Below are 72,089 nucleotides of genomic sequence, written 5' to 3' on the forward strand. Positions count from 1 at the left end.
GTTACCTACAGCTTCCGCCGGCCTTGCCATGTTTCAGCAGTGTTTGCAGCTTCCAGCTCACACACTGGTGTGTGATGTCCCCATGCATTGGAACTCTACACTGCAGATGTTGGGAAGGATATGTGAGCAGAAGAGGGCAGTTGTTGAATACCAGCATCAACAAGGCTGTTGGTATTCAGTTCAGACTGCACACATAAGACCTCAGGAGTAGACATGGATGTCAGACATATGTACCATCCTCCAAAACTTTGAGGACTCCACCAAGATGGTGAGCGGCGATGACACCATAATTAGCGTCACCATCCTGTTTCTCTGTTTTCTGAAACACTCTGCTCACAATCAAAGAGGATGCATTGCAGGTGGAGCACGATGAGATGGAGCAAGGAACCATACAGGGTGATTACACACAGTCCAGCCTCATCTCATCCCAACGTGGATTGGGTGACAATGAGGAAGAGGAGGAGGAGGAGGAAGGACAGGAGCTAGCTTCATGAGCTATAGACAGTACTACCTGCACAACTGTCATACCGTTTGTTCAACATGGATGGCCTGAGGACAGAGAGGAGGAGGAGGAGGGCATGGTCAGTCGTCCTCTTGGTGAGGACACGGAAGTCTTGCCTTTTAGCAGTCTGGCACTCGTGGCTGAGTCCATGTTAAGCTGCCTTTCCCATGACCCTCGCGTTCTCAAAATTTTGGGTGACTGTCATTACTGGTTGGTGACACTTTTAGACTCTCGCTACAAGGAGAACTTTCTATGTCTTATTCCTGAGGCGGACAGGTCTACAAAAATGGAGCTGTACCAGAAGGCTCTTGTTGCTGAACTATTAAAAACATTTCCATCTGAAAACGCTGGCGGCAGAGGTCACAGTATGTTGGACAACCAAGAACTACAAGCAAGAGAGACACAACTCCAATCCAGCAGAGGCAGGGGAACACTGTCAAAGTTCTGGGACAGTTTTCTCAGACCCTCCCATCGCACAGGCCCTGAGGCGCGGGGTACTCTCACAAGGAGTGCAAAGTTTGGGAAGATGCTGAGGGAGTACCTTGACGACTGTACCAACGTCCTCCGTGATTTCTCTGTGCCTTATAATTAATGGGTATACCATTTGGACTCGTGGAATGAACTGGCTCTCTATGCTTTGGAGATCCTGGCCTGCCCTGCCGCTAGCTTTTTATCAGAGCGGATTTTTAGTGCCGCTGGTGGAATTATAACTGAAAATGCTGACAGGCTGACTCTTATAAAAATGAACAAGGGCTGGATTGGGCCAGACTTCTCAACACCACCAAATGATAGCAGCGTAACATAAACTCAAATCCAGTGTCTTTTTTTGGGAGGTATATTCCCATGCACTTCTTCACACCCACACATGGGTATATGCTTCCTGATTTTGGCTATTTGCTCTTGTCCTCCTCCTTCTCCTCATCCTCATCCTCCACCACGATATCACCAGGGTGACCGTGGTCCATGATGCAACACCCACATAATTTTTTTAAAGGGTGTTTATGATGCCCATAAAAAAAAAAATTTATACAGTATGTTCATGTATACCCCCCAGGGGTAAATGTTTGTTAGCCCATACACTTTGTGCATGGGCATTACAAGTATAGGAGACCCGCTCCTTTCTAATGGGAACATTTTTTTATGAGGCCCTCCTCCACATCTCTTCCAAGGGGCATTGGAGTAGGTCCAAATTTTTGACAGCCCTTGCATTCACTGCATAGGCAAACAGTATGGGAGACCCACTTCCTAATAATGGAAACATTTTTTTGTGAGGCCCTCCTCCACATCTCTTCAAAGGGGTATTGGGGTGCGTCCAAATTTTCAAAGGGGTATTGGGGTGCGTCCAAATTTTGGGTATTTTGAAAATATTTGTCACGGTTGAAAGCAATACAAAGTATCAAAAACACTACTTGTGAACATAGCCTATGGTGTGGAGGAGTATTTTTGGTTTTGGTAATTTATTTTGCCTTATATACAAGTCATTACCCTGGAAAGGATGTTCCTTAACATATTTCCCAGGAAAATCCATTTTGTTTTTGTTTTTGTATGTTTTATTGTGAGTCTGTAAAAGTGGCGTAATACCTCTGACAACATTGCTGACAGCAGTGACCTGGGAGTCAGAAATGCTTCCAGGGGTCTTCCCCATGCTGTTCCCATGTCATTTGAGCACTGTTCCCATTGATTTGGGCAATTTTTAGGCCCTCTGCAGACCGCCGGGGGGAGCCACCTGAAAAGTGCTCAAGTTTCCCATAGACTTACATTGGGCTTGTTGCTCGGGTCGAGCACCCGAGTATTCCAATGTGCTCGACCCGAGCAACGAGCACCCGAGCATTTTAGTGCTCACCCATCACTAGTTATTTTGAATATACTCCTCAACATTAAAACTGCAACACCAAGGAGAAAAAGTCAAGAAATTATGAAAACTACAGGATCGATAGATATGTTAATGATAATAAACAAATTGTGAAAAAATGAAATCAAAATCTCTAAACATGGCTGCCCACTCACCCCAGTCCCTCAAGCTCGCTGCCTTGGGGTAACCCTGGACTCGGAACTCTCCTTCAAACCACATATCCAAGCCCTTTCCACTTCCTGCCGACTCCAACTCAAAAATATCTCCCTGATTCGCACATTCCTAAACCATGAATCTGCAAAAACACTAGTGCACGCCCTCATCATCTCCCGCCTTGACTACTGCAACCTCCTGCTCTGTGGCCTCCCCTCTAACACTCTCGCACCCCTCCAATCTATCCTAAACTCTGCTGCTTGACTAATCAACCTGTCCCCCCGCTATTCCCCGGCCTCTCCTCTCTGTCAATCTCTTCCCTGGCTCCCTATTGCTCAGAGACTCCAGTTCAAAACCCTAACCATGACATACAAAGCCATTCACAACCTGTCTCCTCCTTATATCTCCAACCTAGTCTCCCGTTACATACCTGCACGCAACCTCCGATCCTCACAAGATCTCCTGCTCTACTCCCCTCTTATCTCCTCCTCTCACAACCGTATACAAGATTTCTCCCGTGCTTCTGCCCTACTCTAGAACGCTCTACCCCAACGTATCAGACTCTAGCCTACCGTGGAAACCTTCAAAAGGAACCTGAAGACCCACCTCTTCCGACAAGCCTACAACCTGCAGTAACCACCGCTCCACCATACCGCTGCATGACCAGCTCTACCCTCACCTACTGTATCCTCACCCATCCCTCGTAGATTGTGAGCCCCCGCGGGCAGGGTCCTCGCTCCTCCTGTACCAGTCGCTGTCACATTGTGTTCAAGATTATTGTAATTGTTCTTGTATTATACCCCTTTTTCACATGTAAAGTGCCATGGAATAAATGGCGCTATAATAATAAATAATAATAAAACATCTCTACTATTCAGTATTGAGGATGAGCACCACATGCAGAAATACATATACTCATATGTCTTGTATGTGATCAATGAAGTTATTAATGGTTAAGAATGTTCTGTCACGATAAATGCAGTTGGACATGCAAAATATCAAGACCAGCTGCTGGCAACATCCCTTTCAACTGCGGACCAATGATGTCCCTGATGTGTTCAATGGGATACATGTTCTGAGAGGCTACAGGCAATGGTAGCACATCTAAGGCATGCAAGATGCTCAAAGTAGCACAAGAAACATGTGGCCTGGCATTGCCCTGTTGATATACAGGCTCCCAGAACAGTCTGGAGAAATTGCCGTACCAGTGTTTTCAAGATTGATCCATTCTATAATGGAAGTGAAATTGGACATAACATACCAAACCTAAAGTGTGAAAGGTAAATAAGACATTAACATAGAAAACACATTTTGTAAATTTTCTTGAAAAAGTTAATAACATTTGACATGGACATTTGAAAAATGACGCTGACATAAAATAGACATATGGAAATGTTATTAATAGTGTTGAGCCACCCCCGTAGTGTTCGAGTTCGGTTCGGTTCGTCGAACACCCGTGTGTTCGCCGAACAGTTCGTCGAACACCTTCGAACACCGTTAAAACCAATGGCAGGCAAACAAAAACACATAGAAACACATAGAAAACACCTTCAAAGGTGTCCAAAAGCTGACAAACTGCTCAGAAGACACAACTAACACATGGAAAAGTGACAAGTACATATAGTCATGCGAAAAGAAAAGAGGTGGAGGAGTAAAAGTAGGGGGAGACACAGATATAGGCATGTCATGCCCTTCTAAAATCCAAAAAGTGAGAAGCCGAGACGGCCAGTCCGCTCCTGCCCGTGCCACCTCCGTGTCGCCGGGTTTGTGCCAGAGCCGCGGTGAACCCTGACGGCCAGCCCCCCTCTCCCAATACTGGTGCCTGTCCGCTGGTGGGTTGAGAGAGCCCCCCTGTGGTGGAGGCAGCTCTAAGCTTTTTAATTTAAATTGTCCCTCTAATTTGAATGAATACACTTTAAATCCATTTACAAGGATCTATTGGAGGGCAAGTCTCATGCCAGCAGCCGCGTAATTCCAGCTCCAGTAGCGTCCACTAAAGCTGCTGCAGTTAAAAAGCTTTTATAAGGATCGAGCTCGGCTGTCCACCGCAAGGCATCCTAGTGCCAGTCCCAGCCCCTATGCCTTGGGGTGCCTCCTGATGCTCTTCACTAAGTATCCCGTGGTCCCGAAGCATTTCCTTTGAAAAAATTAAGTGTCCAAACTACAGGTGGTGTAGCTTGCTTAACAGCCGGGATAATCCGCTGACTAGCAGACACTGCTACTAGGCACAAAGTATTTCCTGGGCTAGATGCAGTTAAAAATTTGTAAGTAGATACTCTCGTTGGATGCTGAGAAAGCATTCCATAGAGTCTCCTGGCACGCCATATATGATTCTCTTAAAAAGCTTGGGGTAGGGGTCTAGGGGACCCTTTTATAGCCAAAATCACGGCCCTGTATCACAATACGTCACCTAGGCTGAAGATAAATGGAACTGTAGCACCGAGGGCTCGGTTGCTACAGACGTATTGCACCTCACCCAGAGGTGTGATATCTCACTCTCAGATAAGGATGGAGTGTGGATCAGGACCCGACACCTGCATGCATTACACCACATTGCCGTGGGGCAGGGCGACCAAAATGCCCCTGAGATGGGCACGACAGTCCCTGTCCCTGGCTGGAGTGGGGGGAGGGAACACTGAGGAAGGGGAACCCTGCAGTGCAGGAGCAGGGAGGAAGCAGTTCCTGGGTGCATTGAGAAGGGAGTATAAAAGGTGGGCACCATCTTAGTTCAGTGCAGAGAAGTCTGAGCAGAAGTGGCAGGGAGCAGGGGCTCTGCATGAGCTCTGCTCCGGAGGCGGGCCTAGTAACAGAGGCCCAGGCCTGCAAGAGGGAGAAGGAAGGAAGAGGAGCGGAGAAGGCTCCAGGAACGAGGAATGAAGGGATCCCAGGGGTGCGGACGGGCGAGTCGCCACCGCACGCCCGAATCCACCTGCGTGGAGGGGTCAGGCCAAAGGGGGAGACCGGTCCCCGAACTAGTGGAGGCAGGAAACGACCCTCAGCTAGAAACCGGAGGCTCTGACATTTTATGTGGCGCAGCCCCTTGCTCCACCCGCTAGGAAGGCACCACATAGGGTCAGGGAAACTGGCGCCAAGTTTACCAAGAGGAGGCCCGAGGCAGCCGGACAGAAGTGTTGGTAAGAAAGGCCAGACAAAGGACACACAAAGGGGGTCCTGTGAAGCGCTCCAAAGTTATCTGGGAGTTGTCTGAGCCCCTCACCTGGTGAGCACAGTACGACGTGGGCAGCCGTTACCTGCAGACGTGGTCTGGATAATAAGAACTGTGAGTAAAGGCCCTGAACTGCATCACTGACTCCGTGTCGTTACTGCTGCTGCCCTGCACCATCACCCCCATCCTCCGCATACACTGCCCTGAGGCTATACTCCTCCCGTGGGGAGTTATGCTACGCTCTGCTGCACCCACAACACCAGCCTTAGCGGTCTGCCCTGTAGCGGCGGTTCACTCTGACCGCAATCCACGGGTGGCGTAGTCGGACATTTAAACATCAAAACCACATAAATAGTTCCGCCACTAGTTTGACCGCCCTGAGCCACGGAACCGGATCGCCGCCACGAAGACTACAACCACCAGCATCCACCAAAAAGGGTCCGGCTCCGGGTGTCCCAAGGCCCAGGGGGTGCGTCAGAACATTTTCATCACCTTTCACAATCACCAATGGGACAAGGCAGGGATGTCCTCTGTCCCCTCTCTTATACATCCTAGTGACGGAGCACCTGCTCTCATCAATTCGCCATAACCCCAATATTAGGTGGATTGAGGTGGGAGGCACCGAGTACAAGTGCTCTCTATTTGCTGATGATGTCCTAGTATATATCACTCAATCACATATATCCATCCCTGCTGTTATGGCTGAAATAGATCACTTTGTTACATGGTAAAATTTTAAAATCAATGCAGCGAAGTCTGAGGCCCTCGATGTCTCCCTCCCTAAATCCATATAGGATTCCATCCAGTCCAACTTTCCCTTTGCCTGGCCCTCACAGGGTATCAAATACTTAGGAATTCCTATTCATAGAGACCTCTCCCATCTATGTTATCTTAATTTTGGGCCCTTTATTGAACAATTCCATACAGACCACGGTTGGCAAGTTAGAACTGTAAGATTCACTACGTAAACCACTGGTGTTTTGTGGAAAAGCACATGTACACCGCGTTCCAAATTATTATGCAAAAAGTGTTTAGGAGTGATAAGGGAAGAATTTGTTTGTTTGTCAGTTAAACTCATTGATGGTGATGTGTGTCAGGGCTCTTTATATCACTGTAAGCAATTGCAGACACCTGTGCTAATTAGTTTGGCAGGTGTGTCCAATAAAGGCAAGACTACTTAAGAAGGCTCTCTCACATTATTAAGCAGCCTACATTTTCTGCCAAAATGGGAAAGAAAAAGGATGTGTCGGCTGCTGAGAAGCAACAAATTGTGGAGTGTTTAGGTCAAGGCATGACTACAATCAACATTGTGCGATGATCAGGATGAAGTGTCTTGGCAATCAAGAAGTATGTAGCTGATTCACAGTACACACGTGTGCGTGCTGATAAGGGCAAATTGAGGACTCTTTCCTACAGGCAATTACGTCAGGTTGAAAGAGCAGCGGCAAAAAAGCCTTGTCATAGCAGCAGACAAGTTTTTGAAGCTGCTTGTGCCTCCAACGTCCCCCGAACAACAAGATGCAGGGTCCTTCAGAGGTTTGCAGCTGTGCATACGCCATCCTGTCGACCTCCTCTATCCACTTCACACAAGCAGAAACGGCTCCAGTGTGCCAAACATTACATGAAGACTGATTTCAAAACTGTTTTGTTCACGGATGAGTGCCGTGCAGCGCTCGATGGTCCAGATGAATGGAGTGGAGGATGGCTGGTTGATGGACACCCCACGCAAACACGGCTACAGCGCCAACAAGGAGGAGGTGGAGTAATGTTTTGGGCTGGAATCATGGGGAGAGAGATTGTCGGCCCCTTTAGGATCCCTGAAGGCGCTAAAGATGAACTCCATAATGTATGTGGATTTTCTCAAAAAGCACTTCCTGCCATGGTTCAAGAAGAAGAACCGTGTATTTCACAGCAAGATCATTTTTCTGCATGATAATGCACCATCTCATGCTGCACATAAAACATCTGCATCTCTGGCTGATATGGGCATAAAAGGGGACAAACTTATGGTGTGACCCCCATGCTCCCCTGACCTCTACCCCATTCAGAACCTTTGGAGCATCATTAAAAGGAGTGTCTATGATGGCGGGAGGCAGTTCACATCTAAGCAACAGCTCTGGGAGGGTATTCTGTCCTCATGCAAAACAATTGAAGCAGAAACCATCCAAAACCTGACAAATTCAATGGACGAGAGAGTTCAGAAGCTCCTTTCGAACAAGGGGTCCTATGTGAAAATGTAACATCACCTAGAATAAAGTTTTGAGTTGAAAACTGTTTGATTTCAGTTTCTAACAACCTGCTAATGCTTATAATTTCAAAAATGACCATTTTTTTGGTCTTTATTAAAATGAAAAGGTTGATCGAAAAGTTTGGGGGATCTAAGAGTGTGGCAACCCAGTAGTCATGATTACTTCGAATTCTGACAATATGAGGGTCATGCTGCAGGTAGTGCAGCAAGAAGGCACTTATGTGTCTTGCGCATCTCGGAGCCCCAAAATTATTTTCCGGGCTAGATGCAGCTAAAAATTATTTTTAATTTTAAATCTGGTGAAGCTTATTATAGATGGCCTAATAGGATCAGTGCTGCACACTGCTACAAAGCCCAAATTATTTTCCAGTCAAGATACAGATAAACATGATTAGTAATTTGAAAGCTTAAAACGGTTGGTAGGGTGATTTTAACCAATCATCAAGCTTTTACTCTCCCCAGGATGACACAGGGGTAGAAAAGTCGTTTCGGATCCATGATTTGTTCATCTTTATGAACGTGAGTCTGTCTACATTATCAGTGGAGAGCCGCGTGCGCTTATCTGTCAGCACACCACCAGCAGCGCTGAACACACGTTCAGACAGAACGCTGGCTGCGGGGCATGACAAGATCTCCAAGGCGTAAGTGGCTAGCTCCGGCCATTTATCCAGATTGGAAGCCCAAAAAGAGCAAGGGTCCAGTGACACATTCGTGGCTTCAATGTTTACTTGGAGATACTGCTGTACCATCGTCTCTAGGCGTTGACTATGTGTCAGACTTCTTGTCTCCTGTGGCCTTGCAAAGGATGGGCTAAAAAAGTGGTGAAATGATTCCGCAAAATTGATGTTACCAGCAGATACTGTGGTTCTGTTACGGTTTGAGTGCTGAACACTTGACGGTCCCACGGTTGGCAAGTTGGAACTGTGAGATTCACTACGTGCACCACTGGTATTTTGTGGAAAAGCACATGTAAGATTCTGCAACAGTCTCTGCTGATACTCCTGCATGCGTGCATCCCTTTCTACGGCAGGAATAATTTCTGCAAATTTACTTTTGTACCGGGGATCTAACAGTGTGGCAACCCAGTAGTCAGGATTATTTCTAATTCTCACAATTCGAGGGTCATGTTGCAGGTAGTGCAGCAAGAAGGCACTCATGTGTGTTGCGCATCCAGGAGCACCAAGTCCCTGTTGTGTTGGTGGCGAGGTAACAATCATGCTTCCTTCCTCTGTCCTCTCCCCCCAACCTCGCACAACAGAAATGTGATCAAGGTCTCCCTCATCTGATGAGTCTTCCATCAGTTCGTCCTCCACTTCTTCCTGGGCTCCTGCACCTTCCTCACTAGTTTGGCTGCTACCATGCGCCCTGGTTAAACCATCTCCCCCACCCTCACATGCCTGCCGCCTTGGTGCTGCCGACCGTCTGGACCTTGCAGATGTTAGCCCTTCCGCATACAACTCCTCCTCCTCTACTTCCTCCACCTCCTCTTGTGCCACCACCTGACTCCGAATTCTGTTTAACATGTGCTCCAGCATGTAAATCACCGGAATAGTCATGCTGATAATGGCATCGTCAGCACTAAACATCTTCGTCGCCATTTCAAAACTGTGCAGAAGGGTGCATAGGTCCCTGATCTGAGACCACTCCTCCAGCGTGATTTGCCCCACCTCTGAATCTCGTTGGCCCAGGCTATACGTCAGAACGTATTGCACCAGGGCTTGTCGGTGCTGCCACAGTCGCTGCAACATGTGCAGAGTTGAATTCCACCGGGTAGGCACATCGCATTTTAGCCGGTGAAGTGGCAGGCCCAACGATTTCTGTAGAGATGTAAGTCGCTGAGCTGCGGGATGCGAACGGCGGAAGTGAGCACACAGCGACCGTGCCCTCTGCAGAAGGCCATCTAGTCTGGGATAGTGGGCTAAAAATTGCTGGACAACCAGGTTCAACACGTGAGCCATACAAGGCACGTGTGTGACATTGCCCCGGCGAAGGGCCGCACCCAGGTTTGCAGCATTGTCGCACACGGCCTTCCCTGGTTTCAGGTCCAGTGGAGACAACCATTCATGAAATTGGTTCTCCAGAGCTGACCACAACTCCTCAGCTGTGTGACTCACATTTCCCAGACATTTCAATGTAAAAACCGCCTGATGACGTTGAGCCCTACTGCCAGCATAGTAAGGAGGTGTGCAGGATCCCTTCTGCGCAGTTAGAAAGCTTGTGGCATGACCAGACAGGCTTTGGGTGCAGGTGGAAGACCGAGAGGAGGTTGAGGAGGCAGAAGCAGTGGAGGAAAAATGACATAAAGAGGATTGACGCACAACTCGTGGGGACGGCAAGACTTGGACAGCAGCCCCTTGTCCTGCTGTCACCATAGTTACCCAGTGCCCAGTCAGCGACATGTAACGCCCCTGTCCATGCCTACTCGTCCAAGTGTCTGTGGTGAAATGCACCCTGTCACACACAGAGTTTCTCAAAGAAGCGGTGATGTTGTGTGCGACATGCTGGTGGAGCGCAGGCACACCTTTCTTTGAGAAGTAGTGCCGACTGGGCATCTGGTACTGGGGCACTGCGAGGAACATAAGGTCTCGAAAATCCTCTGTGTCCACCAGGCGGAAAGGCAGCATTTCTTTAGCCAAGAGCTTGCAGATGGTGAAATTCAACCTCTTAGCTTTCTCATGGCTAGGAGGAAATGGTCTTTTACTTGTCCACATCTGAGGGACCGAGGGCTGGCTATTGTGCTTAGACGGGGTTGATAAGGGTGTCCCCGGCAAACTGCCGGTCTGTGAGGAAGATGCAGGCGGACATGTTAGGTTGCCTTCATCCAAAGGTGGTGCTATCGATGTCGGACAGCGCTCAAGACCAGCTGGTGTTACCACCTCCAAAGAAAATGATGACCTGCCAATCACGCTGGCTGTTGCGGGTAAAGAGGTGGCAGGTCTGCGCCCCAAAACAGGTGTGACTGCTGTCCCCCCAGTCACAGAGGATGAAGAGGCCGTGGATGCACAAGATATGGCAGACGGTGGTTGGCCCGGCCGGCTAGACCGCATTGTAGCACACTGAGCTTCCCACTGCAACTTATGCTTCATGTCCATGTGCCGGTTCATGCATGAAGTACTCAAACTATGTATTTTTTGGCCTCTACTTAGCTTTTGCTGACAAATGTTACAGATAACACGAGTTGGGTCATCTTTATCGATCTGAAAAAATGCCCAGGCTATGCAAGGCTTAGCACCCATGCGACCTGAAGAGCCACCACGACTTGTGGTGAGAGGCAGAGTTGTGTTTGAGGATGCAGTTGTTGACGTGCTTCCAGTACTACGTCTCTGTCCAGGAAGGCGCAACCTGACCTCGTCGTCACTAGCATCTTCCTCCACCTCCTCTGCTGACCTCATCTCTTGGCTGACTGTGGGTTGACAGTAAGTGGGATCTCCGACCTCATCATCATCACCCTGTGCGTTATCACACCCGTCGTCCTCAGAGCCAACCTGTTCCTGCCCTGACAAAAAACTAAAGTTGTCGCTCCAATCAGGTATTTGAGTCTTATCATCGTCTTCCTCATTGTCTCCACCAACAGGAGTTACAGTTTGGGAATGAGGGTCTACATTATGGTCAGAACCTTCTGCGTCTGGTCCTGGATCCGACTCATAAAGATTCTGGGCATCAGTGCAGATCATTTCCTCGTCTGGATTCACAGAAGCGCTGGAGTCGACCTCTGATTCCCAGGCTATAGTATGAGTAAACAGCTCTGCAGACTCAACCATCTGTTCTACCTCATACTCAGACGGGCAGCTGGAGATTTGGGAGCTGTGAGGAAGCAAGTGCGATTTGGGTGACACCTTTGAGGACTGGAGTATTTGTGATGTTGAAGTTGATGTGGAGGAGAGCCCACTTAAAGGAGCACTTGATATCCGTTGAAGCACCTGCTGTTTTTGTGCCTCATCTGGAATTTGTAGCGATTGGCGTGGCCGTAAGAAAGGGATCTTATCACATTGTCCGCTAAAAGAAGTAGACATTTTAGTTTGGCTGGAAGATGGTCTTTCTTCTGCACCTACCCCACGGACACAACCTTTTTTCCCCTTCCCAACACGCCTATTCCCCTTTCCACCAGCAGCAGGCCTTTTTCCACTCATTTTGGTGGTTAACTAATTCACAACTCTGGAGTTGTTTGCACAAAAAAACAATGGATGGTAACCGAGCAGAGCTGAGTGGCCAAACTGTGGTATTAGGCCAAAACTATTGGCTGGGTTAGATGCAGAAAAAAAATATTTTTAATTTGCAACCTGATGGAGGTCAGTATAGATGGACTAATAGACCAAGTCCCACACACCGCTAGAAGCCCAAATATTTTTTCAGAGCTAGATGCAGAAAATTTTTTTATTCAATTTGCAACCTGATGGAGGTCAGTATAGATGGACTAATAGACCAAGTGCCACACACCGCTAGAAGCCCAAATATTTTTTCAGAGCTAGATGCAGAAAAAAATTATATTCAGTTTGCAACCTGATGGAGGTCAGTATAGATGGACTAATAGAATGATGCTATGCCCAAAAGATTTTACTTCACTAGGTGCAGTAAAAAAATTGGTATTCTATACACAGGTGGTATATCTTGCAACACAGATAGGCTACTCCACTGACTAACACACTCTGCAATAGGCCAAAAAGGATTAGCTTTGCTAGATTCAGCCAAATGCTGTGAAAAAAACTTGCACAGCACTGGCACAGACCTGCCTGGCAAAAACTGATAGGAACTGATGTAACCTAGTCCTGAAAAGGACTCCAATTACAATTAGTCTTTACTCCCACAATCTATCTATTTAAGAGCACAGACCTGCCTGATAAAAGTCGTAGGAAATGCTGTAACCTAGTCCTTAAAAGGACTGCAATCACAACTATTCCCTACTCCCAAGCTATCTGTATATTTGTGCGAAAATTGGCTTGAAATTAACAAGGTATAGCGCACACAGCAACAGCGGTGCCGTCTAACACGCAGCTGCAGCAGTGAGAAAATGGTGGCGACGGGGAAAATGGCTTGGTCTTATAGGGCAAGGACATGTGACATACACTGCCAATCACACATGCCCTTGCTTGTGTGAAAAAAAGCACTTCGCTCCGTGTGTGCGCTGCTGATAGGCTGACAGATTGCACCTCCCCACTGCAAATGCGGGAAAGAGAAAAAAAAATGGAGATCTTCATTGTTCCTGCAGAGATCCATCCCCTGCCCCTCCCCCCGCCCCGCTGTACACTCAAACTGCGTATTAACATTAATTTTCATCATTACTGAGAAAAAATCCAGTTATGATTTTGGTGCACGAACAGTTATCGAACATAACCTCGAACAGCCGAATTTTTCTCAAATTGTTCGTGTTCGCCGACCGGCTCGAACACCGCCCAAAACAGCTCGAATTTGAGATTGGCGAACAGTTCGAGTAGAACAACGCTCATCTCTAGTTATTAATTAGTTTTAAAAAAAATTATAATTTTTTTAAAATTTTTGTGACATTTCTGACATTGTAATAAATAAATGCAGATCATATTGATCTAAATTTACTACTAACATAAAGTACAATATATCATGATAACACAGTCTTGTTGTAGAGTGCATCTTCTTATAGTCACCACTGTACTTACAAGAGCTTCAATCAGCAAGCTATCTTGAGTAAACAGTATTTACTTCATACTGGATAAACATGAGATGCAATTCAGTGTCACACAGTCCGTGTGCTGCTGACATAACACATTCAGGAAGGAAAAAAAAACACAGGAAGTAAAAAACAACCAACAATTGAGAGCTTCCCTCCCCACATTACAGCAAGCATATAACTTTACACACTATCGCCATCTGCTGTCTGGTTAGTATAAAGTCCTCCTTTCACTTATAATACGTCCTAATCTGTTGCATATGCCAACACCCTTTCTCAACAGTAAGGACTTATTCAATCAAACCCAACTTTTTTATTAGTCTCTGGTGTTTATCAGCATTCAATGCCTTCGTGAAGATGTCTGCTGTCATTTCTTCAGTAGGACAATACTCTAACTTCAAGACTCCTTGTTCCTGATGATCTCTCAAGAAATGATATTTCACATCAATATGCTTGGTTCTTGGATTGACTCTTTGCATCTGAGCAAGAACAAGACATCCTTGTAACTCTGTTTTGGGATCAAGGATTCTATATCCTTTGCAATTTTCACTATATCCAATAAATATTCCTTCCATGGATCTGTTTTGGAGTTTGGAACGTTTTTCTGTTGGAATGAATATAAAAACTTTACATCCAAAATCTTTTAAAGGATTGACACTTGGTTTCATACCTTGCCACAGTTCATATGGAGTTTTCGTCAGTTTTCTGGAAAAAAGTTGGTTCTGTAGATATGTAGCTGTCATTGCTGCCTCACCCCAATATTTCTCTGGTAGTTTGGAATCCGTCAGCATACATCTTATCATTTCTGTTAGAGTTCTGTTTTTCCTTTCTGCTACTCCATTTTGTTCAGGTGTGTATGGAACAGTTTTCAGGTGTTCTATTCCATTTTGTCTTAAGTAGTCTTCTATTCTGTGACCTGTAAATTCACCTCCATTATCACTTCTGATGACAATTGGCTTCCTTTGAAATTTGTTACTTGATCTTGTTACATAGTCTACAAGTTTATCAAAAACTTCACGTTTGTTTTTAATTAAGTATGTGAGTGTGTATCTTGAGTAGTCGTCTACAAAAGTCAACATGTATCTATTGCCTCCTGATGTAGTCACTTTCATGGGTCCACATACGTCAGTATGCACCAAATCAAGTGGTCTTTTGCTTTTCATCTCACTTTCTTTTGGAATAGATATCCTTATGGCTTTGGATTTTATACAACATTCACGTCTTACGGTAATTGAGCAATCTGATATCTTTAAATCCTTTGTCAATTATTTTCTCTGTAGTTCCCTTATACTGTCAGGGTGTCTATGTCCTAGACGTCTATGCCACATGTGAATACAGTTTTTGTGATCATGTGTACATACCGTGATCTGTTCCTTTGGTGTGTCAAAATGATATAATTGTTCATCTGCCTTGACTTTGGTTATCACCCTGTTTCCTGCAATAATTGCACACTCATTGTCTTTGAATTTTACTGTAAGTCCTTTTGCTGTTAAACGTTTCACAGATAATATTCCGCCTTCCAATTTTGGAACATACAACACATCCTGTACAAGTATCTTTGAATCTTGTCCGAACTCGTTTGAACAATTTAGCATACCTTGTCCTATACCTTCTGCGGTTATTTTACTTCCATCTGCAAGATAAAAGGCTTCTTTCTTATCTAAATCACGATCAGTAAAGAAATTCTTGTCACTTGTCATATGACTCGTTGCTCCTGAATCAATAAACCAACCAAGTGATGATTTCTTGTCTGTTACTTTAAATGTGCCATTCCAATTATTCTCACATGAATCAGAAATTGTGTTTTTTACTTTCTGTGTATGCTTTTTATGTTGTAATTTTTGTTGTTCTGCTTTCCATATGGTACAGTCTTTCTTTAAATGACCTTTTTTCTTACATCTGAAGCATTCTCTTGTCTCTTTTATTATAGGGTTTTTTAAATTCTGTAGCTTTAAGAGCGTTTTCACTGTCCTTTTCAGTAGAAGAATCATTTCTTTGTTCTTTTCTTCTCTGATATTCATCTATTAGCCTTGTTTTCACAAAATCTAATGTAATGTCAGTTTCTGGTCTCGTCTCAAGGACATTTATCAAGGCTGTATACGAATCTGGTAAACTGCACAATAATATAGCTGCTACATGACTTTCTTTAATGTCTTCACCTATAGATCTTAGCTGTGATATCACTTCCATCATTGAGAATATGTGCTTCTGCATGTCGTCATTTGCACTCAATCTCATACTGTAAAGCTTTCTTAATAAAAATAACTTGTGATTCAAGCTAGGTCTTTCATACAGTGTTCTTAATGCTTCCCACATTCCTTTCGCTGTTTCTTCATTTCTTATATGTATTAATTGAGCATCATCCACTAATAAGCTAATGGTGGCTCTCGCTTGTTTATTCTTCTTATCCCATGTCTGATTATCTTGATCTGGTCTTTCTGTAACAATTACTTCCCATAAATCATCCTTAGATAACAACATCTCTACTTTGAATTTCCATAACTGATAATTTTCACTATTCAGTTTAGCTACTGTGAATTTCAGTTCTGTGTTACTCATCATCTTTATATAGTCTTACTTGTTTAGAGAGTTGTACTGAAGATATTCTCCTGTTTTTTTCTTCTTGATAGTTCCTGTATGTCCTGCCTGTGTTGAATTCTCTGTAATTATAACCAGCTCCAGGGATCATGAATTCCTCTGTCACTCTGTATCTGGATTTATTTCCTTCTGTTTACAGAGCTTATCTGTGTGCTACGTTATCTGGGGTTATAAACCGGGATCCTGCTGCCTGGGCTTGTAGTGCGGGCCTGTAGTGCCTGGGCCCATAACCTGTCGCAGAGTGCATCTTCTTACAGTCACCACTGTACTTACGAGAGCTTCAATCAGCAAGATATCTTGAGTAAACAGTATTTACTTCATACTGGATAAACATGAGATACAATTCAGTGTCACACAGTCCTTGTGCTGCTGACATAACACATTCAGGAAGGAAAAAAAACACAGGAAGTAAAAATCAACCAACAATTGAGAGCTTCCCTCCCCACATTACAGCAAGCATATAACTTTACACACTATCGCCATCTGCTGTCTGGTTAGTATAAAGTCCTCCTTTCACTTATAATAAGTCCTAATCTGTTGCATATGCCAACAAGTCTCAGATCACTGAGATATGTAAAAGCATTCTAGAGTTATTACCACATAAAGTGGCACTGGTCAGATTTGAAAAATTGGGCTTGGTCACTAACTCATGCACATTACCTGCGGAGCTTTAGGCAGTTGCCTGGGGCACTGTCCTAATCAATAGGTAGCAACATATCTCCAGGTCTAATGTCAGACTTAAAGGAGTCTGTTAGCACAGAATGACTGATCAAAATAAGTATAGGCGCACGGTGCACCATGGTGTGGTCAAACTTTTAACTGCACCTTTCCACTTTGTTGTTCTCCCTCAATAGCCAGGGCCCCTTCTTCTTCTTTGATTGACAGCTCTGGCTTCATAGAGCCAGAGAAGGGCAGAGATAGATTGAATACAAACAGGTGGGAAGGTCTAGCTAAATGATTGGCCACGCCTTTGTGTGACTGTACTTGGTTTGAACAGTCATTTTTTGCAGACTGAGTCCCTTTAAGTGGAAAAGTGAGCATAAACCATTCAAGTTTTTTTTCTGGAACATACAAATGAAACCATCATATGCCTATAATAATCCCAAATGGCAAACTGATATTGTATGTATTGAACTAACTGAAATGATATTATAATTAGCTGTCGCTTTTTCATGCAATATTTTAAGAACTAAATACTTCTAATTAAGCTAGCATTCTACAGTAAAAACACGAGGCATCAATTACTTGATGTGTTTAATTAACATTCTTTCAGGCTGAATAATATAGTTTAGTTAATGATGTATCTTACTTTCTAAAACTAACACTAACAATCAAATATTCAGAAAAAATCTACATGGCTATAATCACAAACATGCCATACAATAAAATATTTATGTAGTTTCATAGTTTCATAGTCTTTAAGGTTGAAGGTAGACTTATTAATGACTTACTTTCCGCCAAACCTAATAGACAATTTTGTATACTCCTCCTTCTAGACCTGTCCTCTGCCTTTGACATAGTCGACCACTTCATCCTATTACAGATCCACTCTTCCCTTGGCATCAAAGTCCTTGCTCTCTCCTGGATCTCCTCATGCCTTACAAACCGCCCTCTTTCTGTCGCTGCCCCTCAAGACTCTGTCCCATATCCCAATGTGACTGCTCTATAACTAAGATCGGTGTGGGACACTCTGGATTACCTGAATTATGGCTGATAGGTGAGGAATGTAGTGGTTTATTATTTTTTCTTTTTTGCAGGTGACATGGGCATCGGGATTTAGGCGTAAAGGTGAGTATATGGTGTTTTTTTATTTTTTTTTATTTTTTTCAGGGGACAAGGGCATCGGGAATTTGGTGTAGATGAGTATAATGTGTTTTTATTTTTATTTGAATATTTATGTATTAATTTTTAGGGTTTTTTTTACTTGGAACAGAGGCGCTGGCTGATGAGAGACTACTCCTCCCATCAGCGGCACATGCACTCGCTGTTTACAGTGCCAGCAGGCATAGGCTGATGGGTGAAGTAGTCTTATTAGGCAACGCCTGTGACCCGAGGTAAGCTCTTTACCGCGGGTCACAGCTGCGGGATCACACTGACATCTGACAGCATGATCCTGCAGCGCTCTGACCAGCGGTAATGATGTTACCGCCGATCAGAACCCCTTTTTCCCGCACTGTCATGCAGATGACAGAGTGGGAAACCACTGATGTTTGGGGCTCCGTTAGGGTTGGGGTTCAGGTGCATGAACACAAACTTTTTTGGCTGTTCACCAAAAGTCGACGAACCCGAACATCAAAGGTTCGCTCATCTCTAATTATGATTAACCCTTCTTTCCTTTAGATGTAGAGAATACCCCCTTGTCACTGTTCAGGCCTGGGTGTAAAAAGATCTTTATAAAGATCATATATTTGTATATTGTAATAATATCATCCCTAAGCCTTTGTTTGGATAACTCGAAGCTTGATAACCTGTCTTGGTACTGCTGTTCAACTTTAATTTAGTATATTTAGTATATAACGATAAATGTCATTTCTGCTGCCCAAGTGCTTGCCCTTACATTTAACTACATTAAACTTCAATTGAGATTTCTCAAACAAGCCACCAGTTTAAATAAATCCCTCTGTAATATTAAATTATCCTCCTCTATTTTGATTACCTTGCAGACTTTGGTATCATCTGCAAATATTGAAATTCTATTCTGAATGACCTCTACAAGGTCATTCAAAATGTTAAAAAAGAGGGCCCAATACTGATCCCTATGGTACCCCCCAATGTTAACTGTGACCCAATCTGAGTGTGTTCCATTAAAAGCAACCCTCTGTTCCCTATCACTAAGCCAGTTATTAAAGGGAACCTGTCATATTCTTTTTAGCATGTAAGCTATCCGCAGTGCGTTATTAGTGATGCAATCTGCATCACTAACACGTTTTTTTCATTAAAAACGGTGGTCTAATCATGCGCAAAAAGCACTTTTTATAGTCAGATTGCACCTGCTCGTTTAGTCATAGAGGAGTACTTCATTTCATTCAGTCACGCTTGTTGCCGCCCACGTAATTTGAATGATGTTCCTGGGGTTGCGCCTACATCACTCAAATATGCTTTGAAAAATCTTGCGCTTGCAGTGTTGCGCTTGCAGTGTTGAACAGCCGCACAGTCAGTGAAGCTGGGTACTACACACAGTATAAGTGCACACGTGCGGGGAGCTGCTCGTCACAGCGCAAGCTCAGCTCTCCGATCGACACTGCTCAAGCGAGGCTCCCAGATTGACACTGCGCAAGTGCAGCATTTTTCTATGGATATTTGAGTGACGTAGGGAACATCATTCAGATTGTATAGGGTAGTGACAAGGGTGACTGAATGAAATGAAGCACATCCCTATGACTAAACAAGCAGGTACAATCTAACTATATAAATTGCTTTTTGCACATGGTTGGACCGCCGTTTTTAATGAAAAAAATGTGTTAGTGATGCACATTGCATCACTAGCAACTCACTCCGGATAGTTTACCTGCTAAAAAGGACATGACAGGTTCTCTTTAACCCAGTTACACGTTTACCCTAGTCCCATTACTCTCATTTCATGTACTTTTGTGTGGCACCAAATCAAAAGCCTTTGAAAAGTTCAGATAGACAATATTCATGGCATTACCTTGGTCCAGTCTGAAACTTACCTCTTCATAGAAGCTCATCAGATTACTTGGACAGGACCGATCCCTCATAAACCTATGATTATATTGACAACTATCAAAAGAATGTAAGTCACTTCCAAAACAGAAAACTGGTGTGTACAAGTGCTTATTAAGAGTAGCCATCTCCATATATAACCAACAAATAAAGTAGCATTCTTTAGCACTATAATTATACAAACATGAAATATATAAAATTTGAATTGCATTACTGCTCTAGAAAATAGAAATAAATAAGAATTCTTAGCACATAAATTGGCTAATTCATGTGTACCCGGCAGCCACGGTAAGGTGACTCTTGTTGCTGGGAACCTACCTAATGTGAATGCTACTTTATTTGTTGGTTATATATGAACATGGCTACTCTTAGTAAACACCTGTACACACCAGTTTTCTATTTTGGAATGACGGTCAGTCTTTTGATATTTGCAAACATAGGCTTTCTGACTAAGCACTCCACCTCAAGCTTCAAGCAGTTTTAATTATAGCAGGATCTTACCTTCCCATATACATGTAGACCTTAGTCTAAGAGAGAATTCACATTAAGTAGGCTCCTAGCAACAAAAGTCATCTTACCATGGCTGCCGGGTACACATGAATATAAGACCTGGTGATGCAATGCTCAGCACACTGTGTTTAGGAAGCAGTACAGAGAGAGTTGTTATAGGAGGAAGAGTGTTTTTTAGAGCAGGGATATAGTCTGGATTTAATATTGCTATTGCAGCATTTGTGTACTGCTGCTGAAGAAGCATTAAAACAGTCCTTTTCAGGGCTAAATATTTTCCTTTCTGTAGTAAAACCACTGTTACCTGCATTTAGTGGAGGGAAATTTTAGCATTAGAGACATCTAGGCAGGGATAAATATTGCTATTGCAATACTTGTATACTAGTGTTGAGCGAGCACTAAAATGCTTGGGTGCTCGAAGCTCGGGCCGAGCTCACCGTGATACTCTAGTGCTCGACCCGAGCAACGAGCCCAATGTTAGTCTATGGGAGACCGGAGCATTTTTGGGGAAAGCCTAAAAAGTGGCCAAAACGATAGTGACATTGCTCAATTGACATGGGGACAGCATGGGGATTGCCCCAGGAAGCATTTCTGACCCCCAGGTCACTGCTGTCAACAACATGGTCAGAGGTATTAAGCCACTTTTACGGGCTCACAATAAAACGTTCAAAAACTAAACTGAAACTGCTTTCCTGTGAAATATGTTAAGGAACATCCTTTCCAGAATAAAGACTTGTGTATAAGGTAAAATAAATAACCAAAAACAAAAATACTCCTTCACACCTTGGGCTATGTTCACAAGTAGCATTTTTTATGCGTTTTTGCACTTTTGTATTGCTTTCAACCGTGACAAATGCATTCACTGGGAAATGTCATTTTAACATTTTACAACCTTATCTGGCCATGAGCTGTGTGACACATGCATACAGTGCTGAAAAGACATGGGAACAGCATGGGGAAGACCCCTGGAAGCATCTCTGACACCCAGGTCACTGCCTAAAAGTGTGCCTATCAGAAGTGATCCTTGCCGCATCAGAAGATGCAGACTTGCAACTATCCCTGTGCAAGTCCTTGTCCCAGGGCAGTGTTCAATTGTACCTCCCCCATTCCTTGCAATGCAAGCGCAAGTATGCAGCCTGCCACCCACCCACCCCCAGGCTGTAATACCATACTGCTTGCTTGCACTTGAAATTGGGCCTTTTAGGCATGTGGAGGCAGAATCTGGCCACCACGTCATGGCTGCGTCGGTGGCCTGATATCCATACTCAGTCCCCAGCCGCCCGGCGGCCGGGTGTCCACGCTTGGTCCCCAGCCGCCAGGGGGCGGCCGGGTGTCCATGCTTGGTCCCCAGCCGCCCCGTGGCCGGGTGCCCACACACGGTCTCCAGCCACCTGGGGGCGGCCGGGTGTCCATATACGGTCCCCAGCCGCCCCTATTTGTCCTGGTGCGCCTTATACACAAGCGCGCATACCAAAACATTACCTGTGCCCTCCCCAGTGCATTTAGTGGGAAGTACAGCCTAACCCCAAACACGTGGACAAGTGAATGTGGCCAGGGATGGTCCATCTGACTGACGCCTTCACACTGGGTTAATATTGTGGAAGCTGGGACACAGTTGGACACTGGGATGCAACACGTCCTCCAGACATAGAGGATTGCGGGTCCTGGGTCAATCAGGCTTCAACACAAAGTTCAGAAGGAAGACAGCAGCAGTGGCGGCCTCCTACACAACGAGTAAATTATTCATGATCATGAGGTCATCCATCTCCTTAGCTTTCTGTTCCTTGGAATGCAAGCACATGTATGTAGTAGCGGCTAGGCTTGAGGTGGTCAGCGTTTTGGCGCATATCCTACCTCCGAGGATTTCTGAATGTTTTCCTGCTACTATCCCAGTTATGACTCCCATTAAAACAAAGCTTCAGGTGATGGATGGTGATGGATGATGTGGTGGCAAAGGAGAAAGAGCAGGAGGAACAGGGACCATTCACATCAATATCAGGCCAGTCAACCACACATGTCTTGTAGGATATGTTTCTGTACCAAAAGGAGCGGTTCGGCTACACCGTTATAGGGCATACAGTGAGTGCAATGCCTACCAAAAATTTCGAGGCTCTCCAATGCCCCTTGGAAGTGACATGGAGGTCAGAGGGCCTTAACTAAACAGTTTTTTCCATTTATAGCAACTGGGTCTCCTGTACACTGTTGGCCTAAGCAGTGAATAGAAGGCTTTCCAAAATTATGAGGAACTGCAATGCCCCTTGAAACAGACGTGGATTACAGCATACTAAAAACCTTCTACCCATTATTGGGGAGTGGGTCTCCCTTAGTGTTCGCCTATGCATTGAAAAGCAAAAGCTGACTAAAATTAGGAGGAAATGCAATGCCCGTTGGAAGAGTCGTGGAGGTTAGAGGTAATTAAAAACACCATTTCAATGCCCCTTGGATGAGCTGTGGAGTTCAGAGTGGTTTAACAAGACGGTTTTAATGCCCCTTAGAAGAGACGTGGAGTTCAGAGTGGTTTAACAAGACGGTTTTAATGCCCCTTGGAAGAGACGTGGAGTTCAGAGTGGTTTAACAAGTCGGTTTTAATGCCCCTTGGAAGAGACGTGGAGGTCCCAGTGGAATAAAAAGACAATATTAATGCCCATTGGAAGAGATGTGGAGGTCACAGTGTAATAAAAAGACAATATCAATACCCATTGGAAGAGACGTGGAGGTCACAGTGGAATAAAAAGACAATATCAATGACCCTTGGAAGAGACGTGGAGGTCACAGTAGCTTAACAAGACGATTTTAATGCCCCTTACAAGAGCCATGCAGTACAGCATATTAAAAACATTATTCCCATTATTGGGGAGTGGGTCTCCCATAGTCTTTGCCTATGCCTTCCAAGCAAAAGCTGCCAAAAATTAGGACGGAGGAACTTGCAATGCCCCTTACAAGAGCCATGCAGTAGAGCATATTAAAAAAATTATTCCCATTATTGGGGAGTGGGTCTCCCATAGTCTTTGCCTATGCCTTCCAATCAAAAGCTGCCAAAAATTAGAACGGAGGATCTTGCAATGCCCCTTACAAGAGCCATGCAGTACAGTATATTAAAAAATGTATTCCCATTATTGGGGAGTGGGTCTCCCATAGTCTTTGCCTATGCCTTCCAAGCAAAAGCTGCCAAAAATTAGGATGGAGGAATTTGCAATGCTGGCAACACGGACCACGCTCACCCTGGTGGTATAGTGGTGGTGGAGGCTGAGGATAAGGAGTAGAGCAAAAAACAGCCAAAATGAGGAAGCGTATACCCATGTGTCGGTGTGAAGCGGTGCATGGGAATACACCTCCCGAAATAACACAGTGGATTTGACTTTATGTTACTCTGCTGTCATTTGGTGGTGATGAGAAGTCTGGCCCAATCCAGCCCTTGTTCATTTTGATAAGGTTCAGCTTGTCAGCATTGTCAGTTGACAGGCGAGTGCGCTTATCAGTTATAATTCCCCCAGCGGCACTAAAAACACGCTCCGATAACACGCTAGCGGCAGGGCAGGCCAGGACCTCCAAGGCGTACATAGCGAGTTCATTCCAAGTGTCCAGCTTGGATACCCAATAATTAAAAGGCACAGAGGAATCACGGAGGACGCTGGTACGGTCGGCAAGGTACTCCCTCACCATCTTTTGAAACTTTCCACTCCTTGTGAGAGTACCCTGTGCCTCAGGGCCTGTAAGCTGGGAGGGTCTCAGAAAACTGTCCCAGAACATTGACAGTGTTCCCCTGCCTCTGCTGGATTGGAGTTACGTCTCTCTCGCCTGTACACCTTGGTTGGGCAACAAACTGTGACCTCTGCCGCAAGTGTGTTCAGATGGGAATTTTTTTAACAGTTCTGCAGCAAGGGCCTTCTGGTACTGCCCCATTTTTGTAGACCTCTCCACCTCAGGAATAAGAGAGTGAAAGTTCTACTTGTAGTGGGGGTCTAAAAGTGTCACCAACCACTAATGACTGTGTTATAGCAGAAGATGGAGTCCCTTAAGTTTAAAGACCCCATCTATGCTACATAAGCCTGACAGTTATTTTAGGTGAAAACAACAGCAAGCTGAAATGTTCCTTCTTGTATCAATAGAGTGTCCTTGCTATGAAGATAATGTGTCCTCCCTGGCCAGATGTTTCTTCTTGTAGCAATAATGTGTTCTTGCAAGAAGATAACGTGGCCTTGCTAGCCAGATACGTCTAATGAAATATTTTAAAGCATACAGAAACTAGCTTTCTCGCTTGTTCAGCTAAACTGTATAATCGAAACATATATGAAATATCCGTTTCCTGCCATCAGGGTGTATATCAACCCTGTGTTTTGTAATAAAGTTTAGAGCATGTTTAGACACATACATCCTTGTCCTGTGTCTCATTCTCTCCGATATCGTAATCCAAAGGATAGAAGACCCAGAATGCAGTGACGACAGCTGGCGCCTAGAACGGGGACCTTGAGTTAATCTACCCAGGGGTGCTCGACCAGTCCGAGACATGGGACGAGTGAAGCTCTCTGTTGGTGATATATACAGCGCTGAGGTAAGAATAACTGTTATATTCTACCTAATTATATCACTGCATAGAATAGACTCCCCCACCCCCGAGCGGTCGGCTCCCCAGGTAATTCACAGATTGTTGTCTGGCTCAGGTCCCTTTGAACCAGTAGAATCCCTCAGATAAATTGACAGTCCTGCCTTCTATCCTTTGGAAAACTTAAGAATGAAAGTATGGATCCAATGATTGTGTTATGGGTGTGTATCGGAATTGGTGTTTTTGGTCTGTTTTTCTGGATGGCGTATAAGTCCTGGAAGGCTAGTAGTGGAATGGTTCAGAAACCTTTGTGGCCCATTGTCTAAGTGACCATTGTCTAAGTGACTGAAAAGTCTCTTCTAGGTGAGGAGAACCGGAAAAAATGGGGAACCAAAATGCCAAGGAAGGCATTATAGTCAAAGACTTAGTAGTACGCAGAGAAGGGAAACAGGCACTGATTGGAATTGACAAAATATTGTGTAAAGCGGGAATGAATGAGAATAGAGAGATGAATGGAGAGAAATGGAAATCCTTCTCTAACTCCTATCATGGATGGCTGAAAGATAAGGGTCTGTTGAAGTCAGTGGATGTATGGATGAATGCATGCGCTTATTTTGAAGGAAAGATTGAAGAACTAGGAGACGGATGTTACAGACTGACAAAAACTGGAATGACAGATTATCCTCCCTGCCCCCCCCCCCACCCCGACGTCACCCCCACCCCAGTATCAGAATTCCCAGGAATCCAATTGCTGGGTTTGCCCCAGATGTGGACAGCAGAATCCCTTGACAGTAGACATCTGTGTGGCATGTGGAGGACCGAGACCCCACCCAGCTAGACTATTCCCAATGAGGACGGTAGTTGTGCCAGGAGCACCGGGAGCAGTAGCAGCAGCAGCAGCAGTAGGGGATGCAGTTGTTCCAGGTCAGGAAACTCGCACAATGTTAATGTATAGACCATGGAGTCCTTCAGAGCAGTTGGCGTTGATCTCCCAGCTGCCAGACCCGTCCCAGTCCCCTATGGGTTTTGCCAGAATGATAAGAACCATACAGGATACGTACAATGCAACTAGGTTGGATCTACAGGGGGTAATTAAGGGAAAATTGGCAGATGAAGCCCGTTATGATAGGTTGATAGATGAGACAAAAAACAGTATGCCAATAGGACCGGACCCGTAGATGCAGAATCTAATGATGCAGCAGCCGGGGTTCTGTACGTAAAAGCGTTGGTAAAAGCATGTAAAGACAGGCAAGCAGAAAAGCAAGTTACACTAGAAGATAGAGTGCAGGGGAAGGAGGAAGATCCTAAGGATTATTTCTATGCATTAAAGAAAACCTGGTCAGAAATGGAGTTCAACCCCGGGAATAAGACTAGTGAGAGGGTATTAGCAAGTGCTTTCATGAATGGACTAAAGAAGGAGATTGCAGAGAAGGTAAAAGCAAGTAGACCAGACTGGAGATCAGTGAAGGCAGAGGATTTGGCTAGAATAGCCCAGGGGGCACAGCATGACTTAGCGCAGGCAAAGAGAGCTGCCAGAGTACACATAGTAGAGACTACCCCTAGAAACAACAGAGACAGAGGACGGACTGCAGGAGGAGGACAGAGACTATGTTACAGGTGTAAAAAGCCAGGACATTTTAGAAAGGACTGTAGGACCAACCCGTATCCAAATGCTCAGAGTACGGGTCCTTCAGCCAACCAAACAACGCCCCCATAGGATGAGGGTAGCTTGCACATGAACCCCCTCATCTCCTTACCCCCAACTCCCAGTTGTATAGTGCAGGTGAACCTACCAGGGGGACATGAAATCGATTTCCAAGTAGATACGGGGGCCGACAATTCAGTAATTACGCAAGGTGATTGGCCATACACTGACACTGATTTTTCACATCATGTCATTGCCACCCCCTTCAATTCCCCGTCTATCCTGCTCCCTGTCACTAAGAGAATTCCCCTGAAAATTCAAGGAGCTACTGTACATAGCCAGCTCATGGTATCGGCCCGAGGCCAATGTAACCTTTTGGGAAATGATGTGTTGTCCCAATTACAAGCACATATTGAATATCATCCCGATGGCACTGTCACCATGACCCCAGGTTTAAAACCAAGCACCCTTTGCAAAATTATGTCACTAGATATTGCCAGCATAGAAGAGGCAAATGAGTTTCCCCCGATATTAGAGCAGGCTGTGCCACATGATTTTTGGGCCTCAGACAAAACAGATGTTGGTAGGTTAAGAGTTCAACCAGTAATGGTAAAATTAAAACCAGGAGCAATCTTGCCTCAACAGATGCAGTATCCCCTTAGCTCGGCTCAAGAGAATGCCATAGCCCAACAAGTCCAAAAATTACTACACAGAGGAGTCCTAGTCAAAACCCAGTCCCCTTGAAACACTCCCCTGTTCCCAGTAAAGAAAAAGAGTGTGCCAGGACAACCAGCCGCATATAGAATGGTCCATGACCTTCGGTTGGTTAACAAAGCCACAGAACTTCTAACACCAGATGTGCCCAACCCGCATACTCTCCTGTCACAGATACCTTCTAACTCTCTTTGCTTTTCAGTGGTCGATTTGGCAAATGCATTTTTCAGTGTACCATTACATACTGACTGCCAGTACTTGTTTGCTTTCACATTCCAGGGCAGTCAATATACATGGACAGTGTTGCCACAGGGTGCCCAGAATTCACCCACAATGTACACTGCAAGTCTGCAGGAAATACTGGAGGGATGGTCTGAACCACATATCGTTGTTTTGCAATATGTCGATGACCTGCTCATTTGTGCTCCCTCCAGGAAACAATGTCATAGTGCAACTATATCACTTATGTTGTTTCTCTATCACGCTGGCTGCAAGGCATCGAAAGATAAGCTTCAGTTTTGTAAATCTTCAGTCACCTTTTTGGGACATTGCATTTCACCAGGAGCCCGTCATTTAACAAATGCACGCAAACAAGCAGTACAGGCATTCACCGTCCCCATTAATGTTGCAGCCCTCAGAACTTTTCTTGGACTTGTTTTCTATTGCAGACAGTGGATTCATGTCGTCTCTGTTTTAATGCAGCCCCTCTATGACTGTCTTACCCCAACACCTTTTGTACTAACACCAGAGGCAATAGACTGTTTTTATTCTCTCAAAAACCGTATTTTGGCTGCTCCAGCTTTGGGTACCCCTAACTATGAGCTCCCATTTACTCTGTACCTTCATGAACAAGCTGGACATGCAGCAGGAGTTTTAACTCAAACACACTGTGATAATCAGAGACCTGTTGCCTACTTTAGTGGCAGATTAGATGCGGTAGCCAGAGGTGCACCATCCTGCGTACGTGCTCTGCATGCTGTTGGACTATTACTCCATAAATCCGCAGACATCGTTCTTGACCACCCGCTCACCGTCCTAACACCTCATGATGGCTACACTATATTGAACCAAGTGCAACCCGCTCACCTCTCAGCAGCACGTCATCTTAGGTTACAATGTGCACTGTTAATGCCTCCCAATGTTTCTTTACAGAGGTGTACTACTCTGAACCCAGCAACTTTGTTACCTCTCTCGGATCTAAAGGAGGGGTCAGGTACTGTGCTTTTTAAGGAAGATCCAAGAGAGGATGTTCCTCATGACTGTGTACAAATGATGGCACAAGAAACGGCAGGTTTACCTACTGCATTTGATCATGAATTAGAAAATGCAGATTTTGAATTTTTTGTAGATGGATCCCGTCACCAGGACGATTCAGGTACTTTCCATACTGGATATGCAGTTGTCTCCCTCAATGCAGTAATCGAGGCAGAACCAATGCTCCCACACCAATCGGCTCAAGAGGCCGAACTTAGGGCCCTAACCGAGGCCTGTAAACTAGCAGAAGGTAGTGTTGTTAACATTTAGACGGATTCTTCTAGGTACGCATTTGGTATAGCGCATGATTTTGGTCCCATATGGAAGTCAAGAGGTTTCCTGACGGCAGCAGGACACCCCATTAAGAATGCTGATGCGGTCCAGCAGTTAATTGATGCACTACAACTACCCAAAAAAGTAGCTGTCATAAAGGTAAGAACACATACCAGACGCACCGACCAGGTAAGCAGAGGTAACGCGATGACAGATGCAGCGGCAAAAACAGCAGCCTGTAAGCCTCAACAAGGGTCAACAGTACGTCAGCTAAGTGCCCCTAAAAACCCCTTTGTGTCGAAGGACATCTTATCCCAAATGCAGGCTCAGGCTAAGAAGGAGGAGGTTGATAAGTGGTTAAAGGAAGGTGCATGCCTGAATGAAGCAAATGGGGTATGGGGGAAAGGGACACGACGATGCCTTCCAAGGGCACTGTATCCAGCAGCTGCCCAGATACTACATGGGCCGACACACCCCCCGGTCCCTCTATCCATTCCAGAGACTGCAAATTGATTATATTCAGCTGCCAAAGTCAGGATCATGGGAATATGTGTTGGTCTGTATTGATTTGTTCTCAGGATTGCCAGAGGCTTTCCCGATTGCCGAAGCCACGGCTGCGGCAACCGCAAAGAAACTGCTTGTGGAGGTGGTCTGCAGGTATGGGGTACCAGAGGTAATTGAGAGTGACAGAGGTACACACTTCACAGGTGAAATAATGAATGAAGTCATGTCAGCTCTAGGAATTCAACAAGCATTCCACACCCCATATCACCCGCAAAGTAGTGGTAAAGTGGAAAGACTGAATGGGACATTGAAATTAAAAATTCAGAAAGCCATGGCTGAGACAGGAAAACCATGGCCGGACTGTTTACCGCTTGCTCTGTTTTCAGTAAGATACACACCTAATAAAAAGACTGGACTCTCTCCATATGAGATATTGTTTGGCAACGTACCCAGCCTAGGGTGTTTCTATCCGCAAGCATTAGAAATGAACAACCATGTGCTAAGTTCCTACGTGAGGGCTTTACACAAAAAGATTAAGCAAATACATGATAATGTCTTCAGTTCTCTTCCAGATCCAGATCAAGACTTTAGCAGCCATACGCTGCAACCTGCAGACTGGGTGGTTATAAAAAGACACGTGAGGAAAAGCCTAGATCCACGGTTTGACGGACCCTTTCAAGTTCTGCTGACCACAAGCACAGCCGTTAAGCTAGAGGGAAAAGAGACCTGGATCCACGCATCCCATTGCAAAAAGATACTAGGAGAACCAGCAGACAAAGAATGATGACATTGTTTATACTTACCTGCATACTTACAACCACAGGTGCATGGACTAGGTTGAGCACCACAGATGGAGACGACAATAGATTCATTAAACACCATCTTGCTCTAATCGATGGACTAAAGGAGCAAAACCAGACCATTGCTAACTGTTGGATATGTACACATGCCCCTGTGACGTCCACTAGCATACCCTTTCTCGCTGTCCCAGTCTCATGGGAAGAGATAAACTTTTGGGTGAACTGCTCAGATACTTTGGCCAATAATTCCACACAGAGATTTTGCTTTCTAAATCCCGCTAATTGGTTTAAAGGTATCGATGGGTGGTTGGCTGGTATAGTACAAGCTATTTTTCAGGTTTTGCTAATGTGCCTTGCGGTTTATTTGGTTTTTTAAGCTTTTCTAATGTGTATTCAGCGTTGTACTAAAAGAAAACATAGAGATTCATATTGATAAATGAAGGAACAAAAGGATGGAATGTTATAGCAGAAGATGAAGTCCCTTAAGTTTAAAGACCCCATCTATGCTACATAAGTCTGACAGTTATGTTAGGTGAAAACAACAGCAAGCTGAAATGTTCCTTCTTGTATCAATAGAGTGTCCTTGCTAAGAAGATAACGTGTCCTCCCTGGCCAGATGTTTCTTCTTGTAGCAATAATGTGTTCTTGCAAGAAGATAACGTGGCCTTGCTAGCCATATACGTCTAATTAAATATTTTAAAGCATACAGAAACTAGCTTTCTCGCTTGTTCAGCTAAACTGTATAATCGAACCATATATGGCAAATCCGTTTCCTGCCTTCAGAGTGTATATCAACCCTGTGTTTTGTAATAAAGTTTAGAGCATGTTTAGACACATACATCCTTGTCCTGTGTCTCATTCTCTCCGATATCGTAAGACCCAGAATGCAGTGACGACAACTGTCATCCAACATTTTGACAACGCGAGGGTCACGGTTAAGGCAGCGTAACATAAAGTCTGCCATGTGTGCCAGACTGGTAATGGGCAAGACTTCCGTGTCCTCACCAAGATGACGACTGACCATGCTCTCCTCCTCCTCCTCCTCCTCCCCCCTGTCCTCAAACCACCCATGCTGAACCGATGGTATGACAGTTGCACAGGTACTACAGTCTACAGCGCATAATACCAGCTCCTGTTCTTCCTCCTCCTCCTCCTCCTCTCCCTCATTGTCCCCCAATGCACGTTGGGATGAGATGAGGCTGGGCTGTGTGTAATTGCCCGTTACGTCTTCTTGATCCATCTCATCATACTCTGGCTGCAATGCCTCCTCTTTAATTCTCTGTAGAGAGCATTGCAAAAGACAGACAAGTGGGATGCTGATGCTAATGATGGCGTCATCGCCACTCACCATCTTGGTGGACTCCTCAAAGTTTGTCAGGATGGTACAAATGTCAGACATCCAGGTCCACTCCTGAGGTCTTATGTGTGGAGTCTGACATGAATATTGACGGCCTTGTTGCAGCTGGTACTCCACAACTGCTTTCTTCTGCTCACAAATCCTTTGCAACATTTGGAGGGTAGAGTTCCAACATGTGGGGACATCACACACCAGTTGCTGTGCCGGAAGCTGCAAACGCTGCTGCAACACAGCAAGGGCGGCGGAAGCTGTAGCCGACTTCCGAAAATGAGTTGACAGGTGGTGTACTTTGACGAGCAGATCTGGCAACTCGGGGTATGATTTAAGAAACCACTGCACCACGAGGTTAAGCACATGAGCCAGACATGGTACGTGTGTGATCTCGCCTCGCTTCAGAGCCGCCACCAGGTTACGACCATTGTCACACACGACCATGCCTGGAGGTAGGTTCAGTGGTCTCAGCCACAGATCTGCCTGCTCTTTCACAGCTGTCCACAACTCACAAGCAGTGTGAGGTTTCTCACCTAAGCTTATGAGTTTCAGCACAGCCTGTTGCCGCTTGGCGGAGGCAGTACTGCAGTGCTTCCAGCTTGTAACTGATGTGGTGATATCTGAGATGGAGGCTGAACATGAGGAGGAGGAGGATGATGCGCAGGAGCTGTACACTGTGGGGCAACTCTGACTGACATAGGGCCCGCAATCCTCGGTGTGGGGAGGATGTGTTCCGTCCCAAGGTCCGACTGGGTCCCGGCCTCCGCTATGCTTACCCAGTGTGCCATCAGGGAGATGTACCGTCCCTGGCCATAAGCACTTGTCCGTTGTCAGGTGGACTCTCCCAGTAACTGTGTTGTTGAGGGTACAGCAGATGTTTTGGGGCACGTGCTTGTGTAGTGCGGGGATGGCACACCGGGTAAAATAGTGTCGGCTGGGGACCAAGTACTGAGGGATGGCCACCGCCATAAGGTTGCAGAAGGATTCCGTCTCCACCAGCCTAAAAGGCAGCATTTCCAATGCAAGCAGTCGTGAAATGTGCGAATTTAGAACTGTGGCCTGTGGGGTGTTGGCTGCGAATTTGCGCTTTCGTTCAAAGGTCTGTGATATGGACAATTAAACGCTGCAGTGGGACGTGGACGTGGACGTTAATGCTGTTTCCTGAGAACTGCCATAACAAGTGAAGACTGAGAGGAGGGGGCATCTTTGCATGCAGTATGGACAGGGGATTGCCTTGCACGCACAACAGTGGGTCCTCTTACACGCACAACAGCGGAAGAAGCAGTGGTGACACCCGCTGACACTGGTCGTCGACCCTGGGGTTCACCCCACAAAGTTGGGTGCTTTGCTGACATGTGCCTGATCATGCTGGTGGTGGTCAGGCTGGTAGTTTTGTCACCCCTGCTGATGCTGGCCTGGCAGGTGGTACAAATGGCCTTTTTGGGGTTATCAGCAGAGTCTTTAAAAAAATTCCAGACTCTGGAAGACCTACCGGTTGTACTGGCAATGTCCCTCGTGTTGGTGTTACGGGGAACAGTTGCCCTCCTTCTGTCTGCGGCCACCACACTGCTTCTTCCTGCCTGTTGGGGTTTTCTGCCTCCCTCCCCCTGTGTGCTGCTGGCCTCGCTCTGCGTGTCCTCCTGCCACGTTGGGTCAGTTACTAGATTATCCACCACCTCCTCCTCTTCCACTTCCGCACCACGGTCCTCCTCCTCACTTCATGGCAATTTTGTCTCGTCATCGTCCACCTCTTGTGACAAATTGCCAGCGTCGCCTTTCTGTGGCCGTGGCTGTTCAAATATTTGGCCATCGCTACATGGGATCTCCTCTTCCACCACTTCAAGCGGAGCAGGCAAGGGGCCCAAATATGGAAATGGACCAGTGAACAGCTCTTCAGAGTGTCCAAGTGTGGGATCAGTTGCTGTCTGATGACACTCGGCATGGTGGGAGGAAGGAGCATCAGGGTGAGGAGGAGTATGCGGTCGAGACTCACGGCTACTAACACTTGACCGTGTGGAAGACAGACCAGAGGTGGTGGTGCCCAGGTGACTGGAAGTATTATCTGCTATCCAATTAATAACCTATTCACACTGATCAGTTGGCAATAGAGGTGTTGTCGTGTGCTTCCCTAGTAATTCGGTCAAGAACTGGAAGCGAGAAGATGTAGCTGTTGGTTGTGGCACATTTTCACCTTGGCCACAGCCCCGTCCTCAGCACGCACCATCACCAGAACGTCCAGTTCCACGTCCCTTGCTACGCGCCTTGCCCATTGTAAATGAAGTAAAATAACTTACACTCGCACTATCAATGGCAAAAGGGTAATAAAAAGGAGATTTGAACCGTGGAAGAGGAAAACCACATTCTAGTTCTCTGGCCTACACCAGAATCTTTTAAACAGATATATTTGTGTCTGAACAGTCAGCGAGACACTGAAACTGATTTTTTTTATGTAAAAAAGGCAAAAAGGTGGATTACACCCAGATTTGAACCGTGGAAGAGGAAAACCACAGTTCTAGTTCTCTGGCCTACACCAGAATCTTTTAAACAGATATATTTGTGTCTGAACAGTCAGCGAGACACTCAAATTGTTTTTTTTATGGAAAAAAGGCAAAAAAGTGGATAATACAGAGATTTGAACGGTGGAACTGCAAAACCATAGTTCTAGTTATCTGGCCGAAACCAGACTCTTTTGAACAGATTTATTTGTGTCTGAACACTCACAGACACACTAAATTTTTTTTTTGGGGGCGGGAAATACCAAAAGGTTAATACGATGGATATTTGTACAGTATGACTGAGGGAAAAAAAAAAGAGGATTTAGATGAAAAAAAAAGGATTTTTCCTGGCCCCTGAGACCTGGGGCTAAGTCTAGCAATTTGGGCAGCGGCAGCACACAGGACTGTAATGCAGTGTTTGTTGGTATAACCACTGCGTCTCCTATACAGCCTGCCTGCCTGCCAGCCTGATATCTGGGATGGATATTAGTCCTCAGAAGGACTGTTTGTTTGATTTTGCAGGCTTTAGAGACCCTACACTACCTATTTCGCAGTATAAATCTCTCCCTACCTCAGCAGCACTCTCCCTACACTGTGTGATCCGGAGCGACTGTGTCCAAGATGGCGGCCAACCAATCACTGTAATGCCCACAACCAACATGGCTGCGGCATTACAGTGACTGGCTGGCAATCCTTGCATGTTCATTGGCTCTGTAAGGAGCGCCAAACATGCAGGGCGGAGACCCAAGCTCCAGCCCGAGTAACCCGAAAATGCTTGGTGCTTGCCAAACATCCCGAGTAGTGAGATGCTCGGGCGAGTACCGAGCAGTGTCGAACATGCTCGCTCAACACTATTGTATACCACTGCCGCTCCACAACTAAAACAACAGTCATTGTCAGGGCTAAATATTTTCTTTTGCCTATTAATACCAGAAAGTTAGCAGACATTTATACTTAAGTTAAAATGTGCAAGGCGTGCAGTGAGGAATGGAGAAATGGACATGTTGCTGATGGTGCACGAAGAGGCTGAGCAAAACCTCATGTTGCTGATGGTGCATGTAGAGGCTGAAACTTTGACTGCTGTGGGAGCACAACAAACACATTCATCCACTAGACCTAGCTTCCTGTCTCACTTTGCAGGGGGGCATGGGACACCACCCTTGAAGCCAGAACAGTGCAAACAGGTGGTCGGTTGGAAGGCAGATAATGCTTCCAGTATGTTTCATGCAGAGAGAGGACAGCAGCACAGAGGGGGAGGGATCTGCAGCTCCGCAATAGGCAGGAAGAGACAGTGGGGTGACCAGAGGGAGAAGGCAGCCAACTGCTCCCCAGACCTCCCACACACTTCAAGTTCCCAGGCCAAGGGTTAGGTGTTTCCCAGTCTGGCTCTTTTTTAAATAAAGTGCGGACGAGAAAAAAAAGGTCATTTGCAATCTGTGCCATACCAAGGTCAGCAGGGGCCTGGCCACTACCAGCCTGACCACCAGCATGCTCAGCCACATGTCATCAAAGCACTCGACTAGGTGGGCCAAACGCCTTGTGTCTTCGAGTGACACCAATGCTTCTTCCCCTGTGCTATGTGCTTGTCATTCCTCTGTCTATGATGCAGGTGCCTCTCGCACTGCACGTGTCGTTGCACATTCACAAGTACCATCAGCACCCACGTCCATTTCCTTGTCCTAGCGCAGTGTTCAGTTGTCCCTACCCCAGGCTTTGGAACGCAAGAGAAAATACTCAGTCACTAGCGCAGTGTTCAGTTGTCCCTACCCCAGGCTTTGGAACGCAAGAGAAAATACTCAGTCACTCACCCAGAGGCCCAGACACTAAACATGCACATTTCCAGACTGCTTCCCCTGTGAAAGTTGCCCTTTAAGCTTGTGGACGCTGAGGCTTTCTGCAACCTCACCAGTTTTCCATCCCCTCCTTACACCAACACATGTCCCATAACATCACCTGTGCACTGACCAATGCAGTTACTGAGAAGGTCCACTTAACGACTGACACATGAACAAGTGCTTGTGGACAGGGAAGCACACTGGGTGAACCTTATGGAGGACTGGACCAAGTCGCACCCTGGGACGGCACACATGCTACCGATACCAAGGAATGAGGGCCCTTGTTCCATGAGGGTTTCCTCCACTTCCTAAACAAGTTCCTGCTCCACCTCTTCCTCCTTATCCTCCATCTCTGAATTATCATCTTGGAGTACGTAGTCCATATCAGTCGCAAGCTGACAGCACTGCCTCAGTGAAGTGGCAACAGGCTCTGCTGTAACTAATTTGTATAAGTGACAAACAGCACACCGCCGCAGAGTTGTTGAAAGGTGTATGTGGCACCCTTCTGCTCACAGGTACCACAAGACCCAAAAGGGTGCATGGACAGACTTCTCCACAAGAGGCCCTCATTACATACAAACACCTCCACCCTTCCACCTCATACCACCAGAGGGAGCCCGTTAGGGATATATATATATGGAGGGCGGAGCCAGGCAGTGCAGTCAGTCGGTTTAGAGTGTGCTGCCACTGAGAGCAGTGAAGACGCAGCACGTCTGCTGCTGTGTTCTGAGGGCCCCGAGTGTGGCCAAAGGAAAAGAGGAGAGGAGAGAGGAGTTGAGGTGGCAGAGGAGCATCATAGGCTCACCCTGAGTATACAAACCGGACACCGGGTCCGCACCTACAGGGTCCCTTTATACCCAGTAGGGATCACCGGCATACCAGGAGGACTACAAGTCCCTGGCCGACCTGAAGCTAAACTCATTACAGGACCAGGAACCACGAAGGCCCCGGCACACAGGAATAGTGGTTACCAGCGGAAGGTCCTACTAACAAGCGACAGTTGAAGAGAGCAACACGACACAGAAGCTAGGCCCAGTTACAGGCTGGCCAGGAGCTTAGAGAGAGGGAGACACGGACCAGGAGGCCCTATACCCGCTCACTGGGGAGAAGTTGTGAAGTGCACCCTTCCTACCGAGTACCCTGGACCATACCTGACATCCGCACCAGTAAAGGTATTGAAGCGAATCCCCTGTCTCTGTCAGTTACTCCTGCTGCGCCATCCCGACTGCACTACAAGCCCCAGCATCACCACTCACCATCAAACTCTACACTGCCCTGAGGCCCGCTCCACCTGTGGGGAGCTGTTCCATCCTAGCTGCCTATCAACTGCCTCAGAGGTCTGCAGCAGCGCTGGTACAAATTACCAGAAACCACAGGTGGCATCACGATCAAACTACAAATCCCATATAAACTATCCCCTTTTTGTTGACCGCCCTGGGCCACGGACCGAGCCAGCCACTGTGACATATTCCCCCCAGCATCCATAGGCCCGGACACCAAGTACCCCACTGCCCTGGGGGCGCGTCATATAACAGACCAGAAAGATCTTTGGTTCTTGTCACTGAACCTACAACCAGGCATGGACTTAACCTGGTGGCAGCTCTGAAACTTGGCAAGCTCGCACACGTACCTTACCTGGCCCGTATGCTCAACGTAGTGGTTCAGCAGTTTCAGAAAACCAACCAAGATTTGCCTGGGCTATTTGTGGAGGTACGCAGCGTGTGCACCCATTTCCGAAGTCAGCTACAGCTACCGCCGGTCTGGCAGAGCTGAAACAGCGCTTGCAAGTACCAGCACACCAACTGGTGTGCGACATGACCACAGGCTGGAACTTCACATTACATTTGTTAGCAAGGCTTTGTGAGCAGCAGAGGGCAGTAGTTGATTACCAACTACAACATGCACATTGGTATTCCGGTCAGCCTCTGCAAATAACAACCGACTAGTGGGCAAGGATTTCTGACATCTGTGAGGTTCTTCAAAACTTTTGAGGAATCAACCAAGATAATGAGCGGCGATGACGCCATAATCAGCGTAACCATCCTGCTTCTGTGTCTACTCAAACGCTCACTGCTCACAATTAAAGAGGAAGCTTTCCATGTGGACCAGGTGGAGATGGAAAAAGAAAGTACACAGGATGATACTACCCAGCACAGCATCATCTCATCTTCTCAGCACGGATTAGATGATAATGAGGAGAAGAAGGCTGAGGAGGAGAAGGAACAGGAGATGGTTGCCTGCGCTACAGAGAGTACTATACACACCACATTCATACCGTCTGTTCAGCGTGGATGGCCTGAAGAAGAGGAGGAGAGGGAGGAGGAGATGGAGAGCATCCTCCTGGTGTGGAGAGGGAAGTTTTGCCTGTTTAGAGACTGGCACACATGGCTGACTTTATGTCCCGCTGCCTTTCCCATGACCCTCACGTTACATGCATTTTGGCCAACATTGATTACTGGTTGTTCACCCTTCTCGATCCATGCTACAATGAGAACTTTCCATCTCTCTTTCCTGCAATGGAGAGAACTAGTAAAATGGTGCAATACTGGAATGCCCTAGTCGAACAATTAGGGCATGGCCCCACTATCAGTATTTGGTCAGTATTTGGGCAGTATTTTTTCTCAGGAGTGGGAGACAAAACCAGGAGTGGGTGATAAATGCAGAATTGGTGCACTTGTTTCTAGTATACCTTTTCTCTGATTGTTCATCTGGTTTTCGCTCCCACTCCTGAGAAAAAATACTGACCAAATACTGACTAAAATGCTGATAGTAGGGCTGTGGCCTTAGTAAAAAAAATTCCCATCTAACAATACAATGCTGGATTAGAGGTCATAGATCCTTGGGTAACCAAGGAGGACAGATGAGGGAGAAACACACCAGATCCAACAGAGGCAGGGGAACACTATCAAAGGTCTTGGACAGTTTCATTAGACACTCCCAGCACCCAGGCCCTGATGCATAGGGTACTCTGACAAGGAGGGAAAAGTTTTAGAAGATGGCCAAGGAGACCTAGCCAACAGTATCAGCATCCTCCGTGATTCCTATGTGGTACAACTATTGGGTATGGAAGCCACAGGGTTGGACATACCGCCGGTGCAGCCGGTGCAACTGCACCTTGGCCCGGTGGTCAGGGGGGCCCTTGCAGGGTGGATAATAATGAGGGCAATCTGGCCAGCTTCTCGGAGCCCCAGGCTCCGGGGGGCCCATGGCCTCATTGCCCTCATCCTGTGCGGCGATCCCTGCAACTCCGCTGCCTATAGGAGAAAATGGCAGCGGAGCTGCAGAGATCCGTCCTCTGCTTCCTGTCCGCCCGCACTTTCTGTGTGACAGCAATGATGGACATGGTGTGAGAAAACAATGATGAGGGTGGGGGAGAAGACACTAAGGTGTGGTGTGGGACAACAAAGATGGGAGGAGAGCAATGATGGGGGTAAGATGCATAGGACATTTTATAATGAATTGAAAGGTGGGAGAAGATGCTGTCAGGGGTTTGTAATGAATTGGGAGGTGGCGGATGATGCTCAGTACCTGATATCATCTTCTCCCACCTCCAAAGTGTGGGGGAGACACATGTATGTATACAATATATGTGACCTTGTTATTTTCTAGGCTGGAGATCATCGTGACAAGACGAGTCGTAGCTGGGAGATGTGGACATGAAGGTCTGACCAAATGGAGAAGAAGCAGCAGAAACCGACTCTGATCAGACGAGACGTCAGCGGTAAGTGCCTGGATGTAAATATTATTCTGTATCTGTACTGTGTGACTTGGAGCGATAATGTTATCTGTAAAATCCCTCAGGCTGCATTCTCACTTTTGTGTGAAAGGTCCATGGGCTGTCAGATTTTTTTATTAGACTGCACAAAGACTTGTAGAGTTTTATAGATTCATTCACACATCCATGAAAATCATGGATCTGAGAATGAGATCCGTGAGGGTCAGAGAATGTCCTGTTCTTATCCGATTTTGAGGATCAGAATAGGACATGCTCAATGCATCTGTAAAAGCGGGCAGCACACCGACACTGCACACAGATGCAGGAATGTAGCCTTATTATGTATAGCACAGTCCCTTAGTATATAGACTATATAAGGTGTATATATACTGTATGTGTTTGGCTATATGTATATCTGTCGTTTTGACGCAATAAAAGAGGGGGCCCATACACATTTCTTGCACAGCAGCCCCAAGCTGTCAGTGCTCGCCCCTGCCAAGCTGGACATGTGGCATGAACTGTCCCTCTAGGCCTTGAAGGTCCTGGCCTGCCCTACCGCTAGCATTTTTTCAGAGCGGGTTTTTAGTGCTGCAGGGGACAAAATAACTGATAGGTGCATCTGACTGTAAAAAACGCAGACAGGCTGACTCTTATCAAAATGAACAATGCCTGCATTGGCTCAGACTTCTCAACCCCACCGGATGACAGCAGCAGAACATAAAGCCAATTAAAATGTTCCTTTTTTTCTGGTGTATTCACATGCACCCCTTCCCACCCAAAATAGGGTGTACTGTTCATGGTTTCTTCTTTTTCTTGTCTTCCTCCTACACCATATCAACAGGGTCATCAGTAGACATGAGCGTTGTTCTACTCGAACTGTTCGCCAATCTCAAATTCGAGCTGTTTTGGGCGGTGTTCGAGCCGTTCAGCGAACACGAACGATTTGAGAAAAATTCGGCTGTTCGAGGTTATGTTCGATAACTGTTCGTGCACCAAAATCATAACTGGATTTTTTCTCAGTAATGATGAAAATTAATGTTAATACGCAGTTTGAGTGTACAGCGGGGTGGGGGGAGGGGCAGGGGATGGATCTCTGCAGGAATAATGAAGATCTCCATTTTCTTTTCTGTTTCCCGCATTTACAGTGGGGAGGTGCAATCTGTCAGCCTATCAGCAGCGCACACACGGAGCGAAGTGCTTTTTTTCACACAAGCAAGGGCATGTGTCATTGGCAGTGTATGTCACATGTCCTTGCCCTATAAGACCCAGCCATTTTCCCCGTCGCCACCATTTTCTCACTGCTGCAGCTGCGTGTTAGACGGCACCGCTGTTGCTGTGTGCGCTATACCTTGTTAATTTCAAGCCAATTTTCGCACAAATCTACAGATAGCTTGGGAGTAGGGAATAGTTGTGATTGCAGTCCTTTTAAGGACTAGGTTACAGCATTTCCTACGACTTTTATCAGGCAGGTCTGTGCTCTTAAATAGATAGGTTGTGGGAGTAAAGACTAATTGTAATTGGAGTCCTTTTCAGGACTAGTTTACATCAGTTCCTATCAGTTTTTGCCAGGCAGGTCTGTGCCAGTGCTGTGCAAGTTTTCTTCACAGCATTTGGCTGAATCTAGCAAAGCTAATCCTTTTTGGCCTATTGCAGAGTGTGTTAGTCAGTGGAGTAGCCTATCTGTGTTGCAAGATATACCACCTGTGTATAGAATACCAATTTTTTTACTGCACCTAGTGAAGTAAAATCTTTTGGGCATAGCATCATTCTATTAGTCCATCTATACTGACCTCCATCAGGTTGCAAATTGAATATAATTTTTTTCTGCATCTAGCTCTGAAAAAATATTTGGCCTTCTAGCAGTGTGTGGCACTTTCTCTATTAGTCCATCTATACTGACCTCCATCAGGTTGCAAACTGAATATATTTTTTTCTGCATCTACCTCTGAAAAAATATAGGGCTTCTAGCTGTGTGTGGGACTTGTTCTATTAATTCATCTATACAGACCTCCATCAGGTTGCAAACTGAATATAATTTTTTTCTGCATCTACCTCTGAAAAAATATTTGGGCTTCTAGCTGTGTGTGGGACTTGTTCTATTACTCCATCTATACTGACCTCCATCAGGTTGCAAATTGAATATAATTTTTTTCTGCATCTAGCTCTGAAAAAATATTGGGCTTCTAGCTGTGTGTGGGACTTGTTGTATTAGTCCATCTATACTGACCTCCATCAGGTTGCAAACTGAATATATTTTTTTCTGCATCTACCTCTGAAAAAATATTGGGCTTCTAGCTGTGTGTGGGACTTGTTCTATTAATCCATCTATACAGACCTCCATCAGGTTGCAAACTGAATATAATTTTTTTCTGCATCTAGCTCTGAAAAAATATTTGGCCTTCTGGCAGTGTGTGGGACTTTCTCTATTAGTCCATCTATACTGACCTCCATCAGGTTGCAAATTAAAAATAATTTTTATCTGCATCTAGCTCTGAAAAAATATTTGGGCTTCTAGCTGTGTGTGGGACTTGTTCTATTACTCCATCTATACTGACCTCCATCAGGTTGCAAATTGAATATAATTTTTTTCTGCATCTAGCTCTGAAAAAATATTTGGGCTTCTAGCTATGTGTGGGACTTGTTGTATTAGTCCATCTATACTGACCTCCATCAGGTTGCAAACTGAATATATTTTTTTCTGCATCTACCTCTGAAAAAATATTGGGCTTCTAGCTGTGTGTGGGACTTGTTCTATTAATCCATCTATACAGACCTCCATCAGGTTGCAAACTGAATATAATTTTTTTCTGCATCTAGCTCTGAAAAAATATTTGGCCTTCTAGCAGTGTGTGGGACTTTCTCTATTAGTCCATCTATACTGACCTCCATCAGGTTGCAAACTGAATATAATTTTTTTCTGCATCTAGCTCTGAAAAAATATTTGGCCTTCTAGCAGTGTGTGGGACTTTCTCTATTAGTCCATCTATACTGACCTCCATCAGGTTGCAAATTAAAAATAATTTTTATCTGCATCTAGCTCTGAAAAAATATTTGGGCTTCTAGCTGTGTGTGGGACTTGTTCTATTACTCCATCTATACTGACCTCCATCAGGTTGCAAATTGAATATAATTTTTTTCTGCATCTAGCTCTGAAAAAATATTTGGGCTTCTAGCTATGTGTGGGACTTGTTTTATTAGTCCATCTATACTGACCTCCATCAGGTTGCAAACTGAATATATTTTTTCCTGCATCTACCTCAGAAAAAATATTAGGCATCTAGCTGTGTGTGGGACTTGTTCTATTAATCCATCTATACAGACCTCCATCAGGTTGCAAACTGAATATAATTTTTTTCTGCATCTAGCTCTGAAAAAATATTTGGCCTTCTAGCAGTGTGTGGGACTTTCTCTATTAGTCCATCTATACTGACCTCCATCAGGTTGCAAACTGAATATAATTTTTTTCTGCATCTAGCTCTGAAAAAATATTTGGCCTTCTAGCAGTGTGTGGGACTTTCTCTATTAGTCCATCTATACTGACCTCCATCAGGTTGCAAATTAAAAATAATTTTTATCTGCATCTAGCTCTGAAAAAATATTTGGGCTTCTAGCTGTGTGTGGGACTTGTTCTATTACTCCATCTATACTGACCTCTATCAGGTTGCAAATTGAATATAATTTTTATCTGCATCTAGCTCTGAAAAAATATTGGGCTTCTAGCTGTGTGTGGGACTTGTTGTATTAGTCCATCTATACTGACCTCCATCAGGTTGCAAACTGAATATATGTTTTTCTGCATCTATCTCTGAAAAAATATTGGGCTTCTAGCTGTGTGTGGGACTTGTTCTATGAATCCATCTATACAGACCTCCATCAGGTTGCAAACTGAATATAACTTTTTTCTGCATCTAGCTCTGAAAAAATATTTGGCCTTCTAGCAGTGTGTGGGACTTTCTCTATTAGTCCATCTATACTGACCTCCATCAGGTTGCAAATTAAAAATAATTTTTATCTGCATCTAGCTCTGAAAAAATATTTGGGCTTCTAGCTGTGTGTGGGACTTGTTCTATTACTCCATCTATACTGACCTCCATCAGGTTGCAAATTAAATATATTTTTTTTCTGCATCTAGCTCTGAAAAAATATTGGGCTTCTAGCTGTGTGTGGGACTTGTTGTATTAGTCCATCTATACTGACCTCCATCAGGTTGCAAGCTGAATATATTTTTTTCTGCATCTACCTCTGAAAAAATATTGGGCTTCTAGCTGTGTGTGGGACTTGTTCTATTAATCCATCTAGACAGACCTCCATCAGGTTGCAAACTGAATATAATTTTTTTCTGCATCTAGCTCTGAAAAAATATTTGGCCTTCTAGCAGTGTGTGGGACTTTCTCTATTAGTCCATCTATACTGACCTCCATCAGGTTGCAAATTAAAAATAATTTTTATCTGCATCTACCTCTGAAAAAATATTTGGGCTTCTAGCTGTGTGTGGGACTTGTTCTATTACTCCATCTATGCTGACCTCCATCAGGTTGCAAATTGAATATAATTTTTTTCTGCATTTAGCTCTGAAAAAATATTGGGCTTCTAGCTGTGTGTGGGACTTGTTGTATTAGTCTATCTATACTGACCTCCATCAGGTTGCAAACTGAATATATTTTTTTCTGCATCTACCTCTGAAAAAATATTGGGCTTCTAGCTGTGTGTGGGACTTGTTCTATTAATCCATCTATACAGACCTCCATCAGGTTGCAAACTGAATATAATTTTTTTCTGCATCTAGCTCTGAAAAAATATTTGGCCTTCTAGCAGTGTGTGGGACTTTCTCTATTAGTCCATCTATACTGACCTCCATCAGGTTGCAAACTGAATATAATTTTTTTCTGCATCTAGCTCTGAAAAAATATTTGGCCTTCTAGCAGTGTGTGGGACTTTCTCTATTAGTCCATCTATACTGACCTCCATCAGGTTGCAAACTGAATATAATTTTTTTCTGCATCTAGCTCTGAAAAAATATTTGGCCTTCTAGCAGTGTGTGGGACTTTCTATATTAGTCCATCTATACTGACCTCCATCAGGTTGCAAATTAAAAATAATTTTTATCTGCATCTAGCTCTGAAAAAATATTTGGGCTTCTAGCTGTTTGTGGGACTTGTTCTATTACTCCATCTATACTGACCTCCATCAGGTTGCAAATTGAATATAATTTTTTTCTGCATCTAGCTCTGAAAAAATATTGGGCTTCTAGCTGTGTGTGGGACTTGTTGTATTAGTCCATCTATACTGACCTCCATCAGGTTGCAAACTGAATATATTTTTTTCTGCATCTACCTCTGAAAAAATATTGGGCTTCTAGCTGTGTGTGGGACTTGTTCTATTAATCCATCTATACAGACCTCCATCAGGTTGCAAACTGAATATAATTTTTTTCTGCATCTAGCTCTGAAAAAATATTTGGCCTACTAGCAGTGTGTGGGACTTTCTCTATTAGTCCATCTATACTGACCTCCATCAGGTTGCAAATTAAAAATAATTTTTATCTGCATCTACCTCTGAAAAAATATTTGGGCTTCTAGCTGTGTGTGGGACTTGTTCTATTACTCCATCTATACTGACCTCCATCAGGTTGCAAATTGAATATAATTTTTTTCTGCATCTAGCTCTGAAAAAACATTGGGCTTCTAGCTGTGTGTGGGACTTGTTGTATTAGTCCATCTATACTGACCTCCATCAGGTTGCAAACTGAATATATTTTTTTCTGCATCTACCTCTGAAAAAATATTGGGCTTCTAGCTGTGTGTGGGACTTGTTCTATTAATCCATCTATACAGACCTCCATCAGGTTGCAAACTGAATATAATTTTTTTCTGCATCTAGCTCTGAAAAAATATTTGGCCTTCTAGCAGTGTGTGGGACTTTCTCTATTAGTCCATCTATACTGACCTCCATCAGGTTGCAAACTGAATATAATTTTTTTCTGCATCTAGCTCTGAAAAAATATTTGGCCTTCTAGCAGTGTGTGGAACTTGTTCTATTAGTCCACCTATACTGACCTACATCAGGTTGCAAATTCAAAATAATTTTTTTCTGCATCTAGCTCTGAAAAAATATTTGGCCTTCTAGCAGTGTGTGGGATTTTCTCTATTAGTCCATCTATACTGACCTCCATCAGGTTGCAAACTAAATATATTTTTTTCTGCATCTACCTCTGAAAAAATATTGGGCTTCTAGCTGTGTGTGGGACTTGTTGTATTAGTCCATCTATACTGACCTCCATCAGGTTGCAAATTGAATATAATTTTTTTCTGCATCTAACCCAGCCAATAGTTTTGGCCTAGTACCACAGTTTAGCCACTCAGCTCTGCTCGGTTCCCATCCATTGTTTTTTTGTGCAAACAACTCCAGAGTTGTGAATTAGTTAACCACCAAAATGAGTGGAAAAAGGCCTGCTGCTGGTGGAAAGGGGAATAGGCGTGTTGGGAAGGGGAAAAAAGGTTGTGTCCGTGGGGTAGGTGTTAAAGCAACAGTAACATCTGCAGAAGAAAGACCATCTTCCAGCCAAACTAAAATGTCTACTTCTTTTAGCGGACAATGTGATAAGATCCCTTTCTTACGGCCACGCCAATCGCTACAAATTCCAGATGAGGCACAAAAACAGCAGGTGCTTCAACGGATATCAAGTGCTCCTTTAAGTGGGCTCTCCTCCACATCAACTTCAACATCACAAATACTCCAGTCCTCAAAGGTGTCACCCAAATCGCACTTGCTTCCTCACAGCTCCCAAATCTCCAGCTGCCCGTCTGAGTATGAGGTAGAACAGATGGTTGAGTCTGCAGAGCTGTTTACTCATACTATAGCCTGGGAATCAGAGGTCGACTCCAGCGCTTCTGTGAATCCAGACGAGGAAATGATCTGCACTGATGCCCAGAATCTTTATGAGTCGGATCCAGGACCAGACGCAGAAGGTTCTGACCATAATGTAGACCCTCATTCCCAAACTGTAACTCCTGTTGGTGGAGACAATGAGGAAGACGATGATAAGACTCAAATACCTGATTGGAGCGACAACTTTAGTTTTTTGTCAGGGCAGGAACAGGTTGGCTCTGAGGACGACGGGTGTGATAACGCACAGGGTGATGATGATGAGGTCGGAGATCCCACTTACTGTCAACCCACAGTCAGCCAAGAGATGAGGTCAGCAGAGGAGGTGGAGGAAGATGCTAGTGACGACGAGGTCAGGTTGCGCCTTCCTGGACAGAGACGTAGTACTGGAAGCACGTCAACAACTGCATCCTCAAACACAACTCTGCCTCTCACCACAAGTCGTGGTGGCTCTTCAGGTCGCATGGGTGCTAAGCCTTGCATAGCCTGGGCATTTTTTCAGATCGATAAAGATGACCCAACTCGTGTTATCTGTAACATTTGTCAGCAAAAGCTAAGTAGAGGCCAAAAAATACATAGTTTGAGTACTTCATGCATGAACCGGCACATGGACATGAAGCATAAGTTGCAGTGGGAAGCTCAGTGTGCTACAATGCGGCCTAGCCGGCCGGGCCAACCACCGTCTGCCATATCTTGTGCATCCGCGGCCTCTTCATCCTCTGTGACTGGGGGGACAGCAGTCACACCTGTTTTGGGGCGCAGACCTGCCACCTCTTTACCCGCAACAGCCAGCGTGATTGGCAGGTCATCATTTTCTTTGGAGGTGGTAACACCAGCTGGTGTTGAGCGCTGTCCGACATCGATAGCACCACCTTTGGATGAAGGCAACCTAACATGTCCGCCTGCATCTTCCTCACAGACCGGCAGTTTGCCGGTGACACCCTTATCAACCCCGTCTAAGCACAATAGCCAGCCCTCGGTCCCTCAGATGTGGACAAGTAAAAGACCATTTCCTCCTAGCCATGAGAAAGCTAAGAGGTTGAATTTCACCATCTGCAAGCTCTTGGCTACAGAAATGCTGCCTTTCCGCCTGGTGGACACAGAGGATTTTCGAGACCTTATGTACGTCGCAGTGCCCCAGTACCAGATGCCCAGTCGGCACTACTTCTCAAAGAAAGGTGTGCCTGCGCTCCACCAGCATGTCGCACACAACATCACCGCTTCTTTGAGAAACTCTGTGTGTGACAGGGTGCATTTCACCACAGACACTTGGACGAGTAGGCATGGACAGGGGCGTTACATGTCGCTGACTGGGCACTGGGTAACTATGGTGACAGCAGGACAAGGGGCTGCTGTCCAAGTCTTGCTGTCCCCACGAGTTGTGCGTCAATCCTCTTTATGTCAAAGTTCCTCCACTGCTTCTGCCTCCTCAACCTCCTCTCGGTCTTCCACCTGCACCCAAAGCCTGTCTGGTCATGCCACAAGCTTTCTAACTGCGCAGAAGGGATCCTGCACACCTCCTTACTATGCTGGCAGTAGGGCTCAACGTCATCAGGCGGTTTTTACATTGAAATGTCTGGGAAATGTGAGTCACACAGCTGAGGAGTTGTGGTCAGCTCTGGAGAACCAATTTCATGAATGGTTGTCTCCACTGGACCTGAAACCAGGGAAGGCCGTGTGCGACAATGCTGCAAACCTGGGTGCGGCCCTTCGCCGGGGCAATGTCACACACGTGCCTTGTATGGCTCACGTGTTGAACCTGGTTGTCCAGCAATTTTTAGCCCACTATCCCAGACTAGATGGCCTTCTGCAGAGGGCACGGTCGCTGTGTGCTCACTTCTGCCGTTCGCATCCCGCAGCTCAGCGACTTACATCTCTACAGAAGTCGTTGGGCCTGCCACTTCACCGGCTAAAATGCGATGTGCCTACCCGGTGGAATTCAACTCTGCACATGTTGCAGCGACTGTGGCAGCACCGACAAGCCCTGGTGCAATACGTTCTGACGTATAGCCTGGGCCAACGAGATTCAGAGGTGGGGCAAATCACGCTGGAGGAGTGGTCTCAGATCAGGGACCTATGCACCCTTCTGCACAGTTTTGAAATGGCGACGAAGATGTTTAGTGCTGACGATGCCATTATCAGCATGACTATTCCGGTGATTTACATGCTGGAGCACATGTTAAACAGAATTCGGAGTCAGGTGGTGGCACAAGAGGAGGTGGAGGAAGTAGAGGAGGAGGAGTTGTATGCGGAAGGGCTAACATCTGCAAGGTCCAGAAGGTCGGCAGCACCAAGGCGGCAGGCATGTGAGGGTGGGGGAGATGGTTTTACCAGGGCGCATGGTAGCAGCCAAACTAGTGAGGAAGGTGCAGGAGCCCAGGAAGAAATAATCCTGACTACTGGGTTGCCACACTGTTAGATCCCCGGTACAAAAGTAAATTTGCAGAAATTATTCCTGCCATAGAAAGGGATGCACGCATGCAGGAGCATCAGCAGAGACTGTTGCAGAATCTTACATGTGCTTTTCCACAAAATACCAGTGGTGCACGTAGTGAATCTCACAGTTCCAACTTGCCAACCGTGGGACCGTCAAGTGTTCAGCACTCAAACCGTAACAGAACCACAGTATCTGCTGGTAACATCAATTTTGCGGAATCATTTCACCACTTTTTTAGCCCATCCTTTGCAAGGCCACAGGAGACAAGAAGTCTGACACATAGTCAACGCCTAGAGACGATGGTACAGGAGTATCTCCAAGTAAACATTGAAGCCACGACTGTGTCACTGGACCCTTGCTCTTTTTGGGCTTCCAATCTGGATAAATGGCCGGAGCTAGCCACTTACGCCTTGGAGATCTTGTCATGCCCCGCAGCCAGCGTTCTGTCTGAACGTGTGTTCAGCGCTGCTGGTGGTGTGCTGACAGATAAGCGCACGCGGCTCTCCACTGATAATGTAGACAGACTCACGTTCATAAAGATGAACAAATCATGGATCCGAAACGACTTTTCTACCCCTGTGTCATCCTGGGCAGAGTAAAAGCTTGATGATTGGTTAAAATCACCCTACCAAACGTTTTAAGCTTTCAAATTACTAATCATGTTTATCTGTATCTTGACTGGAAAATAATTTGGGCTTTGTAGCAGTGTGCAGCACTGATCCTATTAGGCCATCTATAATAAGCTCCACCAAATTTAAAATGAAAAATAATTTTTAGCTGCATCTAGCCCGGAAAATAATTTTGGGGCTCCGAGATGCGCAAGACACATAAGTGCCTTCTTGCTGCACTACCTGCAGCATGACCCTCAAATTGTCAGAATTCGAAGTAATCATGACTACTGGGTTGCCACACTCTTAGATCCCCCAAACTTTTCGATCAACCTTTTCATTTTAATAAAGACCAAAAAAATGGTCATTTTTGAAATTATAAGCATTAGCAGGTTGTTAGAAACTGAAATCAAACAGTTTTCAACTCAAAACTTTACTCTAGGTGATGTTACATTTTCACATAGGACCCCTTGTTCGAAAGGAGCTTCTGAACTCTCTCGTCCATTGAATTTGTCAGGTTTTGGATGTTTTCTGCTTCAATTGTTTTGCATGAGGACAGAATACCCTCCCAGAGCTGTTGCTTAGATGTGAATCGCCTCCCGCCATCATAGACACTCCTTTTAATGATGCTCCAAAGGTTCTGAATGGGGTAGAGGTCAGGGGAGCATGGGGGTCACACCATAAGTTTGTCCCCTTTTATGCCCATATCAGCCAGAGATGCAGATGTTTTATGTGCAGCATGAGATGGTGCATTATCATGCAGAAAAATGATCTTGCTGTGAAATACACGGTTCTTCTTCTTGAACCATGGCAGGAAGTGCTGTTTGAGAAAATCCACATACATTATGGAGTTCATCTTTAGCGCCTTCAGGGATCCTAAAGGGGCCGACAATCTCTCTCCCCATGATTCCAGCCCAAAACATTACTCCACCTCCTCCTTGTTGGCGCTGTAGCCGTGTTTGCGTGGGGTGTCCATCAACCAGCCATCCTCCACTCCATCCATCTGGACCATCGAGCGCTGCACGGCACTCATCCGTGAACAAAACAGTTTTGAAATCAGTCTTCATGTAATGTTTGGCCCACTGGAGCCGTTTCTGCTTGTGTGAAGTGGATAGAGGAGGTCGACAGGATGGCGTATGCACAGCTGCAAACCTCTGAAGGACCCTGCATCTTGTTGTTCGGGGGACGTTGGAGGCACAAGCAGCTTCAAAAACTTGTCTGCTGCTATGACAAGGCTTTTTTGCCGCTGCTCTTTCAACCTGACGTAATTGCCTGTAGGAAAGAGTCCTCAATTTGCCCTTATCAGCACGCACACGTGTGTACTGTGAATCAGCTACATACTTCTTGATTGCCAAGACACTTCATCCTGATCATCGCACAATGTTGATTGTAGTCATGCCTTGACCTAAACACTCCACAATTTGTTGCTTCTCAGCAGCCGACACATCCTTTTTCTTTCCCATTTTGGCAGAAAATGTAGGCTGCTTAATAATGTGAGAGAGCCTTCTTAAGTAGTCTTGCCTTTCATTGGACACACCTGCCAAACTAATTAGCACAGGTGTCTGCAATTGCTTACAGTGATATAAAGAGCCCTGACACACATCACCATCAATGAGTTTAACTGACAAACAAACAAATTCTTCCCTTATCACTCCTAAACACTTTTTGCATAATAATTTGGAACGCGGTGTACATGTGCTTTTCCACAAAACACCAGCGGTTCACGTAGTGAATCTTACAGTTCTAACTTGCCAACCGTGGTCTGTATGGAATTGTTCAATAAAGGGCCCAAAATTAAGATAACATAGATGGGAGAGGTCTCTATGAATAGGAATTCCTAAGTATTTGATACCCTGTGAGGGCCAGGCAAAGGGAAAGTTGGACTGGATGGAATCCTATATGGATTTGGGGAGGGAGACATCGAGGGCCTCAGACTTCGCTGCATTGATTTTAAAATTTTACCATGTAACAAAGTGATCTATTTCAGCCATAACAGCATGGATGGATATATGTGATTGAGTGATATATACTAGGACATCATCAGCAAATAGAGAGCACTTGTACTCGGTGCCTCCCACCTCAATCCACCTAATATTGGGGTTATGGCGAATTGATGAGAACAGGTGCTCCGTCACTAGGATGTATAAGAGAGGGGACAGAGGACATCCCTGCCTTGTCCCATTGGTGATTGTGAAAGGTGATGAAAATGTTCTGACGCACCCCCTGGGCCTTGGGACACCCGGAGCCGGACCCTTTTTGGTGGATGCTGGTGGTTGTAGTCTTCGTGGCGGCGACCCGGTTCCGTGGCTCAGGGCGGTCAAACCAGTGGCGGAACTATTTATGTGGTTTTGATATTTAAATGTCCGACTACGCCACCCGTGGATTGCGGTCAGAGTGAACCGCCGCTACAGGGCAAACCGCTGAGGCTGGTGTTGTGGGTGCAGCAGAGCGTAGCATAACTCCCCACGGGAGGAGTATAGCCTCAGGGCAGTGTATGCGGAGGATGGGGTGATGGTGCAGGGCAGCAGCAGTAACGACACGGAGTCAGTGATGCAGTCCAGGGCCTTTACTCACAGTTCTTATTATCCAGACCACGTCTGCAGGTAACGGCTGCCCACGTCGTACTGTGCTCACCAGGTGAGGGGCTCAGACAACTCCCAGATAACTTTGGAGCACTTCACAGGACCCCCTTTGTGTGTCCTTTGTCTGGCCTTTCTTACCAACACTTCTGTCTGGCTGCCTCGGGCCTCCTCTTGGTAAACTTGGCGCCAGTTTCCCTGACCCTATGTGGTGCCTTCCTAGCGGGTGTAGCGAGGGGCTGCGCCACATAAAATGTCAGAGCCTCCGGTTTCTAGCTGAGGGTCGTTTCCTGCCTCCACTAGTTCGGGGACCGGTCTCCCCCTTTGGCCTGACCCCTCCATGCAGGTGGATTCGGGCGTGCGATGGCGACTCGCCCGTCCGCACCCCTGGGATCCCTTCATTCCTCGTTCCTGGAGCCTTCTCCGCTCCTCTTCCTTCCTTCTCCCTCTTCCAGGCCTGGGCCTCTGTTACTAGGCCCGCCTCCGGAGCAGAGCTCATGCAGAGCCCCTGATCCCTGCCACTTCTGCTCAGACTTCTCTGCACTGAACTAAGATGGTGTCCACCTTTTATACTCCCTTCTCAATGCACCCAGGAACTGCTTCCTCCCTGCTCCTGCACTACAGGGTTCCCCTTCCTCAGTGTTCCCTCCCCCCACTCCAGCCAGGGACAGGGACTGTCGTGCCCATCTCAGGGGCATATTGGTCGCCCTGCCCCACGGCAATGTGGTGTAATGCATGCAGGTGTCGGGTCCTGATCCACACTCCATCCTTACCTGAGAGTGAGATATCACACCTCTGGGTGAGGTGCAATACGTCTGTAGCAACCGAGCCCTCAGGGTGCTACAGTTCCATTTATCTTCAGCCTAGGTGACGTATTGCGATACAGGGCCGTGATTTTGGCTATAAAAGGGTCCCCTAGACCCCTACCCCAAGCTTTTTAAGAGAATCATATATGGCGTGCCAGGAGACTCTATGGAATGCTTTCTCAGCATCCAACGAGAGTATCTAATTACAAATTTTTAACTGCATCTAGCCCAGGAAATACTTTGTGCCTAGTAGCAGTGTCTGCTAGTCAGCGGATTATCCCGGCTGTTAAGCAAGCTACACCACCTGTAGTTTAGACACTTAATTTTTTCAAAGGAAATGCTTCGGGACCATGGGATACTCAGTGAAGAGCATCAGGAGGCACCCCAAGGCATAGGGGCTGGGACTGGCAGTAGGATGCCTTGCGGTGGACAGCCGAGCTCGATCCTTATAAAAGCTTTTTAACTGCAGCAGCTTTAGTGGACGCTACTGGAGCTGGAATTACACGGCTGCTGGCATGAGACTTGCCCTCCAATAGATCCTTGTAAATGGATTTAAAGTGTATTCATTCAAATTAGAGAGACAATTTAAATTAAAAAGCTTAGAGATGCCTCCACCACAGGGGGGCTCGCTCGACCCACCAGCGGACAGGCACCAGTATTGGGAGAGGGGGGCTGGCCATCAGGGTTCACCGCGGCTCTGGCACAAACCCGGCGACACGGAGGTGGCACGGGCAGGAGCGGACTGGCCGTGTCGGCTTCTCACTTTTTGGATTTTAGAAGGGCATGACATGCCTATATCTGTGTCTCCTGCTCCTTTTACTCCTCCACCTCTTTGATTTTCGCATGACTATATGTACTTGTCACTTTTCCATGTGTTAGTTGTGTCTTCTGAGCAGTTTGTCAGCTTTTGGACACCTTTGAAGGTGTTTTCTATGTGTTTCTATGTGTTTTTGTTTGCCTGCCATTGGTTTTAACGGTGTTCGAAGGTGTTCGACGAACAGTTCGACGAACAGTTCGGCGAACACACGGGTGTTCGACGAACCGAACTCGAACACTACGGTGGTGGCTCAACACTAGTGTTCGACGAACCGAACCGAACTCGAACACTACGGGGGTGGCTCTACACTAGTCATCAGGCGGATATCACTCAAAATCTTTATAGGGTCATCAGTAGAGATGAGCAGTGTTCGACTCGAACTGTTCCCCAATCTCAAATTCGAGCTGTTTTGGGCGGTGTTCGAGCTGTTCGGCGAACACGAACGATTTGAAAAAAATTCGGCTGTTCGAGGTTATGTTCGATAACTGTTCGTGCACCAAAATCATAATTGGATTTTTTCTCAGTAATGCTGAAAATTAATGTTAATACGCAGTTTGTGTATACAGCGGGGCGGGGGGAGAGGCAGGGGATGGATCTCTGCAGGAATAATGAAGATCTGCAGTGCACACACGGAGCGAACTGCTTTTTTTCACACAAGCAAGGGCATGTGTCATTGGCTGTGTATGTCACATGTCCTTGCTGTTATGATCTGCTACAAGCACTAAGGAAAGACAGGAGATCTGTCCCTACAATAGAACTAAACTGGAACCCTACGATGTAACGGGGAACCTGATACTGCGATCAGACCCGCTAAAGTCCTCAGCTAGTCTGTACGAAGACCTATAGATGCAAGGGAGGGATCCCTACAAGATCTAGGGACTGGGATAAAGTTGGACACCTCCTAGCAGAAATTGCAGCAGTAAAAGACAAACACACAACATAGAACATAGAGGTCAGAAGACCTAGAAAAACTAACAGAGAAAGGTAACAGAGCACCAAGCTAGCTCAAGAGTAGTAATACAATGAAGTCCAGCAAGGCCAGGAGGGCGGAGCCGGATTAAATAGGCAAAAAAGGTCATGTGACCAGCAAACTAGAAAAAAACCAACAGGAGAGTTCTAACAGTACCCCCTCTTCTAAGAGGATACTCCGGATCCCCTAGGCCCGGGCTTATCAGGAAACCTCCTGTGAAACGCTCTGACAAGTCTGGAAGCAGAAACATCATCCGCCCTCACCCATGAGTTATCCTCGGGTCCGAAACCCTTCTAAGCGACGAGATACTGCAAACTCCCTCTATACCGTCTAGAATTTAGGATGCGGGAAATTTCATATTCCCCGTCCTCCACCACCGGAGGAACAGTGGCAGAGGCGTCACCAACCGACACGTCAGCTCTTTTCAACAGAGAAACATGAAACACCGGATTAATCTTCCAGGAGGTAGGAACCTCCAACCTAACAGCAGATTGGTTAACTATCTGAAGCACCTTAAAGGGCCCTACAAACTTGGGACCCAATTTTTTAGAAGGAATCCTCAATCGCAGATTCTTAGAGGACAACCAAACCATGTCACCAATAGCAAACGAAACCTCTTGCCGTTTCCTATCAAAGTACCTCTTAGATTTTTTGTTAGCCTCCTGAAGATTATCACGCACATCCGTCCAAACTCTCTCCAAATCACCGCAAAAACTTTCCTCCTCCGGCACAGCCGATACCAATTTGGAGAATGACCCAAAAGACGGATGTCTCTCAGTACAACAAAAAAAAGGCGAACACCCAGCAGAAGAGGATGTATGGTTGTTAAGAGCAAATTCAGCAAGTGGCAGAAACTCAGACCACCCCTCTTGATTGTCTGCCACAAAGCAACGCAATAACTGCTCAACATCCTGGTTCTTTCTTTCTGTCTGGCCATTAGACTCAGGATGATATCCGGATGAAAACGACAAATGAACTCCCAACCTGTCACAAAAGGCACGCCAAAAACGAGCCACGATCTGAGGTCCCCTATCAGAAACAATGTCAGTAGGAACACCATGTAGTCTGACAATTTCCTTGACAAAGGCCTTAGCGAGTGTCTTAGCGCAAGGCAGTTTGATGAAGGGAACCAAGTGACACATCTTGCTAAAACGGTCCACGACCACCCAGATGACCGTGAAACCTTCAGAGGGGGGAAGGTCAGTAATAAAGTCCATAGCCAGATGTATCCAAGGTGCACTAGGAACCTCCAGAGGGCAAAGCAACCCCGCAGCAGGAGCATGCGAAGACTTAGATCTAGCACACAAAGTACATTGACGCACCCACTTAATGACTTCCTTCTGCCATCCAGGCCACCAAAAACTGCGACCCACAAGTCTCTTGGTCTCAGAAATTCCCGGATGACCTGCCAACCGAGACTCATGACACTCAACAAACAAATCTCTCCTAAAGGTCCTAGGCACAAACAACCTCCCATGGGGAGTGTTAGATGGGGCATTCTCCTGAGCTTTAATAATCTCATCCTCCAAAACGGAGTCCAAAGCAGCTATCACAACACCTTCTTGTAAAATGCTCTCCTCCTCCTCCTCAGCACCGACCATGGGAGAAAAGCTGCGAGTCAAAGCATCCGCTCTAACATTCTTGGTACCCGGGATGTAAGTAACGGAAAAATTAAACCGCGAGAAAAAAAGTGCCCACCTAGCCTGACGGGCATTCAAGCGCTTGGCAGCATCAAGATAGATCAGATTTTTATGATCAGTGAAAACCTGAATGGGAAATTCAGCACCTTCCAAGAGATGACGCCAGTGTTCGAATGCGAGTTTAATAGCCAGCAATTCCCGATTACCAATATCGTAATTAAGTTCAGTCTCAGAAATTTTTTTTGAAAAAAAGGCACAGGGATGTACTCCATCCTTACTTTCCTGAGACAACACCGCACCGACCCCCACAGAAGAAGCATCAACCTCAACCAAAAACGGCTTAGTCACATCAGGCTGCATAAGGATGGGAGCAGAGGTGAACCTCTCCTTTAGAAACACAAAAGCTTCAATGGCCTTAGAAGTCCACTGAACCGCATTAGCACCTTTCCTGGTGAGATCGGTCAGCGGTTTGACAATAATAGAAATTTTTTTTATGAATTTTCTGTAATAACTGGCGAAACCCAAAAACCTCTGTATCGATTTCAAACCAATAGGCCTAGGTCATTCCTGCACAGCTTGAACTTTAACCGGGTCCATCTCAAAACCTTCACTGGAGATAATGTAACCCAAAAAACGAATTCTCTGTACAGCGAACTCACATTTCTCTAGCTTAGCAAAAAGCGAATTGTCCATTAATAACTGTAAAACCTCACGTACGCTCCGCCAATGAGACTCCAGATCCGGTGAATAAATCAAAATGTCATCCAAATACACAACCACATTTTTGCCGATCAAAGGTCTAAGGATGTCATTAATAAGATTCTGAAAAAATGCTGGAGCATTGGTAAGACCAAAAGGCATAACCAGATTCTCAAAATGACCCACAGGAGTGTTAAAAGCAGTCTTCCATTCATCACTCTCCTTCATGCGCAACAAATTGAATGCCCCCCGGAGATCAATTTTAGAGAACCACTTGGCCCCCACTAACTGGTTAAACAAATCAGGAATCAATGGCAGTGGGTAAGGATTGCGTACAGTAATTTTATTAATCTCACGAAAGTCCAGACAAGGATGTAAACCGCCATCTTTTTTTTTAACAAAAAAAAATCCAACAGCCACAGGAGACTTGGAAGGCCTAATGTGACCGACGGCCAAGCTTGTCTGTATGTATTCCTCCAAAGCCTTTCTCACAGGAAAAGTAAGATTAAATAAACGACTTTTAGGAAGAGTCGCTCCAGGGACAAATTCAATGGTACAATCATAGTCTCCATGGGGAGGCAATATTTGTGACTCCTCCTCAGAAAAAACTCTCCAAAAATCCTGAATAGGTACAGGTAATTCCCCTTTTTCCACCGCAGCAATACGTCCGTTACAACACTTGTCATAACATTTAGGGCTCCAGGACTTAATTTCATTGGTAGACCAATCCAGTACAGGATTGTGTAATTTTAACCAGGGCAACCCCAAAATTACTGGAGAAGGCAAATTATTTAATACTACCAAATCCAAATTCTCTTGATGAATACCATTAATAGTGAGGAGAAATTCACAGACCTTGTGAGTAACACTCTTCAAGGGAGAGCCATCAACAGAAACCACAGCAATAGGGGATGACAAAGGTTTAGGTTTTAATTTAAGTTTTTCCAAGAATCCCCCGTCGATCACATTCAGAGTAGAACCACAATCCACAAATACCCGAAATTCAATTAATTCTTCCTGAGCAGCGGTAGTAGCAGATAGGAATACTCCCTTAATATTTAAACAGGCTATACGTGCATGACTGACCTTTTTTTTTTTCTTTGTTCATACGAAGCACACAGTTCTTAATGAAATGACCAGAATTTCCGCAATAGAAGCACAAACCTCCGGAAAGCCTGCGGTCTTTTTCCTGAGAGCGGGGTGCCATCGCCCCAATCTCCATCGGCTCTCCTTTGTCAGCACAGACCATCTCAAGACTCGGAGCTGACATGGCAGAGGATTTACTCTCATTAACCCTTGCACGCAGTCTCCTGTCCACCCGTATAGCTAATTGCATTGCCTCCTGCAAGTTTCCAGGTGTGGGATAAGCAATCAGCAAATCCTTAACCCTTTCACCTAGCCCTGCAAGAAACAAATTTTTCAAAGCTGAATCGTTCCACCCCACCTGGGCAGACCACCGACGGAAGTGAGAACAATATTTTTCCACATTACCTGATCCCTGCCTCAGATGTCTCAATTCAGACTCAGCAGATGAGACACGATCAGGATCATCGTACAACAAACCCAAAGCAGAAAAAAAACTATCCACTGATCTAAAGCACGGATCACTAGGTTGGAGAGAAAAGGCCCATCCCTGAGGATCTTTGCGCAAAAGTGACATTATGAACCCTATGCGCTGTGATTCATCACCAGAGGATCTGGGTCTTAAACGAAAATACAATAAACAAGCATTTTTAAAAGAAAAAAAATCTTGTTGTTCACCAAAAAATAGATCAGGCAGACATACCTTTGGCTCCACAAAATGTGCTCCAGAGCAGCTACTCACGTGTTGTTGGAGCTCGGCCACCTCCAGAGAGAGTCCCTGCAAGCGTTGAGTCAAATCTTGAACCGAGACCATGATGGAAACTGGAGGTCTTTCCTTAGAGAAATTTTTTTTTTTAGGCTGGACTTACTGTTATGATCTGCTACAAGCACTAAGGAAAGACAGGAGATCTGTCCCTACAATAGAACTAAACTGGAACCCTACGATGTAACGGGGAACCTGATCCTGCGATCAGACCCGCTAAAGTCCTCAGCTAGTCTGTACGAAGACCTATAGATGCAAGGGAGGGATCCCTACAAGATCTAGGGACTGGGATAAAGTTGGACACCTCCTAGCAGAAATTGTAGCAGTAAAAGACAAACACACAACATAGAACATAGAGGTCAGAAGACCTAGCAAAACTAACAGAGAAAGGTAACTGTTAGAACTCTCCTGTTAGGTTTTTTCTAGTTTGCTGGTCACATGACCATTTTTGCCTATTTAATCCGGCTCCGCCCTCCTGGCCTTGCTGGACTTCATTGTGTTTACTACTCTTGAGCTAGCTTGGTGCTCTGTTACCGTTCTCTGTTAGTTTTGCTAGGTCTTCGGACCTCTATGTTCTTTGTTGTGTGTTTGTCTTTGACTGCTGCAATTTCTGCTAGGAGGTGTCCAACTTTATCCCAGTCCCTAGTTCTTGTAGGGATTCCTCCCTTGCATCTAAAGGTCTTCGTACAGACTAGCCGAGGACTTTAGCGGGTCTGATCGCAGGATCAGGTTCCCCGTTACATCGTAGGGATCCAGTTTAGTTCGATTGTAGGGACAGATCTCTTGTCTTTCCTTAGTGCTTGTAGCAGATCATAACAGTAAGTCCAGCCCAAAAAAAAAATTTTCTAAGGAAAGACCTCCAGTTTCCATCATGGTCTCGGTTCAAGATTTGGCTCAACGCTTGCAGGGACTCTCTCTGGAGGTGGCCGAGCTCCAACAACACGTGAGTAGCTGTTCTGGAGCACATTTGGTAGAGCCAAAGGTACGTCTGCCTGATCTATTTTTTGGTGAACAACAAGATTTTTTTTCTTTTAAAAATGCTTGTTTATTGTATTTTCGTTTAAGACCCGGATCCTCTGGTGATGAATCACAGCGCATAGGGTTCATAATGTCACTTTTGCGCAAGGATCCTCAGGGATGGGCTTTTTCTCTCCAACCTAGTGATCCGTGCTTTAGATCAGTGGATAGTTTTTTTTCTGCTTTGGGTTTGTTGTACGATGATCCTGATCATGTCTCATCTGCTGAGTCTGAATTGAGACGTTTGAGGCAGGGATCAGGTAATGTGGAAAAGTATTGTTCTCACTTCCGTCGGTGGTCTGCCCAGGTGGGGTGGAACGATTCAGCTTTGAAAAGTTTGTTTCTGGCGGGGCTAGGTGAAAGGGTTAAAGATTTGCTGATTGCTTATCCCACACCCGGAAACTTGCAGGAGGCTATGCAATTAGCTATACGGGTGGACAGGAGACTGCGTGCAAGGGTTAATGAGAGCAAATCCTCTGCTATGTCAGCTCCGAGTCTTGAGAGGGTCTGTGCTGACAAAGGAGAGCCGATGGAGATTGGGGCGATGACACCCCGCTCTCAGGAAAAAGACCACAGGCTTTCTGAAGGTTTGTGCTTCTATTGCGGAAATTCTGGTAATTTCATTAAGAACTGTGTGCTTCGTATGAACAAAGAAAAAAAAATGGTCAGTTATGCCCGTATTGCCTGTTTAAATACAAAGGGAGTATTCCTATCTGCTACTACCACTGCTCAGGAAGAATTAATTGAATTTCGGGTATTTGTGGATTGTGGTTCTACTCTGAATGTGATTGATGGGGGATTCTTGGAAAAACTTACATTAAAACCTAAACCTTTGTCATCCCCTATTGCTGTGGTTTCTGTCGATGGCTCTCCCTTGAAGAGTGTTACTCACAAGGTCTGTGAATTTCCCCTCACTATTAATGGTATTCATCAAGAGAATTTGGATTTGGTAGTATTGAATAATTTGCCTTCTCCAGTAATATTGGGGTTGCCCTGGTTAAAATTGCATAATCCTGTACTGGATTGGTCTACCAATGAAATTAAGTCCTGGAGCCCTAAATGTTATGACAAGTGTTGTAACGGACGTATTGCTGCGGTGGAAAAAGGGGAATTACCTGTACCTAGTCAGGATTTTTGGAGAGTTTTTTCTGAGGAGGAGTCACAAATATTGCCTCCCCATGGAGACTATGATTGTACCATTGAATTTGTCCCTGGAGCGACTCTTCCTAAAAGTCGTTTATTTAATCTTACTTTTCCTGTGAGAAAGGCTTTGGAGGAATACATACAGACAAGCTTGGCCGTCGGTCACATTAGGCCTTCCAAGTCTCCTGTGGCTGTTGGATTTTTTTTTGTTAAAAAAAAAGATGGCGGTTTACGTCCTTGTCTGGACTTTCGTGAGATTAATAAAATTACTGTACGCAATCCTTACCCACTGCCATTGATTCCTGATTTGTTTAACCAGTTAGTGGGGGCCAAGTGGTTCTCTAAAATTGATCTCCGGGGGGCATACAATTTGTTGCGCATGAAGGAGGGTGATGAATGTAAGACTGCTTTTAACACTCCTGTGGGTCATTTTGAGAATCTGGTTATGCCTTTTGGTCTTACCAATGCTCCAGCACTTTTTCAGAATCTTATTAATGACATCCTTAGACCTTTGATCGGCAAAAATGTGGTTGTGTATTTGGATGACATTCTGATTTATTCGCCTGATCTGGAGTCTCATTGGCGGAGCGTACGTGAGGTTTTACAGTTATTAATGGACAATTCGCTTTTTGCTAAGCTAGAGATATGTGAGTTCGCTGTACAGAGAATTAGTTTTTTGGGCTACATTATCTCCAGCGAGGGCTTTGAGATGGACCCTGTGAAGGTTCAGGCTGTGCAGGAATGGCCTAGACCTATTGGTTTGAAATCGATACAGAGGTTTTTGGGTTTCACCAATTATTACAGAAAATTCATAAAAAAAATTTCTATTATTGTCAAACCACTGACCGATCTCACCAGGAAAGGTGCTAAAGCGGTTCAGTGGACTTCTGAGGCCATTGAAGCTTTTGTGTTTCTAAAGGAGAGGTTCACCTCTGCTGCCATCCTTATGCAGCCTGATGTGACTAAGCCGTTTTTGGTTGAGGTTGATGCTTCTTCGGTAGGGGTCGGTGCGGTGTTGTCTCAGGAAAGCAAAGATGGAGTACATCCCTGTGCCTTTTTTTCAAAAAAATTTCTGAGACTGAACTTAATTACGATATTGGTAATCGGGAATTGCTGGCGATTAAACTCGCATTTGAACACTGGCGTCATCTCTTGGAAGGTGCTGAATTTCCCATTCAGGTTTTCACTGATCATAAAAATCTGATCTATCTTGATGCTGCCAAGCGCTTGAATGCCCGTCAGGCTAGGTGGGCACTTTTTTTCTTGCGGTTTAATTTTTCCGTTACTTACATCCCGGGTACCAAGAATGTTAAAGCGGATGCTTTGTCTCGCAGCTTTTCTCCTATGGTCAGTGCTGAGGAGGAGGAGGAGAGCATTTTACAAGAAGGTGTTGTGATTGCTGCTTTGGACTCCGTTTTGGAGGATGAGATTTTTAAAGCTCAGGAGAATGCCCCATCTAACACTCCCCATGGGAGGTTGTTTGTGCCTAGGACCTTTAGGAGAGATTTGTTTGTTGAGTGTCATGAGTCTCGGTTGGCAGGTCATCCAGGAATTTCTGAGACCAAGAGACTTGTGGGTCGCAGTTTTTGGTGGCCTGGATGGCAGAAGGAAGTCATTAAGTGGGTGCGTCAATGTACTGTGTGTGCTAGATCTAAGTCTTCGCATGCTCCTGCTGCGGGGTTGCTTTGCCCTCTGGAGGTTCCTAGTGCACCTTGGACACATCTGGCTATGGACTTTATTACTGACCTTCCCCCCTCTGAAGGTTTCACGGTCATCTGGGTGGTCGTGGACCGTTTTAGCAAGATGTGTCACTTGGTTCCCTTCATCAAACTGCCTTGCGCTAAGACACTCGCTAAGGCCTTTGTCAAGGAAATTGTCAGACTACATGGCGTTCCTACTGACATTGTTTCTGATAGGGGACCTCAGTTCGTGGCTCGTTTTTGGCGTGCCTTTTGTGACAGGTTGGGAGTTCATTTGTCGTTTTCATCCGGATATCATCCTGAGTGTAATGGCCAGACAGAAAGAAAGAACCAGGATGTTGAGCAGTTCTTGCGTTGCTTTGTGGCAGACAATCAAGAGGGGTGGTCTGAGTTTCTGCCACTTGCTGAATTTGCTCTTAACAACCATACATCCTCTTCTGCTGGGTGTTCGCCTTTTTTTTGTTGTACTGGGAGACATCCGTCGTTTGGGTCATTCTCCAAATTGGTATCGGCTGTGCCGGAGGAGGAGAGTTTTTGCGGTGATTTGGAGAGAGTTTGGACGGATGTGCGTGATAATCTTCAAGAGGCTAACAAAAAATCTAAGAGGTACTTTGATAGGAAACGGCAAGAGGTTTCGTTTGCTATTGGTGACATGGTTTGGTTGTCCTCTAAGAATCTGCGATTGAGGATTCCTTCTAAAAAATTGGGTCCCAAGTTTGTAGGGCCCTTTAAGGTGCTTCAGATAGTTAACCAATCTGCTGTTAGGTTGGAGGTTCCTACCTCCTGGAAGATTAATCCGGTGTTTCATGTTTCTCTGTTGAAAAAAGCTGATGTGTCTTTTGGTGACGCCTCTGCCACTGTTCCTCCGGTGGTGGAGGATGGGGAATATGAAATTTCCCGCATCCTAAATTCTAGACTGTATAGAGGGAGTTTGCAGTATCTCGTCGCTTGGAAGGGTTTCGGACCCGAGGACAACTCATGGGTGAGGGCGGATGATGTTTCTGCTTCCAGACTTGTCAGAGCATTTCACAGGAGGTTTCCTGATAAGCCCAGTCCTAGGGGATCCGGAGGATCCTCTTAGAAGAGGGGGTACTGTTAGAACTCTCCTGTTAGGTTTTTTCTAGTTTGCTGGTCACATGACCATTTTTGCCTATTTAATCCGGCTCCGCCCTCCTGGCCTTGCTGGACTTCATTGTATTTACTACTCTTGAGCTAGCTTGGTGCTCTGTTACCGTTCTCTGTTAGTTTTGCTAGGTCTTCGGACCTCTATGTTCTTTGTTGTGTGTTTGTCTTTGACTGCTACAATTTCTGCTAGGAGGTGTCCAACTTTATCCCAGTCCCTAGTTCTTGTAGGGATTCCTCCCTTGCATCTAAAGGTCTTCGTACAGACTAGCCGAGGACTTTAGCGGGTCTGATCGCAGGATCAGGTTCCCCGTTACATCGTAGGGATCCAGTTTAGTTCGATTGTAGGGACAGATCTCCTGTCTTTCCTTAGTGCTTGTAGCAGATCATAACAGTAACAGAGCACCAAGCTAGCTCAAGAGTAGTAATACAATGAAGTCCAGCAAGGCCAGGAGGGTGAAGCCGGATTAAATAGGCAAAAAAGGTCATGTGACCAGCAAACTAGAAAAAAACCAACAGGAGAGTTCTAACACTTGCCCTATAAGACCCAGCCATTTTCCCTGTCGCCACCATTTTCTCACTGCTGCAGCTGCGTGTTAGACGGCACCGCTGTTGCTGTGTGCGCTATACCTTGTTAATTTCAAGCCAATTTTCGCACAAATCTACAGATAGCTTGGGAGTAGGGAAGAGTTGTGATTGCAGTCCTTTTAAGGACTAGGTTACAGTATTTCCTATGACTTTTATCAGACAGGTCTGTGCTCTTAAATAGATAGGTTGGGAGTAAAGACTAATTGTAATTGCAGTCCTTTTCAGGACTAAGTTACATCAGTTCCTATCAGTTTTTGCCAGGCAGGTCTGTGCCAGTGCTGTGCAAGCTTTTTTCATAGCATTTGGCTAAATCTAACAAAGCAAATCCTTTTTGGCCTATTGCAGAGTGTGTTAGTCAGTGGAGTAGCCTATCTGTGTTGCAAGCTACACCACCTGTGTATAGAATACCAATTTTTTTACTGCACCTAGTGAAGTAAATCCTTTTGGGCATAGCATCATTCTATTAGTCCATCTATACTAACCTCCACCAGGTTGCAAATTGAATATAATTTTTTTCTGCATCTAGCTCTGAAAAAATATTTGGGCTTCTAGCAGTGTGTGGGACTTGTTCTATTAGTCCATCTATACTGACCTCCATCAGGTTGCAAATTCAATATAATTTTTTTATGCATCTAGCTCTGATAAAATATTTGGGCTTCTAGCAGTGTGCGGGACTTGGTCTATTAGTCCATCTATACTGACCTCCATCAGGTTGCAAATTAAACATAATTTTTATCTGCATCTAGATCTGAAAAAATATTTGGGCTTCTAGCAGTGTGTGGGACTTGGTCTATTAGTCCATCTATACTGACCTCCATCAGGTTGCAAATTGAATATAATTTTTTTCTGCATCTAGCTCTGAAAAAATATTTGGGCTTCTAGCAGTATGTGGGACTTGTTCTATAAGTCCATCTATACTAACCTCCATCAGGTTGCAAATTCAATATAATTTTTTTCTGCATCTAGCTCTGAAAAAAATATTTGGGCTTCTAGCAGTGTGTGGGACTTGGTCTATTAGTCCATCTATACTGACCTCCATCAGGTTGCAAATTCAATATCATTTTTTTCTGCATCTAGCTCTGAAAAAATATTTGGGCTTCTAGCAATGTGTGGGACTTGGTCTATTAGTCCATCTATACTGACCTCCATCAGGTTGCAAATTCAATATAATTTTTTTCTGCATCTAGCTCTGAAAAAATATTTGGACTTCTAGCAGTGTGTGGGACTTGGTCTACTAGTCCATCTATACTGACCTCCATCAGGTTGCAAATTAAAAATAATTTTTATCTGCATCTAGCTCTGAAAAAATATTTGGGCTTCCAGCAGTGTGTGGGACTTGATCTATTAGTCCATCTATACTGACCTCCATCAGGTTGCAAATTAAAAATCATTTTTATCTGCATCTAGCTCTGAAAAAATATTTCAGCTTGTAGCAGTGTGTGGGACTTGTTCTATTAGTCCATCTATACTGACCTCCATCAGGTTGCAAATTCAATATAATTTTTATCTGCATCTAACCGAGCCAATACTTTTGGCCTAATACCACAGTTTGGCCACTCAGCTCTGCTCGGTTCCCATCCATTGTTTTTTTGTGCAAACAACTCCAGAGTTGTGAATTAGTTAACCACCAAAATGAGTGGAAAAAGGCCTGTTGCTGGTGGAAAGGGGAATAGGCATGTTGGGAAGGGGGAAAAAGGTTGTGTCCGTGGGGTAGGTGTTAAAGCAACAGTAACATCTGCAGAAGAAAGACCATCTTCCAGCCAAACTAAAATGTCTACTTCGGACAATGTGATAAGATCCCTTTCTTACGGCCACGCCAATCACTACAAATTCCAGATGAGGCACAAAAACAGCAGGTGCTTCAACGGATATCAAGTGCTCCTTTAAGTGGGCTCTCCTCCACCTCAACTTCAACATCACAAATACTCCAGTCCTCAGAGGTGTCACCCCAATCGCACTTGCTTCCTCACAGCTCCCAAATCTCCAGCTGCCCGTCTGAGTATGGGGTAGAACAGATGGTTGAGTCTGCCGAGCTGTTTACTCATACTATAGCCTGGGAATCAGAGGTCGGCTCCAGAGCTTCTGTGAATCCAGACGAGGAAATGATCTGCACTAATGCCCAGAATCTTTGTGAGTCGGATCCAGGACCAGACGCAGAAGGTTCTGACCATAATGTAGACCCTCATTCCCAAACTGTAACTCCTGTTGGTGGAGACAATGAGGAAGACGATGATGAGACTCAAATACCTGATTGGAGCGACAACTTTAGTTTTTTGTCAGGGCAGGAACAGGTTGGCTCTGAGGACGATGGGTGTGATAACACACAGGGTGATGATGATGAGGTTGGAAAACCCACTTACTGTCAACCCACAGTCAGCCAAGAGATGAGGTCAGCAGAGGAGGTGGAGGAGGATGCTAGTGACGATGAGGTCAGGTTGCGCCTTCCTGGACAGAGACGTAGTACTGGAAGCACGTCAACAACTGCATCCTCAAAAACAACTCTGCCTCTGACCACAAGTCGTGGTGGCTCTTCAGGTCGCATGGGTGCTAAGCCTTGCATAGCCTGGGCATTTTTTCAGATCGATAAAGATGACCCAACTCGTGTTATCTGTAACATTTGTCAGCAAAAGCTAAGTAGAGGCCAAAAAATACATAGTTTGAGTACTTCATGCATGAACCGGCACATGGACATGAAGCATAAGTTGCAGTGGGAAGCTCACTGTGCTACAATGCGGCCTAGCCGGCCGGGCCAACCACCATCTGCCACATCTTGTGCATCCGCGGCCTCTTCATCCTCTGTGACTGGGGGGACAGCAGTCACACCTGTTTTGGGACGCAGACCTGCCACCTTTTTACCCGCAACAGCCAACGTGATTGGCAGGTCATCATTTTCTTTGGAGGTGGTAACAGCAGCTGGTGTTGAGCGCTGTCCAACATCGATAGCACCACCTTTGGATCAAGGCAACCTAACATGTCCGCCTGCATCTTCCTCACAGACCGGCAGTTTGCCGGGGACACCCTTATCAACCCCGTCTAAGCACAACAGCCAGCCCTCGGTCCCTCAGATGTGGACAAGTAAAAGACCATTTCCTCCTAGCCATGAGAAAGCTAAGAGGTTGAATTTCACCATCTGCAAGCTCTTGGCTACAGAAATGCTGCCTTTCCGCCTGGTGGACACAGAGGATTTTCGTGACCTTATGTCCGTCGCAGTGCCCCAGTACCAGATGCCCAGTCGGCACTACTTCTCAAAGAAAGGTGTGCCTGCGCTCCACCAGCATGTCGCACACAACATCACCGCTTCTTTGAGAAACTCTGTGTGTGACAGGGTGCATTTCACCACAGACACTTGGACGAGTAGGCATGGACAGGGGCGTTACATGTCGCTGACTGGGCACTGGGTAACTATGGTGACAGCAGGACAAGGGGCTGCTGTCCAAGTCTTGCCGTCCCCATGAGTTGTGCGTCAATCCTCTTTATCTCAAAGTTCCTCCACTGCTTCCGCCTCCTCAACCTCCTCTCGGTCCTCCACCTGCACCCAAAGCCTGTCTGGTTATGCCACAAGCTTTCTAACTGCACAGAAGGGATCCTGCACACCTCCTCAATATGCTGGCAGTAGGGCTCAACGTCATCAGGCGGATTTTACTTTGAAATGTCTGGGAAATGTGAGTCACACAGCTGAGGAGTTGTGGTCAGCTCTGAAGAACCAATTTCATGAATGGTTGTCTCCACTGGACCTGAAACCAGGGAAGGCCGTGTGCGACAATGCTGCAAACCTGGGTGCGGCCCTTCGCCGGGGCAATGTCACACACGTGCCTTGTATGGCTCACGTGTTGAACCTGGTTGTCCAGCAATTTTTAGCCCACTATCCCGGACTAGATGGCCTTCTGCAGAGGGCACGGTGGCTGTGTGCTCACTTCCGCCGTTCGCATCCTGCAGCTCAGCGACTTACATCTCTAAAGAAGTCATTGGACCTGCCACTTCACCGGCTAAAATGCGATGTGCCTACCCGGTGGAATTCAACTCTGCACATGTTGCAGCGACTGTGGCAGCACCGACAAGCCCTGGTGCAATACGTTCTGACATATAGCCTGGGCCAACGAAATCCAGAGGTGGGGCAAATCACGCTGGAGGAGTGGTCTCAGATCAGGGACCTATGCACCCTTCTGCACAGTTTTGAAATGGCGACGAAGATGTTTAGTGCTGACGATGCCATTATCAGCATGACTATTCCGGTGATTTACATGCTGGAGCACATGTTAAACAGAATTCGGAGTCAGGTGGTGGCACAAGAGGAGGTGGAGGAAGTAGAGGAGGAGGAGTTGTATGCAGAAGGGCTAACATCTGCAAGCTACAGACGGTCGGCAGCACCAAGGCGGCAGGCATGTGAGGGTGGGGGAGATGGTTTTACCAGGGTGCATGGTAGCAGCGAAACTAGTGAGGAAGGTGCAGCAGCCCAGGAAGAAGTGGAGGACGAACTGATGGAAGACTCATCAGATGAGGGAGACCTTGATCACATTTCTGTTGTGCGAGGTTGGGGGGAGAGGACAGAGGAAGGAAGCATGGTTGTTACCTCACCACCAACACAACAGGGACTTGGTGCTCCTGGATGCACAACACACATGAGTGCCTTCTTGCTGCACTACCTGCAACATGACCCTCGAATTGTGAAAATTAGAAATAATCCTGACTACTGGGTTGCCACACTGTTAGATCCCCAGTACAAAAGCAAATTTGCAGAAATTATTCCTGCCATAGAAAGGGATGCACGCATGCAGGAGTATCAGCAGAGACTGTTGCAGAATCTTGCATGTGCTTTTCCACAAAACACCAGTGGTGCATGTAGTGAATCTCACAGTTCCAACTTGCCAACCGTGGGACCGTCGAGTGTTCAGCACTCAAACCGTAACAGAAACACAGTATCTGCTGGAAACATCAATTTTGCGGAATCATTTCATCACTTTTTTAGCCCATCCTTTGCAAGGCCACAGGAGACAAGAAGTCTGACACATAGTCAACGCCTAGAGACGATGGTACAGGAGTATCTCCAAGTAAACATTGAAGCCATGACTGTGTCACAAGACCCTTGCTCTTTTTGGGCTTTCAACCTGGATAAATGGCCGGAGCTCGCCACTTACGCCTTGGAGATCTTGTCATGCCCCGCAGCCAGCGTTCTGTCTGAACGTGTGTTCAGCGCTGCTGGTGGTGTGCTGACAGATGAGCGCACGCGGCTCTCCACTGATAATGTAGACAGACTCACGTTCATAAAGATGAACAAATCATGGATCCGAAACGACTTTTCTACCCCTGTGTCATCCTGGGGAGAGTAAAAGCTTGATGATTGGTTAAAATCACCTCACCAACCGTTTTAAGCTTTCAAATTACTAATCATGTTTATCTGTATCTTGGCTGGAAAATTATTTGGGCTTTGCAGCAGTGTGCAGTACTGAATCTATTAGGCCATCTATACTAAGCTCCACCAGATTCAAAATTAATAATCATGTTTATCTGTATCTTGGCTGGAAAATAATTTGGGCTTTGTAGCAGTGTGCAGTACTGATTCTATTAGGCCATCTATACTAAGCTCCACCAGATTTCAAATTACTAATCATGTTTATCTGTATCTTGGCTGGAAAATAATTTGGGCTTTGTAGCAGTGTGCAGTACTGATTCTATTAGGCCATCTAAACTAAGCTCCACCAGATTTAAAATTAATAATAATTTTTAGCTGCATCTAGCCCGGAAAATAATTTTGGGGCTCCTAGATGCGCAAGACACATGAGTGCTTTCTTGCTGCACTACCTGCAACATGACCCTCAGATTGTCAGAATTCGAAGTAATCCTGACTACTGGGTTGCCACACTCTTAGATCCCCCACACCCTTCGATCAACCTTTTCATTTTAATAAAGAACAAAAAAATGGTCATTTTTGAAATTATAAGCATTAGCAGGTTATTAGAAACTGAAATCAAACAGTTTTCAACTCAAAACTTTATTCTAGGTGATGTTACATTTGCACATAGTACCCCTTGTTCGAAATGGGCTTCTGAACTCTCTCGTCCATTGAATTTGTCAGGTTTTGGATGGTTTCTGCTTCAATTGTTTTGCATGAGGACAGAATACCCTCCCAGAGCTGTTGCTTAGATGTGAACTGCCTCCCGCCATCATAGACACTCCTTTTGATGATGCTCCAGAGGTTCTGAATGGGGTAGAGGTCAGGGGAGCATGGGGGTCACACCATAAGTTTGTCCCCTTTTATGCCCATATCAGCCAGAGATGTAGATGTGTTATGTGCAGCATGAGACGGTGCATTATCATGCATGAAAATGATCTTGCTGTGGAATACACGGTTCTTCTTCTTGAACCATGGCAGGAAGTGCTGTTTGAGAAACTCCACATACATTATGGAGTTCATCTTTACCCCTTCAGGGATCCTAAAGGGGCCGACAATCTCTCTCCCCATGATTCCAGCCCAAAACATTACTCCACCTCCTCCTTGTTAGCGCTGTAGCCGTGTTTGCGTGGGGTGTCCATCAACCAGCCATCCTCCACTCCATCCATCTGGACCATCGAGCGTTGCACGGCACTCATCGGTGAACAAAACAGTTTTGAAGTCAGTCTTCATGTATTGTTTGGCCCACTGGAGCCATTTCTGCTTGTGTACAGTGGATAGAGGAGGTCGACAGGATGGCTTACGCACAGCGGCAAACCTCTGAAGGACCCTGCATCTTGTTTTTCGGGGGACGTTGGAGGCACCATCAGCTTCAAAAACTTGTCTGCTGCTATGACAAGGCTTTTTTGCCGCTGCTCTTTTAACCTGACGTAATTGCCTGTAGGAAAGAGTCCTCAATTTGCCCTTATCAGCACGCACACGTGTGTACTGTGAATCAGCTACATACTTCTTGATTGCCAAGACACTTCATCCTGATCATCGCACAATGTTGATTGCAGTCATGCCTTGACCTAAACACTCCACAATTTGTTGCTTTTCAGCAGCCGACACATGCTTTTTCTTTCCCATTTTGGCAGAAAATGTAGGCTGCTTAATAATGTGGGACAGCCTTCTTAAGTAGTATTGCCTTTCATTGGACACACCTGCCAAACTAATTAGCACAGGTGTCTGCAATTGCTTACAGTGTTATAAAGAGCCCTGCCACACATCACCATCAATGAGTTTAACTGACAAACAAAAAAATTCTTCCCTTATCACTCCTAAACACTTTTTGCATAATAATTTGGAACACAGTGGACATGTGCTTTTCCACAAAACACCAGTGGTTCACGTAGTGAATCTTACAGTTCTAACTTGCCAACCGTGGTCTGTATGGAATTGTTCAATAAAGGGCCCAAAATTAAGATAACATAGACAGGAGAGGTCTCTATGAATAGGAATTCCTAAGTATTTGATACCCTCTGAGGGCCAGGCAAAGGGAAAGTTGGACTGGATGGAATCCTGTATGGATTTGGGGAGGGAGACATCGAGGGCCTCAGACTTCGCTGCATTGATTTTAAAATTTGACCATGTAACAAAGTGATCTATTTCAGCCATAACAGCAGGAATGGATATATGTGATTGAGTGATATATACTAGGACATCATCAGCAAATAGAGAGCACTTGTACTCGGTGCCTCCCACCTCAATCCACCTAATATTGGGGTTATAGCGAATTGATGAGAGCAGGTGCTCCGTCACTAGGATGTATAAGAGAGGGGACAGAGGACATCCCTGCCTTGTCCCATTGGTGATTATGAAAGGTG

Source organism: Phyllobates terribilis, unplaced genomic scaffold (assembly GCF_046119375.1).
Source record: "Phyllobates terribilis strain yellow unplaced genomic scaffold, ASM4611937v1 Scaffold_7__3_contigs__length_470593459, whole genome shotgun sequence".
Taxonomy (NCBI): Eukaryota; Metazoa; Chordata; class Amphibia; order Anura; family Dendrobatidae; genus Phyllobates; species Phyllobates terribilis.